At 40.5% G+C, this 72,089-nt stretch overlaps 4 protein-coding genes and 2 pseudogenes across 5 annotated transcripts in view; 3 read left to right on the forward strand and 3 right to left on the reverse strand.

Annotated features, from left to right (window-relative positions):
* Nucleotides 1-530: 530 nt before the first annotated feature.
* On the reverse strand, nucleotides 531-2,862 carry LOC144701904 (3-ketoacyl-CoA synthase 11-like). The gene is made up of 2 exons (XM_078573717.1): nucleotides 2,009-2,862; nucleotides 531-1,427 (listed from the first exon to the last, which is right to left on the reverse strand). The coding sequence occupies exons 1-2, from the start codon at nucleotides 2,696-2,698 to the stop codon at nucleotides 642-644; spliced, it is 1,476 nt and encodes a 491-aa protein (XP_078429843.1). The 5' UTR covers nucleotides 2,699-2,862; the 3' UTR covers nucleotides 531-641.
* Nucleotides 2,863-14,887: 12,025 nt separating this feature from the next.
* LOC144701905 (pentatricopeptide repeat-containing protein At5g66520 pseudogene) lies at nucleotides 14,888-17,525 on the forward strand (annotated as a pseudogene).
* A 19,246-nt stretch (nucleotides 17,526-36,771) lies between these two features.
* LOC144702497 (uncharacterized) lies at nucleotides 36,772-38,367 on the forward strand. The gene is made up of 2 exons (XM_078574555.1): nucleotides 36,772-37,688; nucleotides 37,776-38,367. The coding sequence occupies exons 1-2, from the start codon at nucleotides 36,772-36,774 to the stop codon at nucleotides 38,365-38,367; spliced, it is 1,509 nt and encodes a 502-aa protein (XP_078430681.1).
* Nucleotides 38,368-49,241: 10,874 nt separating this feature from the next.
* Nucleotides 49,242-52,100, forward strand: LOC144701906 (putative WRKY transcription factor 39). 2 transcript variants are annotated; one of them, XM_078573718.1, is made up of 4 exons: nucleotides 49,242-49,474; nucleotides 49,556-50,171; nucleotides 51,542-51,667; nucleotides 51,792-52,100. In XM_078573718.1, exons 2-4 carry the CDS (start codon nucleotides 49,561-49,563, stop codon nucleotides 51,934-51,936), a joined length of 882 nt encoding a protein of 293 aa, XP_078429844.1. In that variant the 5' UTR covers nucleotides 49,242-49,474; nucleotides 49,556-49,560; the 3' UTR covers nucleotides 51,937-52,100. The 2 variants fall into 2 exon arrangements, with proteins under 2 accessions (XP_078429844.1, XP_078429845.1); XM_078573719.1 differs by having other exon boundaries at nucleotides 49,242-50,171.
* A 1,235-nt stretch (nucleotides 52,101-53,335) lies between these two features.
* LOC144701907 (ethylene-responsive transcription factor 7 pseudogene) lies at nucleotides 53,336-54,048 on the reverse strand (annotated as a pseudogene).
* A 14,772-nt stretch (nucleotides 54,049-68,820) lies between these two features.
* LOC144701908 (calmodulin calcium-dependent NAD kinase-like) overlaps nucleotides 68,821-72,089 on the reverse strand; it is a 5,293-nt gene continuing 2,024 nt past the window's right edge. Inside the window, exons 3-9 of the mRNA XM_078573720.1 lie at nucleotides 71,923-72,089; nucleotides 71,142-71,206; nucleotides 70,861-71,070; nucleotides 70,635-70,767; nucleotides 69,437-69,762; nucleotides 69,220-69,364; nucleotides 68,821-69,152 (exon numbers count right to left, since the gene is read on the reverse strand). The exon at nucleotides 71,923-72,089 is cut by the window's right edge and continues 54 nt beyond it. Coding sequence (XP_078429846.1) covers nucleotides 68,916-69,152; nucleotides 69,220-69,364; nucleotides 69,437-69,762; nucleotides 70,635-70,767; nucleotides 70,861-71,070; nucleotides 71,142-71,206; nucleotides 71,923-72,089 — 1,283 coding nt within the window. The 3' untranslated portion in view covers nucleotides 68,821-68,915. The remainder of the gene's footprint in view (nucleotides 69,153-69,219; nucleotides 69,365-69,436; nucleotides 69,763-70,634; nucleotides 70,768-70,860; nucleotides 71,071-71,141; nucleotides 71,207-71,922) is intronic.

The following is a 72,089-nucleotide window of genomic DNA, read 5'->3' on the forward strand; positions in this document are numbered from 1 at the left end:
TTACCATCCATATACCTCGGTTCGGTAAAGTCGCCTATACTTGGATGATAGACGTTCTCGTTCCTGGCACAAAAAAGCTGGTAAATTCTGCACCACGGCGCGTTTTCTCATGCTTCAGATCACTTGGTGAACTGGGCAACTTACGATGGCGAAGATCTGTACTTAATCTCTAGTGGAATGAATACATTTACGTTCTTCTGTAAGGCCACGACTCCCGTTATCAATGAGCAGTTCAGTTGTAATTTCCTTTGTGGGCAGTAATGTGTCTCATCCAGTCATTCTAGATTAGAAGCCTATTAAATGATTCAGTCTAATATTGGATTTTAGACGTTCCGTGTGTAGTCAGGTAAATTAATGTGGAGAGGCTGTCTATCCTATTTACAATCATGGGATTACTTTGGACTCAGTTTTAACAAGTACTTTCGACTTTTCCATTGGGGGGACACACTACTGTTGAACTTCTCCGAAAGCTCCCATTAGTCTTCAGAAATTGAGCAAGCCCATCCACTCAAAAGTTCTCAGTCCGCTGATAATCAATCGATTCCTCTTTAAGGATACCGTTATATTTTCCAAGGATACAGACACACACGATTTTGAATGATTGAATGGGTGCTAAAAAGCGATGTTTGATCAACCCCAGTTTACGCGGCGATGGAGACGATCTTGGGGACTTCAACAGGGAACTTGTCGATCTCATCAAGCCAAGGGTTCTGCTTCTCCTTAGCAGGATCAACGGTCCTCAGCGCCTTCCACACCGCACTGTTGCACTTGAACCCAGACCCAAACGCAATCTGCCAAGTACGATCGCCGCGCCTGATCCTCCCCTTAGCCTCAGTGTAAGCAAGCTCATACCAGAGAGAGCTGCTGGAGGTGTTGCCGAAGCGGTAAAGGGTCATTCTTGAAGGCTCCATATGCCATTCGCTGAGTTGAAGGCTCTTCTCCAGCTCATCTAGCACGGCCCGGCCTCCGGCGTGAATGCAGAAGTGCTCAAAGGCCAGCTTGAAGTCTGGGATGTAAGGCTTGATATTCATCTTGAAGAGCTTTCTAGCGACTAAGGACCCGAGGAAGAGGAGCTGCTCGGACATGGGTAGCACGAGAGGCCCAAGCGTGGTGATGTTGGTCTTGAGGGCATCTCCGGCGACGGACATGAGGTCCTTGGAGAGAGACACGCCGACGGTGCCCGAGGCGTCTTCTTCTTGGAAGACGCAGCCGTAGGAGCGGTCCTCGGCGCCCTTGTGGGTGCGCACGGTGTGGATCAGCTGGTACTTGGAGCGCTTCTTGTCGGAGCTGTGGTTGCTGAGGAGAATGGCAGCGCCGCCCATGCGGAAGAGGCAGTTCGAGACGAGCATCGAACGGTTGTTGCCGAAGTACCAGTTGAGGGTGATGTTCTCCGTGCTCACCACCAGCGCGTACGTGTTTCTCTGTGCCTGTTGTCCAAGATAATTATTGCCTCGTCAGCTAAATATTCCATCGCCCGGGCATGATGAATTGATGATGAGCTAAAAGATGAGGATGGTTAGAGATAGCGGTGCAACTCCCACTATAACTCTTTTTCCGTGATTTGGTTGGCTTTTGTTGTCGTTGACCTTTCCAGTGATTAAAATAATACATCGATCGTAGCCCTTCTATCTCTCAAATTATTCGCGCTACTATCCAACTTATCTATTCGTCAATGAATGAAAGTCTTTAAAACTGTATTCTGATATCGAGAGGAGAAAGCTTCTCCACATATTTGTGCTTAAAACTCTACCTATCTATTGGTCCATTTGTAAAAATCTACAAAATTATCAGTTAATCTTTTCACTATTTACCTGTACACCTGTCAATTTCTCTACATCTCACCTATTCTCGCTACAAAATCATAGGTGGGGCTATTTGTTATGCCGTTATTATAATCTCGACAGGATACGGAGTAATAGAAGAAAAGACAAGAGCTACGCATTTACTGTTGCAGCGACCACGAGGAAACGCATTAATTAGATTGACCAAGGAAAGAAGAAGAACGAACCTGTAGAAGACGCTTAGCGAGGTCGATGGAGATGAGCCCGGCGCTGCAGCCCATACCGCCCAGGTTGAAGCTGGCAACGTCGCCACGGAGCTTGTAGTGATTAACGATCATGGCGGAGAGGGAAGGAGTGGGATTGAAGAGGCTGCAGTTCACCACTAACACGCCTATGTCCTTAATCTTGATGCCCGTCTTAGCGATTAGATCATCGATAGCGCCGAACATGACCATCTCTGCCTCCTTCCTCGCCTCCTCCATTGAAGGGTTCGCAGGAACACGAAGCAAAGCATCAGGGAAGTAAGTGTCCTGGCCCAGCCCGGATCGTTCAAGAATCTTCCTTTGAAACGCGAGGTTCTCCTCTGTGAATGCGTTTGCAGCCACAGACCTCGCAACGAAGGTTTCCCTGGAGCACTTGTTCTCTTCGCGGCCCTTGTAGCACGCGAAATCGACCAAGTATACTGGGCGAGGGCGGGACATGAAGTATACGGTGCAGAGGACGGCGAGGACGGCCAAGCAGATGACAACGGCGATGAGATTTTGCTGTATGTACTCTTTCAGTTGGAGAAACTCCTGGGGAGAGGTCTGAAAGAGATGAGCGAAGGCGGCGAAGACAAGGGGAATCAATAGATAGGCGGAGTGGCTGATGATGAAATGGTAAGCGAGCTTCAGCAATCTAGGGTTAATCCCAGCCATAGCTTCTTCTCCTTCTTCTTCTTCTTCTTCTTCTTCTTCTTCTTCTTCTTCTTCTTCTTCTTCTTCTTCTTCTTCTTCTCCTTCCTCTTCTTCTTTTTCTTCCTCTTTTCCTTCTTCTTCTTGTCTGGAAGATGAGAAGACCAGTTCTGGAGAGATGGTTCTGTCGGATTGCCCTGGGGGGGTACACTTATAGGTGCTATTCTTCTTCTTCGGTAGGAGGAAACGGGTCAAGCTAGAGAGAGATAGGGAGATGCAACTACCCCAGCGACATTTCCATTTAATTATGCGGGAGCATTAAATGGGCCGCACGCGGTATGACTAGAAGCTGGAGAAGAGGTAGAAAGAGAGACTCGTGTAGAGAGATAAAGAGTTAAAATGGAGATCAGAGATATGTGTTTCAGTGGGTCTCATTAAGGAGAACGCGCTGTTTAAGTGGACGGCCAGCAGTGCAACTGGACATTGTTTCTGGGCGGACAGCGGAGCCGCCTCTGGACCACTATCAACGCGTATGTTTTGACCGAGTGAAGAGCTGACATTGATCAAGTCTCATTCTCTTCTCTGCAAGGACCGAGCAAGGAAGCGGGGAGGGGGTCCAGCACTGATGAAAATGAACATGAATGACCTACCCTGATTTGTTAGTTTTTTAAAGAAATATATTTCTACGTGATGTCAACTCCATGTGGGGAGATATATCGGTTTCTTCAGACGTTTTTCGCGCTCCCAGTTTGAATATCTGTCCGAGATCTTTCTTATCAAGAAAGAATACAAACTACAATTAAAAATTGTATAGTTACATATCAGTGTGTCTATCTGTCGTCTCCATCTATTTATATGTCTAAAGAATATGTCTCACCATCTATCCGTACATTCAGTCATCCACATACATCGATCTATCTATTCGTCCATCTATTTGTTGACATAACGATCTCTCCATACAAATCGAATTATCAATATCTCTGTCTATCGATAATAACTGCGTCTAGCAATCTATAAGTGCCTATCATTTGGTGCGTCGCAGAATGTATATCTGAAACTCATGTTTATCTCCTTGTCCTTATCGAACTCAGGAATAACCTCATTTCAATGAGACAACGAGTGGCAGGATAAAAATTGTATAGTTACATATCAGTGTGTCTATCTATCGTCTCCATCTATCTATATGTCTAAAGAATATGTCTTCCTATATATGCGTACATACAGGCATCCGCATACATCGATCTATCTATTCGTCCATCTATTTGTTGACATAACGATCTCTCCATACAAATCGAATTATCAATATCTCTGTCTATCGATAATAACTGCGTCTAGCAATCTATAAGTGCCTATCTATTGGTGCGTCGCAGAATGTATATCTGAAACTCATGTTTATCTCCTTGTCCTTATCGAACTCAGGATAAATCTTATTTCAATGAGACAACGAGTGGCAGGTCATCTCCTTGCGTCCACGGCAAACCCACGGTCGTACTCGTGACCAAGTCGACAGTCGGCTTCGCCGACAGCAATTAAAGCCACGCTTTCTCCATAGCTTCCCGGACGGCGCCGGCGGAAGCCCCCTGGAAAGAATTATTTAAGTGTCTACGTTATCCTTGACCAAGATCATTAACTCTTCCAGCTTAAGCAGATCACGTAAGATCTAAGTACATAAATTCCATTAATACTCGTTAATCTCTCTGGGTCATAAAGAATGTCTGCCACAAAACGGTTGGAAAGATAGTGAAGTTTAAGATGAGTTGAACAAAGAGCTTCGGAAATATCAAGCGCGAATTGAAGATTTTCACTGCTTGAATATGTTATACGTATTTGATATTCATGTAGGACTTGTTGTGGTGAGCTTAAATGTTTCTTCTCTAAACTAAAACATCTTTTCTAAACGATCTCCAATCTTGATTACCGTCAGCGGCGGTAAATTGATTCTGGTCTTCTTCCATATTCTTCCACAAACTCACCATGGGGATTATGTTGAGTTTTTGTCAAAGCCATTTGTACCAAAGCTTGGGGAGTTCCTTCATCAGAACGTCTAGAATATCCTACTCGCTTAAAATGAGCATAACTTTACGTTGACCTGATGCGACTTGGTCTCTACGTAAATTGTTAATCTCCATGTGCTTCATCTGAGAGTAGAATATGAGATTTCTAACAAGATTGCTGCATTAATGTCATAAATTAATATTGGAGCATTGCATTATTTAATTTAATTCCTCCAACACATATCAGAGTTCGTTGAATTAAAAAGCAACATCTGCCATTTGTTTACTCCATTGTTTGGATTTTTATCTATAAAAAGCTAATTGTTTCTTTGAGTTCCATGAAATGAGTTTGGATCCAAATTATATTAGATAGCAACTTTTAGAGTGTTGATCTTGAACTGACCTGCCCATTCTGCACCACTAAATTACCAAGGGATAGGTTAATAGATTTATGTATTAGTAAAATTTGCAAGCTTCCTTTTAGTTAACTAAAAGGTGTTTCTAGGGAATCCGGCCATAAATATATGTATTGTCAATACCTATGATATCAAAGGAATGAAAATAGGAAGTTACTCTATATAAAGGCTTTCATTCAGATCAATATGTAGCAGAATTAGATTCAGATAGTTAATGAATATGCTAAACATGATTTTTTTTCTAATGAAGTAAGACTTGAATTTCACTAATGTATGCATGATAGATTTTTCTTGTTGAATTCATCTCCACCTTGCTGTCAGATTCATTAAACACAAATCAAGTTTATGTAATTCAACATACATCGCTAGATATGTTTTTGGTTTCAAAATTAACGTCAATTTATATTTACATAGATCCACGTTTATAGGTTTGATATTGATTCAGATAATTTTTTTGTCATCCTCTTATCCATTTCTTGTCTATCAAAGCTTCTGAAAAACTTGAGAGTTCAAGTCTAGATATTCAAACATGATTTGAGGCCTCCGTTTGCAAGGGGCTGATAGAGAGGATCATATATCCAATGTATTTCCAATTTCCTATAATTTGGTTGTGTATCATGTATTACATAGTGAAAGCTCATGGAAACGGGGAATATTAGATTTTGTATTTTGATAATTGGAATGGGTTTCACTTGTCACAAATTCAGTTTGTCTCTTGATTAAATATTCCAAACTTATGGATTGTGGGTGATACATCATTTTCTTCATTACCTGTATTGATATTTTAATTTTTGCAAAGAGAAATGTATACATACATACATACATACATATATATAGCATTATATCCTAAATGACTTCTGCATTTTATAAATAAATAAATAAATTCTAATTGTGTGATTTAGCATCAATAGATCTCTAAAGCGCTATTCCTAAAAAATAGATTGACTGAGAAATTTTAGCAATATATCATTTGCATAAGGTTTAGATAACAGAATATCTTCGATATTAATATTCAGTGATTTCTTTGAAGGAATTATTACGAGGATATTTATTTTTTATAAATAGGCAAAGCATTCTATCAATGAGATGAATTAGAGGGCACTTACTTCCTCACCCCAATTGGGGTTTGAAGTATGACAAATGAAAGATAGTGTTGTCTGAGATATATGTTTGTGTTTTCTTTCTGCGTCAACATTTTCTTCTAAGCTGTATGGGAAATATAATCTATCTCGAATCCCATAATTTTTTGGATGTCCAAATATAGTTTGAAACTATCCTCCCAAATCAGACTGAAAAGGCAATATTGTAAATAAGAATAGAATTTTTCTGAAATTATAAAAACTATTGAATACACTGCTACTTATGTTTACAAAATGAAAATTTACATGTATGAAGTTCAACTATAATAATGGTATACAATGAGAGCAGAAAGTGATATTGAGCTGTGTAAATCACCCAAGAGTGAATGGATTGATTAGTAATTATATAAAAATGGATAATATGGGATTCGTAAATAGAATAAGGAGAAATATTTATATTCCTATATTTGTGTGTGATGGGAAATATATATATCCAATTTTTAATAATTTTCAAAATTGGAGAGCCTTGACTATCAGTCCTAGAGAAACCATAAGATTTATTAGTGACACATCCAAATGGAGTTCTATATTTACTTGTCTTTTGACTATTACTCATAACATTGACTTTTGTGATACATTTTTTTCTTTAAAGGTGAAACCCTTAGTAAGAAATGGTCAAGGTGGACCATTACAAAGTACAATTTACCCATGCCTTGATACACCATGCTATCCATTGTTCTTGTTACTTATGTTGAAGTGATGAGTAGTGACACTATCAAGATGTCAAGATGCAAAGGAGGATTGGCCAAATGAATTTGATGTAGTATGGCTGTAGCTGTCGGTGAAAATTATGAATAATATCTTGACTTGAATACTGTTGTGTTTCATGGCCATGACAAATTATTTCCAAAATAGAATAATCAATTCATTAACAATCTGATTAGATTGTTTCAGATCAAATATGATTCTGTTTGGTTCATTGAACAAGTCATATCAAGAAGTACAAATGTATGGCTCCATATGTATCAGCATATCAGATACTCTTGTCTTCTGCTAGATAAAAACCACAATTGATCTGAGATGGTATTCTCATTTCTCTTGTCCTACTGAAGTTTTAGACTTGAATAAGGATTATCTGGAGACAGAAAACGAAACCCAAGGAAATACTTGCATGGGAGTGCTTTGGGAGGGGGGTGGTCGGGAGATATATACTTGTAAAAAGCTTTAGTTAAATGGGATTTTTATAAAAAGGCTTATACCTTTGGTTTATCCTTTTATCGATAATAAACATTATTCATCTAACCATCTGATCCCATTTACTTGTCTAGGTAATGACTCCAAAAGCCCAATCTTTATTGGCATACCAAATTAGTTAGATTTATCAAACATATATATTAAGTAATATTAGATCAATTTAATCCAATCTATGGCCTGAGTCACCAACAGGTGAAGTGCCGTGATAAATGAGAGTGCTATCAGGACTCTATAAAATTTAAAATTAAATGGGATTTAAAAAAAACCTTTATACCTTAAGAATATCATTTGATTTCAATTAACCTTACGTAGGTAACCCTCTAGGCTTATGTACTAGTATACTTAATGGCTCCATAAAACAAATTACCATTTATTTATTTACCTACTAAATTGTCTTTATCCAAAATATAGATTAAATGTGTATCAATTTAAGAGAATATATAGGTTGAGTTGCAAACACGTAATGTGCCAAGCTACACTATGTGCACTATAAAATACAAAGGACTTTATCAACTATTTCATAAAACATTTCAACCATCGATTATCATGCACATACAATCCCTTGGATCTGGGAAACTCTTATAATGACTTCGGATATGATTAATTGTAAAAACCTAATTGGCCATCATAGTTATGGATGATGCATTGAGAAATCATTCGAGAAACTTATTTTCTTAGAATTCCAATGCCTTGGCCAAGGACTTCATTGTATTATCTTCCATCAGTTTTCTCCTTTTATTTTGAGTATGAAAATCCCATCTCACATGAATCATCCTGGTTGAGTTACATGTAAAACCATATATAGAGTCATATCGATAAATTCAGGACCTCCTGACATGTCCTCAATAGCATCGTTGGAAACCTACTTACATGACCCATGTTGTTTCTTGGAGCTTAGCAATACCTCCCTATCCCTTGATCATGGTGTACAGTTACTAAGATTAAAAGTTGGAAAATGCACCAGATCTTGATGAAATGAATAAATGAACGTTGGGTGGCATTAGATGAGATACCACATGTTTCTTTCACTATTATCTTTAAGATCCTACATATTAAAGGAGAAAAACATGGATATACAAATCTAAGGAGAGTAAAAATGATATATTTTCCATTTAATATGTTCAACAGTGAGGACAATTTATAGAGTATGCTTCTAAAATTCAGTAAACATTCATGTATACATAATATGAACATTTTATATGTGCACTAACGAATCAGGAGTGTATGGGAATTATAATAGAACTATGAAACCTTGCTACTTGATAAATTCTAATGGTAGTGAAATGGCTCCACTAAGACGAATAGCTTACTCTATGTCTCATAGAATGAATGATAAGGTAAGGAGCTCATTCTTTATTCTGGAATTCTCATTGATGTTTTCTTCTAATAGGGACAAGCCCCTCCTTAGCATTAACAAACCTTAGTGTGTAATCATTGGCCTTGGAATGATGATAATGCCCAGATTAATATGGTACTATAATGGATGCTATACTCAAAATTCAGAGATGACACATCAGCTGATCATAATATCTGTATAAATATCAGCCATATAAGTAATAGATCGTCAAGGCATATGTTCCAACTATGCATTAAATAAGTACTTAAGACAATAGATATCAGTATGTAAGATACTGAATAAGCAAAGAATGTCAGTATAATAATTTCAGCTCCATTAGGACTGAAAGTCGTGTGGCTATGACTTCTAGTTTACTAATTTAAGCTCAGAATGTCATGTGCCTGAAAGGACTTAAGCTCTTTTTTCAATTGGATAATTTTATGGCTGCTTCATTGCCACGATATATATTATGGGCTACTTCATGGACAAATTACTCTGAGATGTGACATGAAGTTATGTGAACATGTGCCTTCTGAAGATGCATGGAAACAATTCACATACTCAGCTTCCATTGTGGATGTTACCTCTGTCTTTTTCTTGGAACTATACCATGAGACAAATCCTTGAGTGATTATAAAAATAAATCAGATGTAAATCTTCTTCTATCATTCGATAAAGTCTTAAATTTGCTTTTACTTAAGAACCATACCTTTTGTTCCTTGTAGATAACTTAGAAACATCATAGCAACATGGCGATGCATGGGCCCAAAGTCACTTTGATATATTCCAAGATACCAAGTGAATAAAGCAAGGGCATATTATGCACACATTTGGGCATAGTAGATAGATACAAAAATTTCAGCAAATTGTTTTTCCTTCATCAAAAATCTTTCCTCATCAAAATGAGGGCCTTTTAAGTTTTCTTAGTTTGTCACCCTAAAAAATAGGGTATTTATTTAGAGAAAATTGTTCCATAAAAAATATTTTCAAGACATTTGATATATAGGTCTTCAGTGATAGTTCTAGAGGGCCTAGGGATTAATCATGATGTATTTACATTGTAATAACAAGGTGGGATTCACATAAGACATTAATATCAAGATGGTTGGATATCAAAAAAACTAGAACTCTATGAGGAAAGAAATATGCATCAACATAGAGCACCATTAGAATCCAGCTACTCCCACATTCCTTAAGGTATATACATTGATCGAAAATACTTTCTTTGTAACTTAAGGTGGTAATGAATTCATGAAATTTATTGTCTGGAAGCTTCATTGAGCCCTTACATAGATAGATTTTTTCTTGCTAACCATACCTCAAAACCTTGAGCTTGATTCATGTAAACTTCCTTCTTCAGCTCCTTCATTTTCGAAAGTCATTTTAACATCCATCTGATGTAGCTCTAAGTTGAATTAAGCTGTTATGGCAATTACTACTCAAAATGAGCTCTTCGAAGAGATGTGAGATAAGTTCTCACACTATGCTTTACGTTATGTCAGTGTTAATTCTTTTGAAACTAGCCTAGTTTTGGATCACTAAACTTTGCATGAAGATTAAGCTTAGTATTGTCGGAATTCTTGGTTTACAATGGCCAGACTACCCCAAATGACGGAGGGTGAATTAATCCTATTTAATTTTTCTATTTTTTCTCATATCTTGTGTAGTAGAGAGGGAGTAAATATGACATGTGCTTTTTAAAAACAGGTTGGGGGCTAGTCCCTTATTCGTTTCCCAGGGATATCCATACAGAGTTCTTAAAAACCTAACACAAGTCCAATGCCCTCAACGCAAAATCACTTGGTAATAGGGATACAAGGATATCCAAAATGGAAATAAAGATTTGGTGAAGAATTTCTAGTCCGTGGCCTTGGTAGTCTTGTCACATGTGCACCGCTTCCACTTCCTCTTCCTCAACCCCATAGCTCCACCTTGTTTGGCCCACCGATCATAGTCTAGAAATCCTTCAATGATTTACAAACTATTTTGGCAATTCAAATAATAATTCAAAGTAACAAAGATGATACAATAGGCAAAAATAAATTTATAGTTTAATTTTGGTTTCTTTCTTATCATATAAACTCAACTATTAGACTTTTACTATTTGGTCAAATACTTTAGATGGTCAACCCACTTCCCATCCTCTTAATGGACAATCTAAAAATTCTCACTCTTTATTTTTCCAACTTTGTATCACTCACTAAGATTCTCAATATCCACTAATTATTGGCCCAATAATGTTTCAAAAAAAGCCTGATAACACTTCTAAATTGGCCCAATAGATTCTGCTAGATTTTGCCCATGCTTTTTTAAATCAGCCCAATAATATTGTTCCAATAAAACGATTTATTAGTCTCAGTAGCCTCTCCAAATTAGCCCCATGAAATAAGCTATTAAGGTTTCGAAACCAACCCACTAAGATTAAGCCCACTAAACAATCTTAATTAATCCACTAAGTTAACCCTACAAGCACTCCAAATATTTTTTGTTGCTTTAACCCAATTATCTGTATGTTAAGGACCACAATTATATCTCTACTATTTTGAATCTTCGAGTTCCTCTCATTTATTCTTATCACTATTTCACTTCTCAACTTCCCTCATCTTTTCTCAATTAAATCCTCTCTCTCTCTTCTCAATTTAATCCTCAAGTTCTTCTGTTTATTTTTTTCAATCTTTCTCAAATTGGCACTTCAATCAAAATCCATGATTTCTCTTCCTTCTTCAAGGAAAAGAAACTTGGATGCTCAAGTTCCTCCTCCTTAAATGCTTGTGGTGGGGGATTGGAGAGAGATTTGAATACTTGTGAGAGTACTCTCTCATGAAACTTTTTTCTCTTGCAGTTGGTGACTCCTGCACACATATTTGTTTCTTAGAGAGGAGTGCCCTAGGATGTGCCCAAGGTGGCACATAAATAGAAATTTAAGTGAAGAGAGAATGTGGGAGGGATTAAGACCATAATATGCATTATGATTTTGTGGTTTCAATGTCCACCAACTAATCCCATTGATTTCTCATTAAGAGGTGTGTTTTTCTTAGTTTCCCTGAAGTAATTACTCTTTAGTTTCATCATTAATAATATAATTTTGTGACTTTCCTTGGGAAGAAATTGGAGAACATGTTTTTTGGAGGAAAGATGAGTGGCAGCCATAAATAGAAAAATATTTGAATTAAAGTATCATACCTTACATTTATGACTGTTCTATCTCTTCCAAGGTCATAAATTTCAAGACATTTTTGATAGATTTTGTAGGACCCTCTGATGTCTTCAGAATGATGCCATGTGTCCCACATCAAAAAAAAAAATTAATATAAAATTTTTAATATATGTTTAAAATTCTAATGGTCATAAGTCAACTAAACTTTTTTTTCACTAAACCCACACATCGATATATGTGTAAAAAAATGCATTATATTTTTTCTAGAAAATATATTCAAAGCATAATGATGTTCAATCTAATTACGTTGGATCAGTTTGAAGTATATTCATTTAAATAACCCATATTTTTCCCCGCAAGAAGAAATATGAATCTTGTTTATAAGGTTTGACTGGAAAAAGGGGTTTGATTGATCCAAATCACTAGAATTGGTCAAAACTTTACTATGGATTTTACCATCAAAATTTGGAGTTAAAATATGTAGTTTTGTTCCGTTGACTTTAACTTGAAATTTACATAGGTCAATGAATTTATATTCATTCAAAGGTTGTAAAAGTGAATGCAATGTATTTGGAGTTTCAGATGCATGCTAATATATGTGGAGATTATCTTGTCCAAAAGTATGAGTAACAAAATGGCCTAAGTCTGAGTTGGACATTTATTGAGTATAAGTTGATCATGAGTTGACCAAAGTTTTACTTGTCATTATACTTGGGCATTTCTTCCATGTAAGGGCATTAGTCAACTCTGATTTTTAAATTCTTCAAAATCACTTATTGGCGAGAAGTCAATGACCCTCCATCTTTAAGGATACTTAAACAATTGGTTTCTTCCCTAAGTTTGCATCCATCATTTCCTACACTTAAATGTGATTCATCAATTTAATATCCTCCATTTTTAAAAAACTAAAGGCCAGACGTTGTAGACTTCATGGCATGAGAATACATACTAGGGTCATTATTCCCTTTACCTGTATATCAACCTGATAAATTTATGATATAACCTGATAACATAGCTGTCTTTATTTCTCTTGCAGATATTCATAGGATAAAACATTGAATAATCCATCAATCCCTGATGTCTTTGTGTATTAGAACTTTTAAGATGACCTCTTGAAAAATCCATCAATTTATGGCCATCTTTATCTTGTAGAGCTTCTTTCTCTCGTAGCCAATTGGTGTGATTCAATTTGAGTAATGTTAATGTTTAAAAACCTATCTAGCATCGTTCAGTCTGATGATAATCCAAATTTTCTTTAACTATTTTGGTTACAGAGATAATCCAAAAAAATTTGAAGAGTCGGAATGAAATAAAAGTGCTTGAAACTTGGAACTTTTGAATGGGATGGGGACCTTCCTTTGAAAAAAGAACCGTAATATCACTTTGAACTTGTTTCAGCACAAAGGATAATTCAATTTTATTTGACTTGACCAATTTGACATGATGAGACACGACTTGGCATCACTCTCCTCATAGTATTTCTAGGCTTATGTTTAGTGAAATATAAGTCCAAGTCCATGTACCCATCCATAAAGAGCAATGTTTAATTCCACCTAGGGATATTAGCTCCTTCCAATATAAAAAATATAACATAAGCCTAGATATAATTTGACAAATAACTACTATTATATGCTGTTATTTAGTTGATTACCCGTTTCATCTTGATTAGGACGCTGAAATTACTTGGCTTCTCAATTCTTTAGTCATACATGTTTAGGCATAGAAATTAAGCTAAAACAGAGAGAAAACATGTAAAATAAGAATACAAATTACTCGAATTAAACATATTGGAAAATAAATATGGAAATAAATAATTAGAATATCCCAACACAATGTGGGCTTAATCCAAGAAATATTTATAAAAATAAGAATTACATGGCTCTCTAGTTTAATAAGTAGGAAATAAATTGATTTAATAATAAAAAGGCTTAACTTAATTTAAGAGCCTATTTTCATTTTTAAAATAGAAAATTGCCCCAAACCTACTAAAATGGCCCGGAAAAACTCAAAACAAGCCTAAATTGCACCTCACCAATGTAGGGCCAGTCAGATGGGATCAAGTACCAAATTTGGTCAACCCCCAATTCCTCCCCCTGTTTGCACTCCCCGCTGGGCTATTTCCCCAGATCCCTGTTTCTTATTCTTCTCTTTTTTTCTTCTCTTCATTGTATTCTTCCTTTGTCTTCTTCTCTTTTTATTTTCATCGTCTTTTATTCTCCTTCTTTTGTTATTCTTCTCCTTATTTTATTCTTCATTTTATCTTCTTGTATTTTTATTTTCATCGTCTTTTCTTCTCCTTATTTTATTATTGTTTTGTTATTTTCGTCTTCTTCTTTTATTAATATTTTATTCTTCTGTTTTTGTTTTCTTCTTCTGTTCTTCTTCTTTCCATGTTCCTTTGATCTTCTTCTTTTCATTTTCTTCTCTTTTTTTCTCTTTTTTTTCTTCTTGAGTGTAGTTTAACTTTATTCTTTTTTGTTCTTCTTCTCTTCTTATTTTCATCTTCCTCTCTTTTTCTTGTTATTATTTTGTTCTTATGCTGTTATTTTATTTTTGTTTTCTTCTTTGTTTTCGTTTTTCTTGTTATTATTTTTTCTTCTACTGTTGTTCTTTTATTGTTCTTTTGTTCTTCTCTTCTTCTTTTCTTCTTCCTTTCTTTTCTTTTCTTTTTTTCTTCATCTTCTTCCATGCCATTTTTTTTAACCTTTCTCCTTGTTTGGCTAGACAACATGACAATATCAGGACTGGACTGGGAGTGGACAAGACCAGACCGGACCAGAACTATGACATACTTCAGATAAGGTTTAGGGCCTTGGTAAAACAGACCGTCAAAACCTACCAATATCATGTGAAATTTGAGAAGATTTTATGGAGTAAATAAGAAGAGCATGCGCAGCAAGAAAGAATCATTGATTCTTATTCACTTTTATTCATTAAATTTATAGTAATAGAACTGGAAATCTCCAGAAGAACCAATCTATTAAGCCTAACTCTCTCTTGCAAACTTGGCTTAAATCTTTCTGATTGAAGTCCTATCTTCGTTGTCTTCAATGACCGTTATGAGCGTTGTCAAAACTTTCATCTTGATAATCCTAAGTACCAAACTTGCCCCACTTCCTTGAAACTTGATAATCCTAAAACGTCTCAGACTGCGATAGTTCATCGGATTCCATGGTGCCGGTAACTGCTCAAATTCCCCACCAATATCTCCCTCTCTGCCAAACATGAATCATCACTCCAGTTTACATGACTCCGATCCCCGCCTTGCATCGCGCTCTCGCTCGATCCATCTCCACTTCTCAACTCTCATTGCCTTCTCCGTCTTCTCCAAAGCAAGCCGACCAGCTTCACGCCCATCTCCTCGTCACCGGCGCTCTTCTCCGGCCCCCCGCCATAGCCCACCTTCTAAGCTGTTTCGCCGATGATCTTCACCGCGCCTTCCGGGTTTTCTTCCACGTACCCCGCCCTCCCACATTCCTCTGGAACACCCTCATCAGAGTTTGCTCCCAGCGCAACGCTCCGGAAGAATCTTTCCTTCTCTATCGCCGCATGCGCAGAGAGGGCGTGGAGAGAGACGGCCACACGTTCTCCTTTCTTCTCAGAGCATGCAGCGGTTTATCATCTCCGAGAGGCCAATCTGTGCACGGGAACTTCATCCGGGCCTTCCCCGAAGGCGATTCTCTGGTGGGCAACTCTTTAATTCACATGTATTCCGAGCTCGGACTCGTCGAGCTGGCGAGGAAGGCGTTTGAAGAGACTCCCCGTAAAGACATAGTCTCCTGGACGACGATACTCAGCGGGTACTCTAAGAAGGGCCGAATGGAGGAGGCACAGACATTGTTCGATCAAATGCCAGTCAGAAACGTCGTCTCTTGGACGTGCTTAATCTCTGGTTATTCTCACGGCGGGCTTCCTTCCCAAGCGATAACAGCATTCAAGAACATGATTTCCGCTAATATTACGCCGGACTCGGTCGCTATCGTGGCTGTTCTCACGGCTTGCTCTCAGTTGAAAGATCTGGAGATGGGCAAATGGGTAGTCTCCGTCGCTACTCAGTTTGATATCAGAATTACGAGCAATGTCAGCGTCGCCATGATCGACATGTACGCCAAGAGCGGCGACTTGAGCTCCGCTCGCCAAGTCTTTGATCGCGTTCATCATAGAAGCATCCCGTCTTGCAACGCCATGATCGACGGCTACTGCAAGCTGGGGAACGTGGAAGAAGCTCGCAAGATCTTCGACAGCGCGATCAACCGCGATCTGATCACCTTCAATTCCATGATCTCCGGGTACGTGCGCAACAGCCAGCTAAAACGCGCGCTTTCCTTGTTCCGGGAGATGAACGCGGCGGGATTGAAGGCGGATAACGTCACCCTTGTGACTATTCTCTCCGCCTGCGCGTCTCTCGGAGCTCTGCAGCAAGGGAGGACCTTACACGCGCACGCTCTGGTTCGGCAAGTGCGAGTGGATCTTCAGCTGGGGACCTCACTCTTGGACATGTACGCCAAGTGCGGGAAGATAGAAGAAGCTGTTATCGTTTTCGAGAGGATAGAGAAGAAGGACTTGCTGTCTTGGACGGCGATAATATCGGGATTATCGTTTAACGGGGAAGGGAGAGCCGCGCTGGACTACTTCGCGAGAATGAAAAGCGAAGGAATAGAGCCCAACGCCGTGGCCTACGTAGCGGTTCTCTCTGCATGCAGCCACTCGGGAATGGTGCCAGAAGGGCGCTTTTTTTTCGACGAGATGCGGTGTATTTACGGAATAGCCCCCGAGATTGAGCACTACGGCTGCATGGTCGATATTCTGAGCCGGGGGGGGCTGTTGAAGGAGGCTGAGGAGCTGATTCAGGCCATGCCCGTGGAGCCTAACGCTGTTATTTGGTCGTCGTTTCTCTCGGCTTGCAGGTTTTACAAGGACGTCGCCGCGGCGGAGAAGGCGGGAAGGCGGTTGCTTCTTCTCGAGCCAGACCGAGACGCGGGTTACGTGCAGATGTGCCGAGTTTATGCGAACTCGGGCATGGGGGAAAGCTCGGCGGAAGTTCGTCGTTTGATGGAGGAAAGAGGGGTGAAGAAGACGGCCGGCTGCAGCTCCATCGTCGTTCATGGCGAGGTTCATGAGTTCGTCGCTGGGGAGAGGAGGCACCCGGAGATTATCGCGATAAGAGTGAAGATGGAAGAGATGGGGAGGCGGCTGAGGGCCGCCGGGTACGTGGGTGAAGTTTGGAGAGTTACGGCAGATTTGGAGGAAGAGGAGAAGGAGCTCGCGTTGGAGGCGCACAGCGAGAGGATGGCCATTGCGTTTGGGCTGATAAAGATTGGATCTCCTCATCTTCCCTTACAGATATTGAAGAACCTTCGCACCTGCGAAGACTGCCATCTCGCCATTAAACTCATCTCGAAGATCTGGAACCGGAGAATTATCGTCCGAGATCGGAGCCGATTCCACCATTTTCAAGATGGGCGGTGCTCGTGCAACGATTTTTGGTAAGACACTGATGCCGCTCTCAAACTCAAAGGTCGTCTCTGTATCATCATTGTTAGGCCGGGATGGATTAATACTACTCGCAGTTTTTGTTATAATGGTGTATCGGTGGATGAAAAAACCTTGACTGTCACCTGGCCTACGGACTGGATTGATAGTCTTTTAAATATCAATCAAGTCTTTTAAATATCAAACTCAAAGTTCGTCTCTGTAACAAGTCCCCCATCTGTATCATCATTGTTAGGCCGGCCTGGATTAATACAACTCGCACTTTTTGTTATAATGGTGTATCGGTGGATGAAAAAACCTTGAATGTCACGTGGCCTACAAACTTGTGTGATCTGTAGATAACAGCTGAGATGCTTCCAAGATTCTAGAATAAGATTTTTTTTTTTTGCTTTAGGCTTTAAATATGTGGTTCGTGCTTTAAATTTGGTATCCAAAGCAGTGGAACTCGGTAAATTGGATGCCTATTCCAAGGTGAAATGATCCAATGGAGCTGAGGGACATGCTAAGGAGGCCCATTGAAGCAGTTGTATGCCAATTGTTAGTTATATCTCTAGAGTATGAATCATTGAATTATGTTTCCATTTGACATAAGACTTACCATTGTGTGATCAGAACCTTACACTATATGATTGAGACTGATACTGCCTGGAGCTCGCTCTCAAACTCAAAGTTTATCTCTGTAACAAGTCCCCCATCAGCATCATTATTGTTAGGCCGGCCTGGATTAATACTTCTCACACTTGCCAGAATGATGGATAGGCAGAAAAAAGGCCTGCGGTTGTCACCTGACCTTCAGACTTGATTCATAGTTCTTATACTTGTGTGATCTGTACCTCACAGGTGTGAGGCTCCCACGCATCTACAATAAGACTTATTTTTGCTCAAGGCTTTAAATATGGTGCTCGTGCTTTAAATTGGATATCCCACATAAATATGATATTTAAAAGACTTAATTGATAGTCATCCTGGCCTACAGACTTGATTGATAGTTTTCACACTTTGTGATGTGTGGCTACTAGCTGTGATGCTCCCACACTTCTAGAATAAGAAAAAACTTATGATTTATGCTTTAAATATGCGGCTCGCCTTTATATTGGGCATTCAACATTGAGGTGTTTGATTACCTGCTGTTCCTTGTTGAATTCTTACAAATTTAAAATGCTCGAACAAAAATACTTTCGAGTAATGAAGTCCTCTAAAGACAATGTAAGGTTCACCTAGATAGCCCAGTTACATCACATTTAAATTAAGAGAATTACTCGTTGTTAATGTTTGCATCGCGGGCCACAGTTATTTCACAGCACATCTGGGATGATGGTAATGTATTAAAATCAGGTTATGAGCATCCAAAGTAGGTATAATATAATTGAAATATTAAAGAGTAATTGGCTCTGCTAAAATACATGGGGATGGCCGCTAAAGGGTCTCCATATATGAAATAACCGCTAGAGTGGAAAAGATGGAGATCCTTTGAACAATTTATCTAGCATGTGTATCACATGATCATGATCTAATATTTGTCTAAATGTATGTGGTGGATCATTGAAATGATATGAGAAAGGAAGTTTGAAGACAGTGTTGAACTAAATCACTTGAATTCAAGGACTCGAATAGAAACAGGACGAATATCTCTGTAATATTTCCTTGAATTAATTTGAATAAAGCAGTGGAACTCAGTAAATGGGATGACTATTCCAATGAGAAATGGCACAATGGAGCTGAGAAACATGGCAAAGAAACCCATTCAAGTACTAGGGCGACAATTATTCTTCTATAATAAAGGATTACTACATGGAATAATTTAAGAATAAAGTAAAGCTCAAGTTTCTTATAGTTTGCGCATTAATAAAGTGGAAATCAAATAAGGGCCACACTACCACCTCGTAGAACGCACCCAGAAAGTGGAAATCCATTGAGGGCTCCCCCCATTATGAATTTTAGAAATATTGTGCACCATCAGTTGAAGGATTGGGCAGCCAACTTAAGATATTATGGGGCCACTACTTTTACCCAAACAGAAAACATATTAATTGTTTCCTAGAAGTGACTTGAAATGTGGAAAATAATTTGAGAGATATCTATTCTTTTTAAAATATCGTGTTCAAGAGTTATGGTAAGAGATTTTTAGTCATATTTAAGAGGGATAATCGCTGGACCTAGGACAAATAAGATAAACACTCAAGGTTAGTGTTTTTCTAATTTGAATTATCTAAGTACAAATTATGAGTTGCATTGAGCTTGTGAGATATATGTATTGTATAAGGATACAACTTAGTGTGTCCTTCTTGTTTTCTTTCCATTTAATATCCATCCCATTCATATTTGGGAGTTATATTTTTTGTTATATATCCATCATATCATTCCGCCCGTTTCCCCTTTTCATATTCTTTTACACATTAATTTTCCCACATTTAAAATATTATCATCATATTCTATTTGCCTTGATAGTCTCTTTCTACTCTATTCTCTATTCTCAATTTCATTATATTAGTTATTCAACCTATCACATTTCCGCAAAACATTTTAACTACTCCCTCTCACTTTTAGCTTTGACTCTGTTCTTCTCTGTCCACTACCGTTAAACAATTGCTAGCTTATCAAGGCCAAATATCTTTCAGGATCAATCCTTTTCTCTCTTACTAAACAGAACTATTTTCGTAAATATTTTTTACATGAACGCAACTAAACTTATTTGTTCTAATTAATTAAACATTAAGTTATTTGGAATGAAAATAATAAATTGTCAGTGTATTTTGATCATTTCCCCTTTGCTAACAAGTTGGTGATGCTATTGGTGAAATTGATCATTATTTATAGGTTTGTTATTTCTCTCTCAGAACACAGGTCGCTCTTTGTTAAAGATAAAATCATTATTGCTATGAAAGTCTGAGATGCCAGTGACCACCACTACTTCATATGGAGAAAGATAACGATAAAATTTATGTAGAAGAAACAAATCAAAGAAATAATGATTAAAATATTTTTAAATTTAGTTAATTTTTTAGGTACAGGCATTGAGAATATGTGTAGAAAATTATGGCAGCTTTCTTTGAGCTTGAACATGTGGGCATAAGTATTTCATATAATTGGATAGAGGATATGCTAGATATTCTATCTATATCTAGTTAAATATAATTGGAGTCCTAGAAATTATTAGGTATATCAAAGCTGTGGTTTAAGATTATATGGAGTACAAGTATTTGTGTTAAGAGATATGGGAAAGCCTGTCATCCAGCACTAAATATTCTCCTATCACAGACTTGGTTCTAATTATCCCAATAACTATTATGGGGGTGCCAAACCATTGCCCCTATGTATTACTGAGTCAAAGGGTATCGCAAAATCACTATTTCTAAAATCTCATGTCCCATGCTCTATTTTCCTAAATTTATTTTATCTAGAGATCTTAAAATTAATTTTTTAGAGTGGATTTTTCTAAATAGTTATATTTTAATTATAAAAAATTCAAATATCTCAATTTCAATTTTAATCATGTACATCTATATTTCTCAACACATTCTACATATACCATATCATCGACTATTATCTTTTAAATATCCTTAAATTAGTAATCAATAAATATTTGATATGACTATTTATATAATATTATCACACATTTATTTCATCTTTGGAGAAATTATAATACTATTTAAACCAAAAAGTGATGTTAAGTATTCTCTGTCTTTAGTTGTCTTTCACGCTAATACCTTTTTTTCTTAATTTTGAAGTTCTGTTATGCTTTCTCATGGATAACAAATTATCAAGATATATAAAAAAGAGTGAACATATCTCATATTAACTTTTTTCTCAAATGTTTTCTTTCTAATGATTTTTTGAACTTTAGATCATTTTTGAAGTTTCATCTATGATGAACCTTTGAGAGATATGATTATCACGAAAATTTAAAAAGCATCATAATCAATATTTCAACTAACTTACATCAAGAATAATTAATTAGTTTAACTTTACAAAAGGTCTGTACTTCTGGATAATTATCTTAATTATCGTTTTAATCGATTCAGATTTTTCTTGTACAACTTTGCCTGATTATTACTGTCTTCCTCGAAAAATACAATAACCGCCTAAGGTTATTTGGGAAAGAATTTTAACATGAGTATGAGATTATGGCCTTCTGTTGGGGAGAGAGAAAATGGGACGGTTTTACATATTCCATTTTTCTTTTATTTATCTCTCTAGTGATTTACTTATATTTCAGTTCAGCTGGACTGCCAACTGTAGACTCACAACCCTATTCGATTACACATTTATCTGTTTGTTAGTGTTCTCTCATATTTTTTTATTCCTACTAGTTATTTTTATTTTGGATCTTTTTTAAAACACAGAGCAAAAAACATTAAAGGTATGAAAACTATGAGAAACTAGATGTTAAGTTCTCTAGTATATTCATTTTTATGACTTAAGACTTATAAATCCCTTTCAAACCTTCTATAATTGAGTAATTGACCTCTATTTTCTCTAAATTCGTCGATGAAAACTCCAAAAAATACCTTTAACAGACTAAATAAGACTTAACTAATTCTGTCAATATTGGCCAATTCATACATATTTGTGTGAAATACATCAATAGACTAAACAAGTGCCATGTTATTTATAATTATATGTAATCATTGATACACTAGATGGTTATCTTAAGATCCTAAAATTTTGAGCTGATGACTCAAGGGTTTAAAGTGTAAACCTTAAACTAAAAGTGTAACTTTCTTCATGAAGACATGATGCTAATTAATTTCATCAAGTTTAATTTTACAATTTTATTTTTAATATATGATAATATATAGATATTACCATTTTACTATTCAACGACTCAAGTACAAATGTGTTGACCAAAGGTTCAGCATACCACTTACAACTTGATAAATTTATGTTCATCAAAATTATTACAAGAAGTTTTCTAAATTACCTTGAGATTTTGTCCACAAAAATGAATCTTCCTGCTCTTAAAATATACATTCCATTATTCTTTTTTTTTGGAAAAGTGTTATAAATTAGTGAAGTACATTTTGTGCTCATCCGTTTAATGGAGCAAAAAAGAAATACTTAGGGGATCTTTCATTTGAGTGATTTTTTTATGACTAAAAGGTTGATTAACATCTCTCTCACTTGGAAAGATATCTTGTCCTAAAACATATACATGAAAAAAATTAATTTATAGGTTTAGGATATTAATTCATTATATAAGTTATAAAATGGAATTATTTGTTTACATTTACTATATGCGTTGATGTGGAATTTTTTTTTCAATACCTCTTAAGTTGATATTTTTAGTTTATATATATTCAATGGTTCCTATGATGTGTTTGAATTATGCACAATGGGGTTTAATAATTATTACTCTGAATTCAATTATTCATAAATGATTCCATTTATTTATATGGGTAGATGGGATGTACGGGACATTATTTTTTATGGGTATTTTCTGGAAACATGACAGAAGACATTGGAAATAGGGAAATCACTATACACATTTGGCCAGTTACATATTTTTTATTAATTAATTTCATTCTGCATATTTATCGTTGACGCTACTCAATAAATTTGAAGTAGATTTCACGCAAGCAGCAAAAAAAATGATACATGATACGTCAACACAAAAATCATCATGAGATAGCTCAAGTGTGATTTGCAATCAAGAATGCCATTATCAAATGTTTTACTTCATTAATAATGTTTCTGTTTACAAACATCAAACAAGGGCAGATATTCTGAAAAAAGATATTTAAATATCCATAATGGGTCCACTCCATGCTTTAAAAGAATTTTGTGTTTCCTCATCTGATATGGAGAAAATATATCAGATAATGATAACTATATGTGTATTGAGCTGATAAGCCTATTTAACATTTTATCAATCAAATATGTAGTTCCTATGATAAAAATATACTCGGCTGGCCCCATGGCGCTGTATTAGGGCTGTCTTCTTCGAATTTTTCCTGTGGAGCTGCTGGTAAAGGAGTTTAGATGGGGAGCAGCTGAAAACAAAGCTGTTGTGAGAAGAACATGTGATGTTGGTGTGAGCAAGGTGTGATGCTTCATCAAAGCTGCAATGAGGATTCCCCTATCCTCTTATATTTCAAATTAAATGTTATGGTAACCTTTGAACAATCTTTGATTTCACAATATATTGGCATCCAATGCAGATCGTTTATAGAGCTCTTGAAACATGAAGGGTTACAATATAGTTCGTACAATCAAAGACAGTTAAAAGAATTGATAAAACTTTCTTGAAAGCCCTCCAAATAATCCTCAAACAATGATCCAAATGTATCATGATTTGGATAGAAAAATTGTCTTTGAATTTCCATCATTCTTGCTTTTTTCAATCAGGAAAATGTGCACGGTAGCTTTTCCCAAGCTCATCGCGATGATTTCACTTTACTCATGTACGTTAACATAGATTTGGACATAGTTTGGTGAAGAAATACCAGTATATGTTGATCTGTTCTACAATAATACACATATTTAGTAGCTTAACCTGATTGTATTTACATGTTTATTTTCATTCAATTGATTATAATGCGTGTTATCAAGCTTAAAATGATTAAATTTCTTTTTAGAATGATACTTTGAATTTTCTACATGTTGACGTATTTTTAAGCATTTTTCTGACAGGAAATTAAAAAAGAATATAATTTTTAAAAAGAATATAAATTTTTAAAGTAGTGGTTTTTCTTAGTCGAAATACATATTCATCTATATTTTTTGGGGCTTATTTACTTTAATGTGAATTTTAGAATACTTTTAACTCTTTTATTTTTCAACGCCACGTGTTGCCATTCGATTCGTTGATTGGCGACCATCCTTGATTAGGAATAATGATTGGAAACAGCCAATCATTAAGTATGACGAGTAATTGTCTTCAACCAATCATTAACCTAAATAGTTATGGTATCGTGATTAGCAATGCCATAATGGCATTTAAAGCTTAACTAAATTACTTTTACTTTTTTCTAGCACAAGGTGACGTGGCTAAATAAAAAAGGATTCTTTTTGTGATAAATGTCATACAGAGACTGAGCGTGGATTTCAAAATTACCTTTTCTTTTCTCTGTGGCCAGTCAAAGATTATAGTGTGCTGACGTGTCACGCGACACATGGTACCATGTATACACGTAGTGCATGTGTATACATACTGACGTGGGCCACGCTAATGCGTACGACATCAGGTGTGACATAGCTATTTAAATAGTATGATTAAATAATATACTGTTATTCTACTATTTTTATTTTTTTCTAGGTGTGATACGTGTCACAACAAGAGCTATAGATCGTAGATGACTAGGAAGAAGCTGAGCCAATCATTGAATTAAATGCCTGGACAAGAGAAAACCCTACCCAAATGACTTGAGGGCACTAACAACAATGAGGAAAGAGAAATATTTTGATTGAATCAACAGCAAGGGATCATCCAACATCCAGGCTTGATCTCTGACGATCCAAAATGAATTGAAGTGAAATTTTAAGGGTAGCTTTTTCTTTATGTCCTCTATACAACCATATGGTTGGATCTATAAATTGAGTTCTTAATCTCTATCAAAAGATCTTTAAGCTCACTTCCTCCTATAAAGGCAGATTGAAAGAAAGAGAAGTTTTGAAGGTCCATCAAGGATCTATTTGTGTCTCTAGTGCTTGTTGAGGGTCAATAGAGAAGTGAAGAGGTTGATCTGCATTAGGAAGATGACATGATCCTAACAGAAAATAAGGATATAAGGTTAGCCTCTTGCCTTACATTTATTGTTCTTCAACACATTTAGGTAGTTCATTTATCATCAATCCATCATCAACACTCATCATCATCCATATCCATCTTCATCTATCACCCTCCTAATGTTTCACTTACGCCATCATGATCTTGTGTCATCTTTCCATCTCCTATACTATAAACCCTATTTCATAAGACCGTAAATTGGATACCTTTTATCATTCATTCCAATCTCAAGTTACATTCCCTCTTCACACCTTCTTACCCTCTAGTGCCAACGTGTTTGATAATGATCCACTACAAGTACTATATGCAGCCCATCTTCTTAACTTATTATTACCCCTATCATGATCACTATCTTTACCCATTCACTACCTTGTACGCTATATATAATCCTTCTCACCTCCTTGAAGTCACCCAATAGAGAGAACTATTTCCCTAATATATGTTCCCTGTTTAGATGACTCTTCCTCATTGGTAACTAATTAAATTATTTTACGAGTAGAGGTTATAATATTATTGATTAAACTCAATTTCAGGACGACGCAATTTTTACCCTAATTATGAGTTTATCATTCTCCACCAGTTGTTGAATTTTGGATATCTGCCATGTTTCCTCATGGATCTAGAAGAGGAACAGGACGCAGGAATGCCTTCTACGAATTCCATCAATGTATGAAAGTCGAGAGGACAAGTGGATTATGGATAAGTAGTTATGAAAGTTGAGAGGACATGTGGATTCTGGGTAAGTTGTTATGAAAGTTGAGAGGACATGTGGATTGTGGATAACTAGTTATGAAAGTTGAGAGGACATGTGGATTCTGGATTAGTGGTTGTGAAAGCCAAGAGGACATGTGGATTCTGGATTAGTGGTTGTGAAAGCCAAGAGGACATGTGGATTCTGGATTAGTGGTTATGAAAGTCGAGAAGACATGTGGATTATGGATGAGTAGTTATGAAAGTCGAGAGGACATGTGGATTCAGGATAAGTGGTTATGAAATTCGAGAGGACATGTGGGGACTATATACCATTGATTTCCACAAAAGTGATAGGAATAAAATAAACAAAACATTTTCACATTAATTATAAAACATTACCATCAAATATTCCTATGTTCTAGACCTGTGTATTGTAAGGAAGATCCTTCTTCAAATATATAGTCATTAAATATCCTATGTTGTTGGTATATCTTTAACTATCTTCAAATATGATGATTGTTATGTATAAATAACCTAATATGGTTCCTCATGAATACTAATCTTTGATGATGCATGATTCCAGAGGTAATGACTAAAGTATCCAACATGTTAAAATTATATTCATGTCAATGGATAGGTCCAGCATTCCTACTATTATTGCATTTTTCTCTTCTCACCATCCTGTGCCCTTATTGACAGTCATTTTTTTCTTCTCAACATCCTGTGCCCTTATTGACAGTCATTTTTCTCTTATCATAAAGGGTGACTCTTACTTATCTTACCTTTGTGCTGATGGATCTTTTTTATCTTAACCAGATACTTGCATCTCTTCTTGGACGGCATTGATGTCTTATGATTTTCAAGGTTTGTTATTGAGAGAATCCATTTTTATTGCCCTTTGTCAATTGAGCATACACTTATTCCCAAATTGAATCGAAAAAATACCAATATGATCATAAAATATTATTTTTCTTTGAGCTATCTACAACTTATTCATAATTTGTTTTCCATTTTTTTATTATCATTGTCCTCTCAATCTCCTAATTTGGATCTAATGATTTGATCTCCCAATTAGAATTTTTGTTATGCTAACTTAAATCTCAATACTTTATCTCAAATTGCACTAGTTCTGCTTTATATTTTTAATGGATAATACATTTTAAACATTTTATTAATTTATGTTATATATTAATTATTTTATTTGTTTCTAAAAGCATTCTATTTTAGCGATCTCATAAGAATACTATCAAATATCTGAAATCCAAGAAAATCATAAAGCAAACTGAGATTTATCATTTCAAATTCATATATCATCAGGCTATTACATTCTTAATTAAATTGTCATCGACCTATCAACAACATTGTGCATGGTTGCTTCACCTCTTCATATTAGATATTAATATGACTGTATTTTTCTACTATTTTGGGTTTGCACATCTTCTTCAATGTTACTTATTCAAGCTTATTCCATTTCAGTTTTTATTTAATGTATAGAGTTTGATTTGGATATATTCACACATTTTCCATTTACTTTCTACATAGAGTTCATTTTTTGAATAACAATAGTATAGAGTTCTTTACATAGAAGACTTAATGTTCTCCCAATCGGCTGCAATTTTGATGGCAGAGAGCACTTTAGCCCAAATAGAGGAGGATTTTTCTTATAAGGAATTACCAACAGAGCATACCGCTAATGCGTCAGTGATGGATGGATGAATCAAACGATCCCCCACACTAAAATCTTTTACACTTTTTGGGTATTCCACAAATGAATGTGAATTTTTTTGCACCAAGAACGCGACAAAATTCGTCTAGGTGAAGTGCAAAATAGATAGTAGTACAAGGATATTTTGGCAACATTTCATATTTTTTCATCCAAAGAACATGATGGACATAAGGGCAACACAAATACACAATGTGATATTTATGACTTAGCATATGATGGAACATTGGGTCTCTTTAGCGGAAAGTGACTCTCGAGGGGTCGAATGCCAGAAGAGATGAAGGATGTCATTAGTTGGCCAGTCTATCTCATCGACTTGCCATGGCATTTGGGTTGATAGTGATGCGTGGAAGGATCCATGGGGATATACGACATAAACTGAGGTGCCCTCTCTTAGTCATGGGTCATAAGGCATGGATGATAAAGTTGTTTGAGAGGACGAAGATGGAGATCTTGCGCACATTACCACATCTTGATTGCATGTGGGTGACAGAAAATGCATGCATGGTGAAGAATAGATTTGGACTTTTTGGGCATAGCAGTTCACTGGATTCATGCTCATTAGACCTATCACGAACATGCCCTTGTCGTTCATGAACTCTAAGGGAAGCATGATGGGGAATCTATTGCATAAATCCTGGTCTATGTGCTTGAGGAATTTGGCATGGACTAAAGTGAATAATGTTAAGTGTATTATTATGTAATAGATTCATTAATTGTAGGAGAAAATGTTTAATGTGCTTTCCAGTACTGGTATTTTCAGTGACCACTAACAACACATCAAGCACCAAAAGAATGATTCCAATTTAGGGAGAAAAGTATGCAACAGAAAGAAGGTATTTACCACCAAGTACACATTCCACGCATCACGCACATAGTAAACATTGTCGGTCAAGCTAAGTTGAAGAGTTTACAACTCCCATAATTGAGGAGGAGAGTGATATCATCTTGATTGTCAACCTCTGTGATAATGAATTAAAGGTGGAAGGGGTGGAAGATGACATCTCATTGCATAGATGCATTGATTTTCTAAATGACATAGTCAATAAAGTGAGAACAATAGTTAAAACTATTAATTAAACAACAAAGTGACAAATATATTATGATGATCTGTGTAGAACACATAAATTGAAGCCAAGGTTATCGCCACTTGATTGCCTAACACAGCAGAGTAGTGTGCACAAAATGCAAGATGAAGCAACAACAAATAGAAGTGTGATTCATGGAGGGGCTACATTCTTCACACCGGGGGGGAGCCAAATGAAGCTCTCATGTGAAGACGGGGAGCTTCTCAAATAGTTTACCTTGTTCGTGGAACCTTTTTCATTCACAACAGATCATGTGAGCTGATTGACAGAGTCAGTTGTTGGAGATATCCTCCCCCTTGTGTGGGAATTATCACTGCACATGGAGATGTCATGATGTGGGTTATTGAATCCACATTATTCACAAACACAAGAGCACCTTAGGATGAGTTAGCATCATTGATGGTTGCATGCGTCACCATGCAGTAAAAACGTTGACTACGAGAAACTGTTGTGGAACAATGATGGTGTCCTCAATGTAGTGTTACTTGACCCATTTTATGAGGGGGCAATCTTTGATGAGGCATCTTATTTAAAGGAAATCTTCTATGTTTGAGGAATTCTCACGACTACACCATTTGTTGTACATGAAAGATGTGATAAAAATAACCATCAAAGTCCTGGCTCAATCAAACCCTTAGCAGTGAACCATTGATAAGAATCACATCACCATCCCCCCCCCTAAAGGAATTCAAGACCTTCCTATACACTACGCACCAAGGAGGGGGTATACTACACATGCCTTGTGGGGTAGTAAGGGTGTTCTTGTCTACCAAGCATTAGCAAAGATTACACGGGAATTTGTATTAGCTTATGCAACAACAGCTGGTCGAGAAGTTATCACTTACAAGCAATTTCAAGTATTGCGGCACTCGTTTACATAAAATGTTGGCGCCATGGGGAAAAACAAAATGGTCATATATGTATCTTGACAGTCACATTGATGCTCAGCCAGAAATATCAGGTATGAGTGAACTTTTAACTCTAATTTATGTTAAGGATGTGGATTGTCCAATAATTGTGTAAGTTTCTGATGTCACAGTAGCTTTTCAGTGATGGGGCATCTACACAATGGGCTTACGATGTAGTTCCCGAAGCATCATATTTGTGACACAAGACCAGTCTAAAATTATGATTTCAGTCTAAAATTATTCCACTTCCTATTTGAATCTTACATTAAATCTTATTGGTGTCATGGAGCACATTACAGGTATAATGCCGTCGTTTGATAAAGCAGATGCCCAACCTCAATGAATACCATGGTTGAGTGTATGTCTAAAACTTCAACACACTCGTGAAGCAACCACAGGACTCAAGTGTACAGGCCATAAGCTGTGATTTTGAATCTGATGAAGACAAAAGTGGTAGGCTTAACTTAATTTGCAGAGACACAACAACCAATATTATTTCATTCTCAATGGAGCAAAACAAACTGGTTTAGGCTAGTTTGAAACAAATCCTTATGAGCCTCCACCTAACTTTTGTTGACCCCATAACCAAGCCACACATCCCAATTACGATGTATGTTTGGTTAAGTTTGTAGATTAAGTTCAATGTGGAACATTAATTTGGCTATAGACATTTGTTTAATCTACATAATCATGTTATTTACATAGTCCATGATCTAGCCCAGAACTTTTACTTCTTAAAAAAATGAATCATTAGTTTCATGATGAAAATTTCAATATTCTGCACAATATTCATTATTTGTAATGATATCGTATTCAATATTTTTATCATTATATGCTAAATGATATCATTATCTAAGGTCAATATCCACCTAACTTTATCCATAACTTTTATCCATTCAGCAACATATAACAACATACATTATCGATATCAAAATACAATATCTTCTACATCTATAATTTCTGGGATAACATGTGCCGGCGATATCCAACAACGGATATCACATACAGACATCAGTAGTAGCATCAAAACCAAACAAATGGATAAAGGAGACCAAGACAAATCTGCCCTCAAAACTTTTGCTTGATCGGCCTTTTGGATCATCAGCTATCAGACACTAAAGTTGGATAATTTCTAGTCATTGATTTAAACCAAGGATTCTCTCTCTTTGTCCTCTTTAATGTTGTCATGTCACTTTATACGTTCTTGTCTTTGGCCAACTTTAAATGTAATGATTGGCCTGGAATCTTTCTCATCATTCTCTATCAATGGCTCCACTCATGCTATAAGTCTTGGAAGAAGAAAAACAAAATTAAATTTATGACAGTATACGATTTTAATAAGAAAACAAAAAACAGAACTGTGACGTGGCTACGGTCAGCACATGTTTTCATCGAAGCCAATGCTTTTAAGACACATCAGTGCCATGAGTACATATGTGTGCCACGTGTATGAGTGATGCCATGTTTTCATGACACATAGGATCAATGCCCCTTCTATTAACCTGCCAAAAACTAAAAAGGCAAAATAAAATATTGAATATTAAGTTATGCATTATTGGTCTTGATATTGAATTTATTGAAAAATACCAATTGTGATGCTATAATGTCATAATTTCAATGATTGGTTGCTGACAATCATTAAGTAAAATAAATGATTGGTTGTCATTCAACAAATCTGATAGCAACATGTAACGCAACAAAAATTAAACCAAAAAAGACATTAATAAATTCATATAGAATGGAGGATAAGTCCATAAAATACAGATAGGTATATTTTTATAACTAAGAATATTCATATCTTCATAGTTGTAATGCCACAAATTCATGAAAAATCATACTTTGACCCAATAACAATTTTCCTTCACAGTGTGACGTTGAAAAATTGCTTAAATGCCTAAATGTACATAAATTTCAAACCAAGGATTCTCAAAATGTATTTAACCATTCAAGTATTAATAACACACATATATAAGCAATTTAATGCAAATAAACTTTTAATTATCATCATAGTAACATACTGACAATGTATGTTGATAATCTCAAAACTAGGGTTTAAACTTGTCCTTCGTATTATGAGATTATTCAATAAAAACATAAATTTGTACCCACTTATTAATATTTGATAGTGATGACTACGGATCTCCTCCACGGGGAACGGTGATTAAATATACGTACATTTAATGTTCTTAATATGACAACTATTTGATATGGGAAGAGTTACGTACTTAATACAAAATAAAGCCGCATGAAAATGTGAAGTGAGATAGTGATAATATGTAGAGGAGAATAGTTAGTAGATCGTTATAATTCAGGTTTGAGAAGAGCAAGTACATGCAGGAGTGAAATAATGATGATACTAAGAATTATGGGAATGAGGAAGAGAACGAGTCAAATATGATAATTGTCGAGAAAGTTAATGGTAAGATAATGATGTGAAGGTGGTAAGTCATGATTTAGGGAATGTATGGAGCTGATAGAATGGTGAGATGTGTTATGAAAGCAAACTAAGATATCGACAATGTCGAGAAAGAGGTATGTAAGGTGAAGATGCTTACTGTAGATTGATGACTCTCAATAAGTCATCAAATATTTAGACTTTTAAGTATCAAAGCATCAAGAATATTTAGTTAATTCATGTGAGTTGTCATGCATATGCATTATTTTATAAAATTACTAACCCCACTTGATTCTTCGAATCAAGTGGATTATATTTGACATTTTTTGGTTAGTAAGTTCAGAAACAGGTTAAGACAACCAAAGGAGGACGACAAGAATCAAGAGGAGTTGGCAAAAATTCAAGAAGAAGAAAATTCCGAAAATGCCCCCGGGGCATGTGTTAAGAGAAACCTATAAATACTCTCTTGAGAGTTCATTTTGAGGTTGTCCAGAATTTCCAACTGAACAAGCTAGGGCTTGGAGAAGAAGGGTTCTGCACCCTCCAAGAGCTGATGAGCATTGGAGCTGGGAGGGAAGCAAACTGAGGAATAGTTGGAGCACGACGATCACCATCTCGCCGGAAGGGGAGTGACACCAGGTGGTGTGAGGGTTCTAATTCAGTTCTAGTCTTCTTCTCCCTTCTAAGACAGTCGAATGTGGGACTGGAAGGTACTCAGCAGTATTTCCAGTCGTTCTAAACAAGATTGTTCTTTGTTCTAGCTTAATTGCAAGTTCGTTGTTGTTCAATTCAATTTTTCCCTTTGTTTCACTCTTGATCGATCATCCACCCTCTGCATCTGGTTGAATTCGTCTTCAATAGCAGCTAATGCAACCAGCAACCAAGGCCACAGCCTAAGTAGCTAGCAGCCAAGGCCACCAGAAGCATAAGCTGCCAGCAGCCCAAGCCGCCAGCGACCAAGGCCTCAGCCAAGGCCGCCAGCAGCAGAAGCTGCCAGCAGCCAAAGCCGCCAGTGACCAAGGCCTCGGCCTAGGTCGCTAACAGGCCAGGCCGCCAGCAGCAGCCGAGCTGCACCCAGGTGCGTCGCGAGCGAGCCTCGCCCGCGCGCACCAGAGCTGCGCCCAACTGCGCCGCGAGCAGGCCTCGCCCGCGCGCAACAGAGCTGCGCCCAGCTGCGTCGCGAGCGAGCATCGCCCGCGCGCAGCAGAGCTGCGCCCAGCTGCGCAGCGAGCAAGCCTCGCCCGTGCGCAGCAAAGCGGTGCCCAGCCGAGCCCACGCGTAGGCCCATTATGCGAGCAGCAACCGCCGCGCGCAGGTGCATCCTGCACGCAGAGGCTGCTGTGCGCAGGACGCACCCGTGCGTGTGAGCGCCGGGTGTTTGTTGAATTGACAGACCCACAGACGTGACTCTGTGGGTAAAATTTGTGAACTTCTGTGACATAACTCTCAGAACTCATCTTACATAACTTTTCTTAGGAAATTCAATGAACTTTATAGTAGATAATTTCTTTGATTGTTAAGATGGAATATTCAGAACTGATAATCTAAAGTAAAAAGAAAATATTTTCTATTGTTCACTTGCTCCCTGTGGATCGACACCTTACTCGCCCTAAGGCTGTGAGGTTATAAATATTGTTGCATAAGCTCAATCCTCACACAATTAACCAGTAATTGACCAGTAAAATAAACCATAAATTGAGCTTATCATAGATTCTTTGGCTCCGCAAAGATTACAGTGATTTGTGAGTGTAGGTAAGATCCTCCTCTTTTCTATTGCTTCTTCCCACACACCCAGGGTACTAAGAACACACATGATGGATCTCAAAAACTCACGATCTTTCGATCAATCCACATGAGTAAGAAGCAATTGTAAGGATGATTTTGACATTGATTCATGCCTCAATGTATATGTCAGAGGATATGGATAGAAAGAGTGGATGAACACAAAGCATTCCTGAAAATTTCAGCTCAATTGATCTTTGAAGTTGGAAGTGTCCATTTCAGTTAAGTTGTCCAATCATCAGATAGTTATTGATTGGCGTGCTTGCCTCATCTTCTGCAATGGTTTGCTCAAGAACGCCATGTGTACTTGTAGGGAAAAAGGACCAAAAAAGCTTAAAATTTTTAATTTAATAGTTGTGACGTGGTGGCACATCGTTCTAATATTCCCCTTTTTTTGTGAATGACATACAGATGTGTGTCATTCTCGTCAGAAAAAGGTGAAAATTCCCTAATCATTGCTTGATGTGGCATGCATTTTCATGTGCCAAATCAGTGTTTACTTCCTTTTTTAATCAATTGCAGCAGTACACATGTGTGCCACATGTACCATTGCAACTTTGACTTTTCTTTTCGTTCTCTTATTTTATTTCTCGATTTACAAATCACATTTATTATGATTTAAATCATACCTTTTTTCTATTAGTCCATGCCACCTCCTGCAAATAATGGGCATCTGATGTCAAATAATGATTGGCTCATTATGGTGGGCCCCCCCTACTAAATTTTACATGCAATAATTATGCATTTTCACAATGATTAGCATTGCTAATCATTGCAGCTACTCGTGATTTGTCATCATTCGTCAAATCGAATAGCAACACATGGTAAGAGCATATTAAAGCTAAGAAATATTAATAAATCATTATAACATCAATAATAATTCATAAAAATATAATAAATATATATTTTGATCTAAAAAATTCATCTCCCTGAGTATAAATTCATAAAAAATACATTTTATAAGTTCATAGAAAATCACTTTAAGGATACGATGTCTAAAAAATCTTTTAAAAATAAGATTAAATCCACAAAAATCAGAATATCAGTATAAAAAATAGGTATAATCATTTAAAGGTTGATAACATGCATTTGTGTACATTTGAATTCATAAACAAGAGTAAATCTCACAATAATTTACATGTTATCAGCATGCATAAATCCTTGAATGGTATGACACCAAATTTTCAATCAGGTTCATTGGCGTCGCTATTATGTAAGTGTCCCTTAGAATTGAGACATTAAATATATCCTTGTGAATAGAAATTTGTATTTTTACTATGACCTTATGAGTTCTCATTGATGTAATTTCAAGTTTTCTTAGTTTAAAGGAAGAAAGAAGTTCACACAGATAATTAAGTTGTAAAGATGGGGTTGTTTCTCTTGGTATAAGAGGAGTCAGCTCAAGGAAGACAATTCAAGGAATTCATTGCAAAAGCAAGTGATATAATGGAGAAGAATTCTAGAATGACTCAAATGAACCTAAAGGGTTTGATAGTTGAATATACCTTCTTATATTATGAGCATAAAGAGGATGAGGGACTACATTTACATAGTAAACAATGGTGATAAGGTTCCATGGTCAGTGGCGGAGACAAGGGGGGGTTGGGGGGGCCCAGCCCCCCTAGCAAAAATGACCTGAAGAAATTTAGTAGGGGGGGCCCACCCCCTATTAAATTTATTCAGGTCGGGGGAGAGCTTCTCTATTTCTCTTTAGAGAGAGAAAGAGAGAGAGGGAAAGAGAGAGAGAGAGAGGAAAGGAGCGCCCGCCCGAATCCCCGCCAAATCCCTGCTGAATCCCCGCCAGATCCCCGCCAAAGCCCTGCCGAATCCCCGCCAGGGCCCCGTCGAATTCCCGCCAGAGCCCCACCGGAGCCCAGCCGCAGCACCCCTAACCCCTCTCTCAAGGCATCACTCCTCCCTTACTCGTCTCTTTTCGAAGTCTCACACCTGATAGCTGCCTCGCTCTTGCTCTATTATGTTGCCATGAATTCCTGTAGCCTATCTCAAGAGGAATCACTGATTAATCTCAAGAAAGAGTTGGACGATCTAGGATTTGATCACAACAATCTCTTGTCTTTTGCTTCCGGCCAGCCTGACGTTTATCAGCATGCTCTCACTTTGATCGACTCTTATCTTGAGAACTTCAGCAACTGCAGCATCGCCTTACTATACAAAAAGCATCTGTGGACATGTTTCCCCATGGAAAAAGGAAGGCATAGATCAGAAAACAGGTTGCAGTCCTCAATCACTAGCTTCTTTTTCAAAAGACAAAAAACGGAGCATCCTTTGGCACCAATTACTGAAACACCAGCTGACGGTGCCACATTGCTGCCCACTACGGAATCAGAAGTTGTTGTTCCTATCTCTCCCATTGCCTACAATCCAATTTCAACCGAGGATGGCTTGGAACCAGATCTTGGAATGAGGAATTTGCTTCACAGCCAATCTGTCAGTGAAGAGACTCTTATTGACAAGTACCTAGAGCTCGGCCCCTTCCAGCCTCGCTTATCAAAGTATCCGGTCGACTTGAAGACAGGCAGGTCTTTTTCTGCGAGTTGGTTTCAGCGCTTCGCATGGTTAGAGTACTCCATTGCTAATGACAGCGCGTTCTGCTTTGTGTGCTATCTGTTATGTCCTTCAAAACAGACAGCTCGCTCAAGCTCTCAATTCATCACAGGTGGTTTTAAGCGATGGAAAAATGCTTTGGAGAAAAACAAAGGCCTCATTCAGCACAACAACTCTATCGACCATACCGATGCGATTGCCACTATGGAAAGACAAAAGGCTAAAGTCTTGCCCTGCATTCTAAGTCGCTTAGATGGTGACCAGAAATCAGCACAAGCTGCCCAAGTTATCGCCACTGCCAAGGTTTTTCTTCATCTGGCATTACAAGGCCTGGCCTTCCGCAGTCACCAAGAAAGCCACGAATCTTTGAATAGAGCCAATTTTCTTGAAACATTGGATTTCTTGGTACACAATGACTCAGATCTCCGAAAGTCAATTACACGCCTGCCTAAGAATGCAAATATACATCTCCCGATGTCCAAAAGGAGATGACAAAAGCTGTTGCAGATATTGTAAGACAAACAATCAGGGAAGAGCTCGGTGATGGATATTTCTGCTTGGCTGTTGATGAAGCCAGATGTGAGTCCACGAAGGAATGGATGAGCGTCATTCTGTGTTTCGTCGATCAGCATGGAGAAATTTTTGAGAGGTTCGCAGGCGCCATTCACGTGGAAGATACAAGATCTGAGACGTTATTTCAGCATCTTCTGGGATTCGTTCATTGTTTTGGCTTGGACATTAAACGTCTCTGCGGGCAAGCTTACGACGGTGCCTCGAACATGAGAGGTGAATTCAATGGTTTACAGACCCTTGTTCGATCTCAGGTTCCATTTGCCTTTTATATTCACTGTTTCACTCACCGGCTGAACCTTGTTATTGTTGCCGTGGCGACTGAGGTTCATTCTATCGCCCAGTTCTTCTGTTCAGTCCAACATATCTTCAACATTTGCGGAGCATCATGCAAACGGAACGATGCGCTTCGGAGCTCTCATGCCGAATTTATCCAAAAAGCCATTGAATTAGGGGACGTTGTTACTGGTAAGGGGCAAAATCAGATGAGAAGTCTCGGTTCGATTTCTTCCACTAGATGGAACTGCAGATTGTCGGCATTGAAAACCATCGCTAATTTGTTTTCTGCAATCTGTGATGTTCTTGAAATGGTTGCTGAAGATGTTGTTGCACCTGAAAAACATGTCGAGGCTAATCATCTACTAGAGAAGATCTCATCATTTGAGTTCACGTTTGGTTTGATGCTGATGACAGAAGTTTTGACCGTTACCAATACGCTCTCAGTATCACTTCAGAAGAAAGACCAAGACTTAGTGAATGCATGTGCGATGGTTAAGTCTGCAAAGTTGGAAATTCAGTCTATCAGAGATGAGGGGTTCCCAGGCATTCTTGATAGGTCGGTGGCATTCTCTTTTTTGCATGGTATCATAGTCCCGCCATTAGATGAACACTGGCAACCATCTTGAAGACGCATGCGTGGCAGACCGCCTCAAAGTCCCAAACTATCCTACAAAGATCATTATCGGCTGGAGGTTTTCATTCCAATTCTTGACCAACTCCGTTCTGAACTTGATTGTCGGTTTAGTGAGATTGTGGGTGAGTTAATGGACTTAGCATCATGTATGCAACCAAATGACAACTTCCATCATTTCGACTGCCAGAAAATCCTTCGCCTTGCAAAAGTGTACTCAGAAGATTTCTCGGACATTGATCGCCTGGGTTTGGAATCAGAACTCCGTTCCTTTAAGTCCACTCTCATATCCCATCGGGATTTCGGAATCAAACTTAAGTCAATCGCTGATCTGCTTCCCATCGTCATCAAGAGCGGACTTAGTGTCAACTTTCCTCTCTGCACTCGCCTTATTCGACTAATTCTTACATTGCCCGTCTCAACAGCCACAACGGAGCGATCTTTCTCTGCTCTTAATATTGTGAAAACCAGGCTGAGGACATCGATGGGTGATTCATGGTTAGTTGATCTTCTTACGATGTACATAGAAAAGGGAATTGCCCGCAACATCCCCATTGATAGTGTCGTCAGTGGATTTAACGCAATGAAATCGCGAAGAGTGTAACTATTCATTCTGAAAATACATTATCTCTTTTTGAATTTTTTGGGTGAGCCCCCCCTGGTGCAAAATCCTGGCTCCGCCACTGTCCATGGTAGAGTTGACATATTTATATCTTCTAAAGCATGAGGTGTAACATTGCACCCAATGGTCTGAAAACCCAACCAATCAACTAGGTTGAATCATTCCTTGATTAATTAATTTATATGTGATATAGATAATCAACAAGGTTTGATAGTAAACATTATTGTTTCTAATCTACTAGACTGCTTGGGCCTAGAGGGTCATGCGTAAATGATCTTTTGGACATCAGGAGATATGCTTAAAGTTGTTACGGCATCATCAAATCGTTATGGCATGATCAAACCATCAAATGATTAACCTTCACATGCATCACATCCATGATTCCTTTGATCCTCGAGAGAGTCATGTCGAGCTGCTAATGTGTGCAGCCTATCGAGGTATTCGTGCAAACCTCTACACGTCAAATATCCTCCTTTATCTAGACGAACTCTGTTCAACCTCCGTCGCCGTCGTTATGTCAGCGCAATCGCATTGGGAATGGCGTAGAGTTGTGGACAAAGAAAAAGAAGGGGAAGGACCCCAAAAAATTCTGGGTTGGGTGAATTTCGTTCAGGCCCTTCCCTATTTTTACTAAGAGGGTATTTTTCATAAAAACCCTCAAAACTTAAGTATACCTTTCGACATCCAAAAGACCATTTGAGTGTGACCCTTTAGCCCGTGTTTCAGTCAAGTTAATGATTCAAGTGGCCCAATAACCTTTATTGGCGTTCCAAATTAGTAAATAATATTATCATAAATGTATTTCGTGTCTCAGGACTGAAGACTACTTACACAATCGTGATGTAAACCAATCTTATAGACATTTTTGTATAATATCGTTCAGGGTTTCATTTAAATCAATTCAATGATCTTTTTCTACTAAAGAGCAACAAGTATCTATTCTTAGTGTATCCACACTAATGGCTACATGACCAGTCATACTAATCATATAAGGCTAGACAACGTTATTCTATCTGAATACTTCAATGTCCTTCTTGAGCATCCTTTGAGTAGAAATATTTGAATACATGCTTAAAGACTAGTGATCTCTGTATTATGATCTCATCATAATTCACTAAGTCTGATCATGTATTCATGGACTTCATTATGAGCATCACACTTGTCGTATAATGAATATATGTGAATAGCTTTCCGGCAAAATATATTTTCATTAATTAGGACTTCAGTGAAAATATTTATAGGGGCACCTAATGTAGGTACGATGTCAGAAAATTTTGAGAGCCTATCCATTATCTTCTCTTCTCAGATTTCTCTCTTCTTGTGATGTTGGATGTGCATTCGAGAAGTTGAATAAGAGATTTGACATACTCAAAATTAGGGTTTAAATTGTTCATTTGTATCGTTGACTTCGATCAATAAAAATATTACATGTACTTCAGTAAAATTTTCTAGTTATGAGTACATATTGTCTTCACATGAAACTCTATTAAGGATTTAATATTCTTTAAATAGTGATGACATGAGCTATATATTAAATACAAGATTGACAGACAAAAAATTTAAGTTGAGAAGGTGGTAATTATTTATTAAATTAAAATTGCTATAATAGATAATGATAATAAGGTCATTAAAAGATTTTTTGAGAGTCAGAAGGGAGTGACGATGACAAGATAAGAGAGTAGATAGATGGGAGCGACGTGATGAAAATAATGAGTCTGTAAAGGGGATGATGAATGGGATGACGATGAAATGGTGACATGAAATGGATAAGACATTATTGAAGGGTATAAAGATGTAATAATATGGTAGAACTTTAAGGTGAAATAGTTGTAACCTAATGATGATGTGAAGAAGAACCAATGTAAGCCGAAGATACTTACCATAGGTCCTTACATTCCACCAGGATCATGGTGATTTTCTAGTCCAGATAAGCTTTCACTCTTCTCACACACCATAGAGACCAAGAACAATCTTCATGGATCTCAGAAAGACACTTGCTTCTAATCAGCCAACAAATGTATAGATCAATACTACAAATTTAAGAATAGGAAACAAGTTTAAGTATGAATACTACAAAGATAGATGCCTCAATTTATAGATCAGAGGGTATGGATGAAAATAGGGGAGAAGAAAAGTTGACCTTCAAAATTTCATCTCAATCAGCCTTCTAGATCATCAAATATCAAGATTTGTAGTTCGAGAACTCTTGGGCCTTCATATTTCTCTCTCCTCATTATCGGCATCACTGTATTAGTAGATGAGAATCTCAAAATCTTCTTTTTAATGAATGAATAAAGCTCCTCATCTTTTGTGAAGGGCAACACTGAGAGTGACACTTGCTCTTAGGGAGGAATAAGACAAAAAGGTATTTATTTGAGAGGTGATGCCGTGTTGCTGCATGCCACATCAATTCTTTCTACTTCTCTCTCCCATTTTATCCAACCACGCGATGAAGCAATCGTGTCCAAAAGACACGGAGTGTCAACAATTTTGTGTTATGGCAAGGCATTTTTTGTGTGCCACGTCAGCATCATTCTTGCTTTTAATGAATTGCGATGGTACATGTGTGCCCAAGTTAACTGTCATATCTTTGAACTTTTATGTTATTTAATGTATGTATTTTCTAATAATTTCTTCTCTCAATACCGCATCGCATTTATTATGATTGAAATTTGATCTTTTATCTATTGGTCCACATCACCCTATGAATAAAAAATAAAAAATGTGTCAGTTCATGATTGGGGATTATGGTCTTGTGATTTTTGATGCTATAATTGCACATTTTCTCAATCATTAACACAGATAATCAATGCCAAAGTTATTGATCAGTCACCATTAGGGATCACCCATCCTGAAACCAGTATCGGATTACAGTATTGGAATGGATGCTGTACTGGATACCGAAAATCCAATTTTCGGTATCCATTTTTTCTGATATCCAATCTCAGTACTATATCTGATATTGGATATCGAATACAGTACACGATATCCGATATCGGTATGCGTCTTGATGTCGTCATCCGCCTCCGTCTCTCGAGGAGGATGACGATATCAGATATTGGAGTTGGATATCAGATTTCAATATCCAACTTAGAGGGTTCTATAAAAAAAATTTAAATCGTCATAGCGCAACGGTTGAAGATATTTTCCTGGGCCAGCGGGTAAGCATAGAGCTTTCTAATTATCCATGTAGCTTGTTTCATATATACAGCCGAAACATTTTTTTTCTTCCATATGGGATTACAAGATTCAAAGTTTAACATTAAACTCTGAATCCTTCTGTCCCAATAGGAATAAATAACAAATTCTGAACTGTATTTATTGAACGAGTAAATAATATGTTAAATATTTTTATTTATTAAATATATTACTCATATTACAGGCTAATAATATAGTAATTATTTATTAAAATAATATCAAATAATTTAAAATATGTCCTACCTTGTTTAATATATAAAGCTCAATATCTCTGTTTTCTTCCATAAGGGACAATAGGATTCGTAGTTAATGATAAACTACAAAACCTGTTATCCCATATAGAAAAAAATCAAAAGTTTGAGCTCTATATATTAAATGAGGTAGAATAAATGTTAAAACATGTGGTGCAGTTAGCATAAATTATCTAAAATGATGATAAAAAAATTTTATTTCTGTTGATACCGGATATCGATATCCGGATATCAAAATCCAATATCTAGTATCTGATACTCGTCTTGTCCTACGTCATTCGATATCCGTCTCTAATATCCATCTTCACCTATCGGACGGATATCGTCCAGTATCCGACACCCGATATCAGACACCGCCCCGTCTTTTTCCGGATGTCGGATATCAAATGTCAGATACCCGATATCGGACAGAAAATCCCTAGTCACCATTTAATTGAGTCGAATGACCACATGTGGGGGCTGCAATTTTAAGATCTAAAAATATATAAATAAATTATTATAAATAAAAATATTAAGTCATAAAATATTCCAACTTAGAAAAGTAATATCTCCATAAATATATTTTAAAAATACATAAAAATATATTATGAATCATAAAATAAAGTTCATTTAGAATATATTATGAGTCATTTAAATCAAGTTCCATGAAACTCATAATTAAATATAAAAAATAATCATTTTAATATTTATAACAAGCATTAATAATTACTTTAAATGCATAAAAATATGTAAATTACATAGAAATAACCCATACTTTTTATGTTTCAGACGTTCGTCACCATAAGGATCATGCGGATATGTCTAGATCCCAGGTATGTGGACAAAATGAAGGTATACTTCCAAGGAGATAAGTGAAAGTGAAATCAGTTCCTCTAAAGGTGATGTGATCAGCCTATTTTTTATAGTTCAATATGATTCAATTTCATTGATTTTTTATGAACAACTCAAATTTGAGACAGTCATTATGACAGATAGTCCAAGTAAATTTAGATATTTCAATATTTTGATTTCTTACTAGTGTCCTTTGAACAGGAATATTTAAAACATGTGTTTAAATATTAGTGATATTACAACCTCATCAGAAGTCACCAAGCTATTGCATATATTCGAGGACTTTATTATAAACATCACATGAGAATAATAATATAGAAATATTTATTTAAATGAACATAAACACGACATGGAAGTCTGATTAGCTTGATGGTCACCTAATATCTAACAGGAAGAAGTGGGAAACACATGTGGTGTATTTTGAATTACATAAGAACTGCCCAAGTATTTGACTTTACCAAATGAAAACCAAGCCACACTTTTTAAACCAAAACATATGAAATGCTACAACCCCCCCCCCCCTAAGGCACACCCTCTTGAACGTGATGATTGCACACTCAATAAAGAACTAACTCTCTCGATAAAGAACAAACACTCAGTTGGGACATTGGTTGAATGTAAAGAAAGAAAATGTTGTGCAAAAGAAGCTACTAAAGGGGAAGACTATGTACCAATGTGTGTCCTCTATCTCAATGCTTTCTCAGTGTCGTTCCTTTTAGACATTGTAGGCAAGTTTCTAAATTATTTGGTTGGTACTCTTCATTCCTCTCCGTGGGGGAGACCCATCAATGATTTTGGTTAGAAAAGCTTCTTCTCTTCATGGCCACTTAAAGCTACATCCAGGTCCCGAGAAGGAGAATAGTCTCCCACAAATGCCAAGGTATCACAACTAGGATATAGGGATGACATCTTATTAAAAGTGACAAGAATGGTCCTCGTGGTGTGATGAACTCAGATTTATTGTAATAATTTGTCATTGATATTTGAGCTAATCAGTAATAATTTGTAAACCTATATTCATAAAATAATTCAACTAGTTAGTGATGAGCACATGTTGTCTCCAGAGGGAACATATATTATATGGGGATTAGTTGATGAGAAAAGATAATTTACTTTTTAAAAATACAGGGAGACAAGAAGGATGATAGTTAAAAATAAATATGAGGACTTATTCATATCGGGATATAAATGAATGGAGTAATTGGGTGTGGTGAATGATAATGAGGGATAAATTAAATAAAGATGGATGATGTGTATGGATTTTATTGATGTATGTTATGGATGAGATGGATATGGATGGGTGTGGATGGATCTTGATGTGTGTGGATGATGTCGAGAAGAAGATAACAAAGTAAGCACAAGAAGACTAATAGTATATCCTTACAGTCCGCTAAAATTGAGAAAATTTGTGTTAGGGAGAGTCACTCCACTTCTTTTTCACTTTCTAACTTCAATGTAAAATAAACAAAAAGATTAATTGATGGATCTTGAAATCACTTTCTTTCACTTGGCCAACTAAACTAAGAGAAATTCCGTTATGATTTTACATTGATATAGGGTCCTATTTATAGATCAGAGGGTTGGATGGATATAGGAGAAATAGATGAAGGCCCCGTCAAAATTTCAGCCTAAAAATCCTTCTGGGTCATCTGAAATATTATCCATTCTCATACATCGGAAAAATCTGAAGATTTCGGCTGAGTTACACTCCAACGAGTGGCTTGAATCCTTAAATGACGCATCCTCTTTTTTCTGAAAAATTGGCACCATATTCCATGTTATTCACTCTTGCCTCAAAATCTGAATTATTCCTTCTCATTGATCAAAAACGCTACATGTACACTCTTTCTCAATTAACGAAGTCAGATTTATTGTAATTTATATATTTCCTTTCATTCTTACACATCACACTCTAAACAATAAAAAAAAGAGAAATCTTTCAGAAATTATTGATCATTTTGGCATCGTAAATTACAATGCCATAATGATACATTTTTGCCAAAGTCTTGGTGTCAATCATTGGTTGTGGCCCTCATTGGAGGTAGCCAATGATTTTCTGTAATCAAAATACATAAGATTGTGGCACAAGGCAACACATGAATAAATCTAGGAAATATTTATGAAACCTCTTTAAATAATTCTAAATTATAATTTTCACTTATAAATTTTTAAAATATGAATTCTGACTTAGAAAATCATTTTCTGCGCAAATTTACTGTCTTAAAATTCCATTAAACTAAACAAGAAACTAAAAAAATCAGAACACCATTTTAAATATATATTTATATACTTAATCATTTTAAGCTTGATAACACAAATATATAATCAATTTAGATAGAATAAACTTAGAGAATTCATGATATTAATATACTAATTACCATGTTACCATGGTGGTCACACTGTTTGTTAATATCATGCTCTCTTACTTCACTACCTTCTTCTTCATACTCTTGCAAGCTTATTGGATCAATGCACCTAGGGATCGACTTTCTACTTCAGTTGAAGATATTGGATGGAAAAAACTTGTAGAAAAGTGTTAAGATACCTACTGGTTTCATATTGCAAAGAACTTCCATGACCGTATACTGTCTAAGAACCACCAAAAACGTTTGTTATGTTATACCATCACCCTAGGATTTTGTGAAAGTCAAACAATATTTTCCATCATTACGATTGGCTCTCATGTCCATATCGATCAAGCAAAAAATTTTAAAAACTATTAATTGAATCACATATTGCTTTTCCAGTGAGGCAATAAGCATTATTTTCACTATTCCATGGTTTTGGACAGCCCAATGAGATCTCATGATGATTCTTTTGTTTCATATCTTTGCATGTATTCACATATCGTTGGTGTCATTAAGTTGATGCATGGATAGGTGTATCCAAAGCTCTTAATCAGGTGACACCTTCCCCCATAAAAGGTTAGGATCCTGAACCTGTAAATTGGCATGCACCCCTCAGCCTTGAAATATCATCCAAATCATATGTGATAGCTTCTTATGAGTGTCATCTCCATCAAAAAATATAGGATTGTCTGCAACAAGAGTGGCAGGTAGTATCACTATGATGATCAATGACCTCAAGGTATCTTGGACAATAGTTTTCATGAAAACCTCAATCCCATCTCTAACCCCTTCAAAATTGGCACCGATAACCCCAAACTATTTCCAACCCCTTCATTAATGAGTCAATTACACTCCCACCCTTCGACCCCCTCACACTCATAACTAATACCCCTACTGCTGGAAATAAATGTGACATAAGTTCCAATTCAACATTAACCTTAATATAAATTTTAATCCAATCATTTGGAGTAGAGCCAAAACTTGAATCAAAAAATTCTAGGGAGGCTAGTGAAATATCCTGATGAAAATCATTTATGAATTAAACTTGATATTAAGATTATCCATGTAGGCAAACCTAAGAAGTGAAAAGGCAAATTATAAATGATCCTGACGTAGGACGACTATGGGGTAGGCGAGGAAGGGCGGGACGACAGGATGTACGGGCTAAGGGTAGGATGGGTGTGTGAGGGATAAAACAATCCACAGAAATTCACGGCCGGATTCGGATTTAAAACCGATGAAAATCTGGTGGTGCAGCTTCGACCCTTTCGAGGGCGGGAGTACTGTCTTCCCCCACCGCAACGATGCCTAAGCACCGAAATCAATACCCGAATTCACGTCGCGAGGAAATACTCGAGAAAGAGGGAGAAGAAGTAGAAAATTCAAATCAAATCTAATTCTGACGGTGGTGGAAACTTCTCGAGAAAACACTGAACGAGGAACACTTCGACACCAAAGAGTTCAGGCGTACCTCGGCACCGTAGTGCGTGAAGAGGTTGCGGGAAATTCTGATCGTGATGGAGCTGGGCGAATCCGGGCGTTGAGCGGCCCACTGGATGAGGACGACGCTGGGGGTTCCGGGAGTTGAACGGCCCTGGTTACTGCAGATGTCGTGGTCGCAGAGTCAAGCGTGGGCGAACACCGCAGCGTGCGAGCAGCGCTGGCGTTGGCCGCGGCGAGGCGCCGGAGCGCCCGCGAGTCGCGGAGTGCGCGGAGTGTGGCGGAGCGCACCTGGAGCGCGCGGAGCGCGCGCGGCCCGAAACGTCGGACAGCGTCGACGACGACCGTCAGCCTGGGACGCTTTGGGCGACGGCTTAGGACGTGCGTTGGGCGGCCCTGGCAGGGGCGGCCCTGGGCGGACCTGATCGGCCTGGCGGGGCGGTCCTGGGCGGGCCTGGCGGTCTGGCTGGGGCGGCCCCTGGGCGGCCTGTGAGAGCGGCCTAGGGCGCCCTTGGGTGGCCTGAGAGGGCGGCCCTGGGGCGACCTGGATGGGCGGCCCTTGGTCGGCCTGAGAGTGCAGCCAAGGGGTGGTCACGGGGGCGGCCTTGAGCGCCCAAGGACGGCGGCCTGGTAGGGCGACCACCGGGGAGGTCTGGGGCGACCCTTGAGGGCGAGAACGAGAGAGAGAGGGAAATGGAAGAGAGGGAAGAGGGAGAAAGAAATGGAAGAGAGGAAAGAGGTGGTGACCGGCGACGCGACGGCAGCGACAGCGGCGGCGGCGGCGGTGACGACGGCGGAGGGTAGAGTTTGAAGGTAGAGGATAAGGGAGGCTGGGAAATCCTCCAAGAAGAGTTAAACAAAAACTCGATTCTTGAATTATGATTGCCTAAGAGTTTCTTGAAAACAATGGCCTTTATATAGGCCTTGGAGGAAAGAGAAATTGACGAGAAAGTAAAGACGAGAAAATAAAGACGTGCGTCGTGTCACGCCAAAGGGCAGTTGTGGATCTGCCTTTGGTGTCGTGTCATGAAGTTCGTAGAGGCGTGCGCGGGTGGAGACGTGCAAGTTGGCGGTTGTGGCGTGTCGGCTTTAGGGTTGACTCCGGTTGACCGTGGCGAGTTGACACCGGTTGACCGTGGTGACGCGTTCGTCGATGAGATGTTGGTGTCCTCGCCATCAGATCCTCATTTGTATCATCCTCTCCTTATTGGTAAAAGGCAGATTCAGCACCTCACTTGACCTATAAAGTATTCATTTTGAAATGCCTTTGGCGTGTAGTTACCTCAGTCATAAAAGATTTATTTTAAACCTTGAGGAACACCATCCTAACCTGAAGGAAGGAAGTTCAATGAGTTAGAAAGAGGGACAATTACTGAAAAAAACTGAAGGAGGATGCAGATGAGAAGAGGGATGACACCGATGACTGCGACCTTCACCCAGCTATGATTCAGACTTGGGAATATTAAAGATCTGAATAAACTCGATTCAGGTATTTACTAGTTTGAATTTTGAGACTATCTTGTTTTTGTAAACATGTTGTGACTATCAAGTTTTTATGAACATTTTGTGAGTATCTTACTTTTCTGTCATTATTCCTTTTATAATTAAATATAGTCTGTGTGATTTCTTCTTAAAACTATATATAACTCCCATCCTCGCTCTTCTCCTCGTATTTTGCAATCATCCAACGTGAACCGTATTATAAATCCTGTTAAAATTTACTAGTTTGAATTTTGCGACTATCTTGTTTTTGTAAACATGTTGTGACTATCAAGTTTTTATGAACATTTTGCGAGTATCTTACTTTTCTGTCATTATTCCTTTTATAATTAAATATAGTCTGTGTCATTTTATTTTCTTTGTTTTTTGCTATTTCTCTTATGATAGCCCTTTTTCTCTCATCTCCCTACCTTCTACCTATCCATATATACATATATTTTACTTATATCTTCCCATAACAATTTCCCTTATTGGCTTTAGTATGTTAATATATCTTCTCACTCCCTTCTAATTCTTAGTTAATTCCACTCTCTAAAACTCTAGTCCCCTGAAGACAACCTCACTCATTCCTATACATCCCTGAGTGATATTAGAAACTTATAAATATTATTTGATCAGAGTGAAATTATTTAAAATAAGGAATTAACAGGCCTTCTACATAATTACTCTGATTATTATTTAATTCAATCATTTGGAGTAGAGCCAAACCTTGAATCAAAAAATTTCCAAGGAGGCTAGTGGGATATCCTGATGAAAATCATTTATAAATTAATTTTAATTTTAAGAATATCATATTATAGCCACGCGTGTTAATTTGGATTTTCATCCGTTGTCACATAATCACATTCTTTTTTCACTTTTTTTCCAAGCAAATGGTATCATTTCCGAGGAAGATTAAAAAACAAATATCTTTGTGGGGCCCACCGACGCCAGGTCAACGTACACGTGGACCCCACTCGAGGCAGAGCAAGTACGTCGACCAATCAGCTGTCAGATTATCCCCGTCGCGGCAACGGCTAGCCGCTGCGCGGGAAGTACGAGGTACTCGGCTAACAACGCTGCACCGCCGGAACAACATACCGAGCGGTACCCTCAATCCCAGCCGTCGAAACCTCAAAACACGGCGGAGATCGCTCCACGGAGGCCCGTGCGGTCACGATCGCGCTTTTTCTTTTTCTCAAAAGAATAATAAATAAATGCTATTTCCCGATTTCTCGGGATTCTGATTGGAAGTTAAAAAACTGTTAATAAATTAATGCTTCTATAAATAGGGGCTTAAAAGGAAACAACGGACAGTAGCGACTGTCACTGCTCTTCCACTCTCTTCTCCGGCGGCGACGGCGGCGACCGGCCAACGCGCAACGCGTGAGCATCTAGGGTTTCGTTTTCTACGCGATTCTCTTCGAAATCCTTCTTCTAGATGCAATCTTCTTCCCCTCGAAGCGCGAGATCAGCCGATTGCGTAATCTTTTGGGGAAATTTCAACCGGCATTCAATCGATCTCGTCAATCGCTTCAGCAGGTGGGTAATCTCTCCGTGCAGGAATCATCCTCGTGTATTATCCTCCGATTTGTGTTTTTTTTCTTCTTTGATCCGTCGCAGGCGCCATGGAAGAAGCGGAAGCGGCCAACAGGGCCGCGGTGGAGACCAGCAAGAGGATTCTTAGCTTGTTATCGAACGGAATCCATGAGAATCTCTCCTCCGAGACGAGCAAGGCGGTCGCGGAGTTCAAGAGGGTTGCGATACTTGTGGGGGGGCTGATCGGGCATGCGAGATTCAGGAAGCAGAAGCCGGTTCAGATTCAGTTCAATCGGGGGCAGCCACTCGATCGTGGTTCGGAGTGTTATAGAGCGCCTCTTCAGGTAATCTCCAGGGATTGCTTGAAGCTCGGGGGGCGGCCATTAATGGAGGCTGAAGGTCTGGAAAGGGGGGCTTACAGGCCGCCATTGCAGCACCTTCAGAGGAGTAAAATCAACGTTAAGCCGGAGGTTTACAGCGCGAGCTTCTCGCCGACGGCGTCGTCTGCCAGGTCGTTCGTGTCTTCTCTCAGCGTGGACGGAAGCGTGCCGAGTTTGGAGGGGAACGCGTTTCGCCTGATGGGTCTTCCTCAGCCGTCCGATCGCCTGATCTTACAGTCTCCTTCAAAGAGGAAGTGCTCGGCCTCTGCCGATGATGGTAGAGGGAAATACCCATCCAGATGTCACTGTCCGAAGAGGAGGTCCTTCTCTGTCTCTCTCACTCTCTCTCTCTCTATCTATCTATCTATCTATCTCTCCTTATATCTGCCTCTCCATCAATGTAATTATCTATCTGTCTATCCATCTATCTGCTTATCTATCTCTGTCTTTCCATCTACCCGTTTATCTATCTCAGTCTATCCATCTGATTAATCTGACGTCTCTATGTATGTATCTATCTTCTTCTTCTTCTACTACTAATATCTATCATCTGATTAATCTGACGCATCTATGTATGTATGTATGTATCTATCTATCTATCTTCTTCTTCTTCTACTACTAATATCTATCATCTGATTAATCTGACGCATCTATGTATGTATGTATCTATCTTCTTCTTCTTCTACTAATATCTATCATCTGATTAATCTGACGCACTTATGTATGTATGTATCTATCTTCTTCTTCTTCTTCTACTACTATCTATCATCTGATTAATCTGACGCATCTATGTATGTATGTATGTATCTATCTATCTATCTATCTACTTTCTCTTTCTCTCCAACTATCTATCCATCTTATAAAGTGACCCATCTAGATGTCACTGTCCGAAGAGGTGGTCCTTCTTCTCTCTCTTCCCATGTCTCCCTCTATCTACCTACCTATCTATCTGTTTATCTTTCTCTGTCTAACCGTCTCTCTGTTTTTGTCTATCTATCTGATTAAACTGACGTATCTTGGTATGCGTCTATCTTCACTTCTCCTTGTTTTTTTATTCTCTATCCATCTATCAATCGACCTGATTAATCTTACGTGCCTAAGTATGTATGTATGAATCTTCTTCTTCTTCTCTCTTTCTCTGTCTGTCTGATTAATCTCTTTTTTTTTCAGTCTATCTCTCCATCTGATTAATCTGACGTATATATCTTCTTCTTCTTTTATACTCTGTCAATCTCTCTCTATCCGTCTATCTATTTCTCCATCTGATTAATCTGTCGTGTCTATGTTCGTGTCTATTCTCTCTCTCTATCTATCCATCTGTTTGATCTGACGAGTCCATGTTTGTATCAATCTATCTTCTTCTACTTCTTCTATCTATCTTCTATCTTCTTCTTCTTCTATTCTCTCTCTCTCTCTATCTATCCATCTGTTTGATCTGACGCGTCCATGTTTGTATCTATCTATCTATCTTCTTCTTCTTCTACTACTCTCTCTCTCTCTCCAACTATCTATCCATCTGATTAATCTGACGTATCTATGCATGTATCGATCTGCTTCTTCTTCTACTCTCTCTTTCTCTCTCTCTCTCTATTTGTATTAACTTATGGATGTATCTATCTATCCATATGATTAATCTGACGTACATATGCATGCATCTATCTAATATTACTTAATCCGATGAACTGAGCAGGAAATTGAGGGTGAAGCGGTCGATCAAAGTGCCGGCAGTCAGCAATAAGCTGGCGGACATACCACCAGACGAGTACTCTTGGAGAAAGTATGGGCAGAAACCCATCAAGGGTTCTCCCCATCCCAGGTTAATGAATGCTCCACAGCTGAAAATCTCTTTTTTTTTTTCATCATCTGATTAATACAATTGACATGGATGAATCTCTCAAAAAAAAAAATATTTATAATCATTGACATGGATGGGGATGCAGGGGGTATTATAAGTGCAGTAGCATGAGAGGGTGCCCGGCTAGGAAGCACGTGGAGAGGTGCTTGGAGGACCCTTCTATGCTCATCGTCACCTACGAAGGCGACCACAGCCATGGCAGGACGCCCCCCAGCTCCGCTGCTTGCTGAGCATGCTCCACGTCAAAGAGAGAGATAGATAGATGGAAATCGATTGGCAGGTGAATTAGCTTGTCTTACTTGCTGGGTTTTGTCCTTTCTGCCCATATTCAACAAGTTTCTTCCCTCTCTCTAGAATGGGCTTTTCCGGGTTTAGTGGGTTTCTCTTTCTAGAATGGGCTATGTTCGGGTGAGTGGGTTTCTCTCTCTAGAGTAAGGCACATTCTGGGAAGTGGGTTTCTCTCACTAGTATTGGCTTTGTTCGGGTTAGTGGGTTTCTCTCTCTAGAATGGGCTATGTCCGGGTGAGTGGGATTCTCTCTATAGTAAGGCACATTTGGGCAAGTGGGTTTCTCTCACTAGAATTGGCTTTGTTTGGGTTAGTGGGCTTCTCTCTCTAGAATGGGCTATGTCCGGGTGAGTGGGTTTCTCTCTCTAGAATGGGCTATGTCCGGATACAGTTCCGAATCAATCCGGACGTGGACAATGTCCGGGATGGGATGAATTTCGTCCTGAGTAAGTTCAAGGACGGAAGACTGAACGGTTTTTTGTCCAACGATAAAAAAACATCCTGTCCAATCATACGGAACATTTTTTAATCCCACCAAGTCCTCCTGGAACAAATTTTCGTCCCGAATTTCGACCCTGACAAAAAAAAACCCATTTTATATTATTTAATATACCAAAATAGACTATCTAAGTTTTTTAAGGGAAATATGGAGAGAGAATGCAAATGGACATATGTACAATTAATTCTGAGCTGCGTCAGTTTGCACGTGCAAATAGATACAGGGAGCTTGATGCAAATTGTCCACATCTCAACCAGCAGATGTGAATCCTTCATCTGAGACTTTCGGACAGACGGTTTTTTCGACCCATGGGATGATAACCAGCAGATGTGAATCCCTGAACTACCTGTTGGGGGGAGTGTGTTTCTCTCTCTAGAATGATCTGTGTTCGGGTGATTGGGTTTATCTCTGTAGTGGGCTTCATTAGGGCGACTGGGTTTCTCTCTCTAAATTGGGTCTTGTTCGGGTGAGTGAATTTCTCTCTCTAGAAAGGATCTTGTTCGAGCTAGTGGGCCTCTCTCTACAGAGCGGGCTCCTCTCTAAAATGGGTTCTGGGTTTCTCTATCTAAAATAGCTTCTGTTCGGGTGACGGGTGCCTCTCTCTAGAATGGGCTTTATTCAAGACTATGGGTTTTCTCTCTCTACAGTAGATGTTATTCGTGTGAATGTTTCCTCTCTCTAGAACGAGCTTTGTGAAGACATCAGGTGACAAAGTTTCTCTCTCTAGACAAATTCTCTCACTAACAAAGTTCCTCGCCTTGCACTGTTCCACTCTTCTTCCCTCGTCTCATCTACTCACCGCCACTCACCATCCAACCATCGCATTCTGGTTCCCACATCCCACGACAAAACAAGAGTAATTAAAAAAAAATACTCCAAAACACGTGTCGCCATCGCAGCCGTCCACGCGGAGCGAGGCTCCCCAGTCAACGGAGACGCGAAAGCAGGCGGCTATCACATCACTATTTATGAGAGACTCAGTAAACGGTCAGAGATTCGCGTTGACCGGTCCCCCAAACCGTCGATTACCCATCAGTCAACACCCAAGAGAGAGAAAACGGGTCTGTACAACGCCAGAGAGAGAGAGAGAAGAGATCAAGAAGAAGGGGCGGGGAGGTTGAGGTCGAAGCCGCGGGGAGGGGGATGGACGGCGGAGATGGGCTGGGGGAGGCGGAGATGGAGGTTGAACGGTGGATGATGGCGGAAGTCGAGAAAGGGGTCTTTGAGGATGACGGGCCAGAGGGGGGGCGGGCCGGACGAGGGGGGGACGGACGACGGGGGGAGGGACGAAGGGGGGGAGAGAGAGAGGGGGGGGGGGCGGGCGAAGTTGGTCTTAGCCTTGGGTCCGCGGAGGGTGCGCGCGGCGTCGTCGTAGGCTCGAGCCGCCTCCTCGGCCGTGTCGAAGGTGCCGAGCCACTTGCGGGTCTTCTTCCACGGGTCGCGGATCTCCGCCGCGAACCGCCCCCACGGCCGCTTTCTCACTCCTCGGAAGTGCGCCGCCGCCGCCGTCTGCTTAGCGTCCTCCGCCGCCATGGAGAGAGAGAGAGACGGAGGGAGGAGGGTGGGGGGGGCGGTATTTATATCGCGGGGAGGGGGGGGGGGGGAATCAATGGCTGGGCAGGCGGCGGCAGGTGGGGCCCAGGCGCCGCTCGGGAGTTCCGGCTGTTTGTCAGGCGGGACATGCCGTCAAATCAGACGGAGGAAAGGAGGAGGGGGGGAGAAGACGGCGTGAAGGAGATCACGGGGGGGGTGGCGCCGTTAGGGAGAGAGAGGGGGGGGGAGGGCGGTGGGAGGCGGCGCCGCCGGGGTATTTAGTGCCGCGCCGCCGTCTGTTGGTGGCGCCGCACTTGTTTAATGCGCGCGCCCCCCCCCCCCCGGGTCAAGGCGTCGTCTCCTTGTTTTTTTCGAAACTTGACTCTCTCTGGTTTCTCTCTCTGGTTTCTCTCTCTGGTTGCTCTCTCTGGTTTCTCTCTCTGGTTGCTCTCTCTGGTTTCTCTCTGGTTTCTCTCTCTGGTTTCTCTCTCTGGTTGCTCTCTCTGGTTTCTCTCTCTGGTTGCTCTCTCTGGTTGCTCTCTCTGGTTTCTCTCTGATTTCTCTCTCTGGTTTCTCTCTCTGGTTGCTCTCTCTGGTTTCTCTCTCTGGTTGCTCTCTCTGGTTGCTCTCTCTGGTTGCTCTCTCTGGTTTCTCTCTGATTTCTCTCTCTGGTTTCTCTCTCTGGTTGCTCTCTCTGGTTTCTCTCTCTGGTTGCTCTCTCTAGTTTCTCTCTGATTTCTCCCTAGTTTCTCTCGGGTTTCTCTTTCTAGTTTCTCTCTCTGGTTTCTCTCCGGTTTATCTCTGGTTTCTCTCTCTAGTTTGTCTCTACTTTCTCTCTTGCGTCTCTCTCTTGTTTCTCTCTGGTTTCTCCTTCTAATTTCTATCTAGTTTCTCTCTTTATTTTCTATCTAGTTTCTCTCTGGTTTCTCTCTAGTTTCTCTCTTAGTTTCTCTCTAGTTTCTATCAAGTTTCTCTCAGATTTTTCTCTATGCTTTCTCTCTCTAGTTTCTGTCTGGTCTCTCTCTAGTTTCTCTCTCTGGTTTCTCTCTAATTTCTCTCTGGTCTCTCTCCAATTTCTCTCTGCTTTCTCACTCTAGTTTCTCTCTAGTCTCTCTCTAGACTCTCTCTAGTTTCTCTCTAGATTCTCTCTCTTGTTTCCCTCTGTAGATCCCATTAAATGCCCGCCGCGGAGTTCGTCTTGTATCTGTCTCGTAGCAAGAGAGCATGTGGTCGTTTACCTACCCAGCAAGGGAATAGCCGGCAAAGTAGAGAGAGAAACTAGAGAGAGAAAGAGGGCAGACTGAGTGTGCTAACTGCTGAGATTTTTCCGGGTGGTCTGTTGTCTAGAGAGAGAAAGCGCAGTCCCCGGCCGGCGATCTCAGTGGTGGCTGTCGTCCTTGCAGAGGTTGGGCTTCTGCATGTCTTCACTCCGCTTAAAGCGCTTCAGAGTGATGGAGAGATGGTGACAGGCGTAGAGAGAGAGATGGAGAGATGGATGTAGTGTCAGAGAGAGAGATAAAGGCGGTGACATACGTAGAGATAGAGATGGCGCGTGAGAGGTAGGGATAGTGATAAAGATAGAGATAGCGAGAGTGAGATGGAGAGTTACAGATAAAGATAGAGATAGTGAGAGCGATGGAGAGTTACAGATAAAGCGATGGAGAGTTACAGATAAAGATAGAGATAGAGATAGCGACAGAGAGATAGAGAGTTACAGATAAAGATTGAGATAGTGATAAAAGAGATCGAGAGTTGGAGATAGAGATAGTTAGAAAGAGATAGAGAGTTGCAGATAGAGGCCTTGTTCAATTTGTCTAGAGAGAGAAACTAGAGGTATAGAGATAAAAAGAAACTTAGAGATAGAGACAGAGAGAGAGATAAAGATAGATATTGAGATCGCGAGAGAGATAATAAGAAAGAGAGAGTTACAGATAGAGATAGTAAGAGATAGATATAGAGATAGGGAGAGAGTGATAAAGGGACAGAGATAGATATAGAGATAGCGAGAGAGAGAGAGAGATAAAGATAGATATAGAGAGAGCGAGAGAGATAGAGAGATAAAGATAGATATATAGATAGCGAGAGAGTTACAGATAGAGGTAGTGGAGATAGAGATAGAGATATCGAGAAAGAGAGATAGAGAGATAAAGATAGATTTAGAGAGAGAGAGAGAAAGAGATTGTAAGAGAGATATGGAGATAGAGATAGACATACAAATAGAGAGAAACATACAGATAGCCAGAGAGAGAGAGAGATAGAAATACAGAAACAGCGACAGACATACGGATAGGGAGAGAGATAGAGACAATGTGTGAGAGAAGTAGAGATAGAAATATAGACAAGCATACCTATAGTGAGATAAAGAGATAGATATACCGATAGTAAGATAGAGAATTGAGATAGAGATAGAGAGAGAGAGAGAGGGTACGTCAGCTTTTTGAGTGCACACGGGGCGGTCTGTTCCTCCTTCCGTGTGCGCACCGCGCACGCTTCCTCTTCCTGGGCTGTACGATCCCCGCATGTGAACGCCGTCAGTGCCGTCCGTCGCCGTCCCGTTTTGGCGGCGCCGTCATCCTCTCTCTAAGACTCTTAACTCTCTCTCTCTCTATCTCCTAGATCTGCCCGCGGGCAGGAGAGAGAGGGGCATTAAACCCGGCAGAGCGCATGCTCGGGCAGCTGCCGGCGCTGACGTCAGCGCTGGCGGACGATATGGGTTTGTCTGGCGGCGCAGCGAAAGCCTGCCCGCTACAGTCAACGCAGCTTTCACGTGGACCGGCATGGGCTGCCGTCTTATCGCTGGTCAGCGCCGCCCGCCGTTGACTTATTCTTTTCGTTCAGATCCGCCGTCTGGCGGCGCCGCCACTTGGCCAGGATCTGGCGGCGGGGACGGACGAGTCGTCGTCGATTTCGTCCGTGCACAGAGTCTCGTCCCGGCAGAGATGAGATAGTAGAGAAGAGAGAGAGATTGCGACGGAAGGAACGCAGAGAGAGAGGGAGATTACGATAGAACAGTTAGAGAGAGAGAGATCAGAGATGGAATGGTAGAGAGAGAGAGAGATCATAGATAAAATGGAGAGGAGAGAGAGACTACGACAGAAGGAACGGATAGAGATAGAGAGATCATAGATAGAAAGGTAGAGAGGAGATAATAGATAAGTAGAGAGAGAGATATCATGGATAGAAGGATAGAGACGATATAAGAGATAAGTAGAGAAACACAGAGAGAGAGAGAGAGATCATGGATTGAAGGCTAGAGAGGAGATAATAGATGAGTAGAGAGAGAGAGCATGGATAGAAGGGTAGAGACGAGATAATAAGTAGAGAAAGAGAGAGAGAGAGAGAGAGAGAGAGAGAGAGAGAGAGATCATGGATAGAAGGGTAGAGACGAGAGAATAGATACGGAGAGAGAGAGAGAGAGATCATGGATAGAAGGGTAGAGACGAGAGAATAGATACGTAGAGAGAGAGAGAGAGAGATCATGGATAGAAGACTAGAGACGAGATAATAGATAAGTAGAGAGAGAGAGAGAGATCATGGATAGAAGGAAAGAGACGAGATAATAGATAAGTAGAGAGAGAGAGATCATGGATAGAAGACTAGAGACGAGATAATAGATAAGTAGAGAGAGAGAGATCATGGATAGAAGACTAGAGACGAGATAATAGATAAGTAGAGAGAGAGAGAGATCATGGATAGAAGGCAAGAGACGAGATAATAGATAAGTAGAGAGAGAGAGAGATCATGGATAGAAGGCTAGAGATGAGATAATAGATAAGTAGAGAGAGAGAGATCATGGATAGAAGGCTAGAGACGAGATAATAAGTAGAGAAAGAGAGAGAGAGAGAGAGAGAGAGAGAGAGAGAGAGATCATGGATAGAAGGCTAGAGACGAGAGAATAGATACGGAGAGAGAGAGAGAGGTCATGGATAGAAGGGTAGAGACGAGAGAATAGATAAGTGGAGAGAGAGAGATCATGGATAGAAGTGTAGAGACGAGATTATAAGTAGAGAAAGAGATAGGGATCATAGACTGAATGGATGAGAGAGAGAGATAGATCATAGATAGACAAGTAGAGAGAAGAATCAGGAGATAATGGATAAGTAGAGAGAGAAAGAGAGATCATAGATGGAATGGTGGAGAGAGAGAGATATAACGACGGAAGGAACAGATTGATAGGGAGCGAGAGATCATTGATTGGATGGTGGAGACGATATAATAGAAAAGTAGAAGATAAAAAGATAGATAAAATGGTTAAGAGAGAGATCACAGATAGAGAGGTAGAAAGGGAGACACTACGATGAAAGGAACAGACTGATAGGGAGCGAGAGATCATAGATAGAATGGTAGAGATGACATAATAGATAAGTAGATAAAGAGAAAGAGAAAGAGATAGATAAAATGGTTGAGAGAGCAAGAGAGAGATCATAGATAGACAATTTGAGACAAAATAATAGACCAGTAGAGATAGACATATCATAGATAGGTCGAGAGGAAATAATAGGTAAGTAGAGAGGGAGGTCATAGATATACTGGTAGAGATGAGATAATACATAAGTAAAGAGAGAGAGAAATAGTTAGATTAATTTCTTAATCTATGGACAATTATATATGTGTATGTATATAATTGTATATTATTAAGCTATCAATTACAAATCCCAATTTGTATGTGGTTCACTTAATGAGAGGATTAGGACATTTATAACAATAAGTATAGTATTAAATGTGTAGAGGCCAAGCATGTGTTAATTATAATAATGGGATTAATTAAGATAGACTAAAGAGGACTAAAAACTTTTCTCCTGAGCATCCCATTACTCAGATAGACTTCAAGTATTGATCCAAAAGGCCTCCCCTCAAGATTCTTCAATTCCACATGGATCCAGGTATGTTTTATATTCATTACCATTCATCTTACAGAAATACCATAGATAGACAGGTTGAGACAACAATTAAGAGATAATGGATAAGTTGGAATAGAGAGAGAGAGAGAGAGATCATAGATGAAATGGTAGAGAGGGAGAAGTAGGGAGAAAGCGAGCGTAGCTAGAATGGTAGAGATGATATAGTAGATAACTAGAGAAAGAGATAGATAGAATGGTTGAGAGAGAGAGAGAGAGCTATCATAGATAAAGAAGAGACGAAATAGTGGACAGGTAGAGATAAAAGTATCATAGATAGACAGGTAGAGACGATATAATAGATGAGTAGAGAAAGAGATAGATAGAATGGTTGAGAGAGAGAGAAAGAAAGCTGTCATAGATAGACAAGTAGACACGAAATAGTAGATAAAAGAGAGAAAAATATAACTGATAGACAAGTAGAGACGATATAATAGATAAGTAGAGGAAGCGGGGCGGGAGACATTTCGCCAAGAGACTAAGGCTATTGGCTCACAGTGAGCGCCGAGACGGCATGGGGGCGCGTGGCGCCCAACTTGAGGAGCCGAGCACAGCGGCATCCGAGCGGATCGAGCGAAAGGTGCTAGCGCAGGTGTTGTGGCGTGTGTGATCGCCTAGAGGCGGGGCTGGCGTGTGGCACCTGGCCCGGGGGCACGGGTGTAGCGGCGATGCCAATGGGGGCGCGCGCGGGGCTGCGGGCCTCAAGGCGTAGTGGCGGTCCTACTCAGGCACGTGGCGCCTCATCTCGTTACTTAGATATCAACCTTGGTCTTCCCCCTTGTACGATCATGACTATGATGTAATCTTTATTATATCAATGCAATGACCCTATGCCTAGACAGGACTGCGCCCCCACACTCTCCTCTAACCCCTTCTATGTGATCTTAAGCTATTGCAAAAGACTTCTGCTGCAAGAGATCGAAGGTGCTTAGTGTTCTGCTCCAAGCACTGAGGCCAGCATGCGTCAGATTCGAGCAATTGACATAGCTTGGGATTTGACCGCGTGACACAAGTGGAGACCAAATATTAGATAAGATGAGAAAAAAATATCATATATAGACCGGTAGAGATGATAGAATGGATAAGTAGAGAAGGAGATAGATAAAATGGATGACACAGAGAGAGAGAGGTATCATAGATAGACAAGTAGAGACGAAATAGCAGATAAGAAGAGAGAAAGAGATCATATATATACTGTAGAGATGATAGAATGGATAAGTAGAGAAGGAGATAGATAAAATGGATGACAGAGAGAGAGGCATCATAGACAGACAAGCAGAGACGAAATAATAGACAAAAAGAGAGAAAGAGATCATAGATAGACTGGTAGAGACAACATAATAGATAAGCAGAGAAAGAGATAGATAAAAGGGCGCTTACTACGAAACGTCACGAACTCCGTTTTTCGTTCAAAAAGTAGCACAAACTTTTAGTTTTGTTCAAAATATAGGACGCGCCAATCAGAAGGCGCCATTTGGCGTCTTCTTTTTTTTTTTGCCAGCGATGGTCGAGAAGCTGACGTGGAGTCCACCTGGTAGCCAGGTAGACTCCACGATGGCATCCACGCCAGGTGGACTCCACGTCAGCTTCTGGATCATCGCTGGCCGTTGCCGCCGCTGGCCGTCGCGGACGGCCACCGCGGGCGCCGTCGCCGCCGCGCGCCGCCGCCCGCCGCCGCCGCGCCATCGCCGCCGCCGTCGCCGCCGCCGTCCGTCTCCGGCCGCCTCAGCCGTCGCTGGCCGTCCGTCTTTCTCGCCCTCGCTCACCCTTCCCGTTTCTCCTTCTCATCGTCTCTCCTCTCTCTACTGCGTTCTCTCTCTCGACCTCTCTCCCCCTCTCCTGCTCCTTCTCTCTCCCTCGCTCTCTCTCCTCTCCGTCTCACCCTCGCTCCCGCTAGTTCTCCGTCTCTCATCCCTCTCTTGTGCTCTTGTTCTCTCGTGCTCCCTCTCTCCCTTCTCTTTCTCTTTCTCTTGGTCTCCGCAGTCGTTCTCTCCCCAAACTCTTTCTCGCCTCTTTGTCTCTCATCCCCTCTCTTTCTCGTTCTCTCTGTCTCTCATCCCCACTCTCTTTCTCGTTCTCTCTTTTCCCCCTCTCTCTTTCTCCTCCTCTCTGTCTCTCACCCCCTCTCTCTTTCTCGTTCTCTCTGTCTCTCATCCCCTCTCTCTTTCTCCTTCTCTCCGTCTCCCCCCCCCCCTCTCTTTCTCGTTCTCTCCCTTCTCGCCGCCCCTCCCTTCCCCGTTCTCCCCGTCTCCCACCTCCTCTGTCTCCCGCGCTCTCTCTCTTTCCGCCCTCTCTCTCTCTCTCTCTCGGCCTCTCTCCCCTCTCCTGCTCCTTCTCTCTCCTCGCTCTCTCTCCTCTCCGTCTCACCTCGCTCCCGCTAGTTCTCCGTCTCTCATCCTCTCTCTCGTGCTCTCGTGCTCTCGTTCTCTCGTGCTCCCTCTCTCCCCTTCTCTTTCTCGTTCTCTTGGTCCCCCGCGGTTGTTCTCTCCCCAAACTCTTTCTCGCCCTCTCTGTCTCTCATCCCCTCTCTCTTTCTCGTTCTCTCTCTTTTCGCCTTCTCTCTCTTTCTCGTTCTCTCTGTCTCTCATCTCCTCTGTCTCCCTCGCTCTCTCTCCTCTCCGTCTCCCCCTCGCTCCCGCTCGTTCTCTCCCTCTCTCTCTGTCTCTCGTGCTCTCTGTCTCATTCTTCCACTTATTCGCTCTCCCTCTCCCCACATTTCTTAACCCCTCCCTCTCGCCTCTCCCCGCTCTCTCCTCGTTTTCTTTTCCTCTCCGTCTCTCTCTCTCCCTGTCTCTGTCTCTCTCTCTCTCTGTCTCTCTCTCTCTCTCTCTCTCTCTCTCTCTCTCTCTCTCTCTCTCTCTCTCTCTCTCTCTCTCTCTCTCTCTCTCTCTCTCCCGCTACTGATGTAGCCCTCTGTCTCGCTCGTTCTCTTCCGCTCTCTCCCTGTATCTCTCTCCCTCGTTCCGGTCTCACCCTCCTCGTTTGCTCTCCTCGCTCCTATATCCCCATCTCTCCCGCTCTCACTCTCTCCCTCCCGTTTTCTTTCTCCCTATTTCTATCCTACTCTCCCATTCCTCCCTCCTTCCTCTCTCTGCCACCGGCTCTCCTCTGCATAGGCCCTCTCACTCTCGCCCTCTTGCCCTCTCTCTCACCGTCTCTCCTGCTCCCCCTCTCCTCCTCTCTCACCCTCACTTTCTCTCTTACTCTCTCTGTCCACCTCCCTCCGGCTTCACCTCTCTCTTCCTCTCGTTCTCTGCTCGCTCGCCCTCACTTTGGCTCTCCTTCTCTCCCTATCTCAATCTCTCTCATTCTCTCTCATATTCTCTCATACTCTCTCCCTCTTGCATGCTCCCTCTCCCTCGCGCTCTCTTTCCCTACTGAACTCTCTCCTTCTCGCCTAGTCTCTCACTCTCTCTCCCTCTCACTTCCTGTCTCCAGCTCTGACTGAAGATCGATTGTCCATCTCCCCGAGAATGCCGCAGCATCTTCCCTCTATTGGAGATCAATTTTCTCTCCCTCACAGTCTCGCTCTATTGAAGATTGAGAGGTGTTCTCAGCCACTTTCAGCCAGGTATAGCAGCCTTTTTCTCTCTCTTTCTCTCTTTTCAACGTCGCAATCTCTATTTCCATCCACTAGCAAGATATTCAGTGTGGATACTCCAATATCCATATTTGGATATCGTTATCGATATTGGGACATGGATATCGATATCGGTTATTTAGATTTGGATAATTGGACATGGATATCGACATTCCACGATGTCCATATTTCGACATTGGAATCCATTTTTCAGATTTCCATATTTGGATATCGATATCAACCTTTTAGATTTTCATATTTGGACTTCGATATGGATATTTTAGTCCAGGCCATAAGAATCCTCCTGTGTCGTGCAGCTGTAAGATATTCAGCCAAAGCAAAAGAGAATGTAAGTATCATACTGATTACCAAATTGCCTCTGTATAATTATTTACATTATGCTTCTGTACCTGTTTGTCAAATAGGGCCGATGACCGAAGTTTTCTTTTTGGTTCGGATTCAAGTGATGTGTGCTCAAGTGACTCCGATGGATATTCAAGTGAAGAATGGAATGAAGAATTTTGAAACGGGCGGAGAAGTAGAAGAGAAGAACGTCAAGCAGAGCTATGTGGTGATGATGAGGGTGAAATTATTTTGAGCGCATACAGCGGTAGAAGATATGATCCTGGGTGCACCAACGATAAAATTACAATGCAATTGGGCATGACATTTGAATCAAGTTCACAATTTAAAGCAGCCGTGAAGAACTACGCCGTATACAACGGGTTCAATGTTAGGTTTAAAAGGTCTACGGAGAATATAGTGGAAGTTGTATGCCAGGAACATTGTCCATGGAGGATATATTCCAGTTGGGGTCCTATGAGGGAGGCATTTGTCATAAAGGCAGTAAATGATGAACATAGGTGCAATAGGGCTCCCACGAACATACAAGCCGATTATCGTTGGACCGCGGAATACTTCTTAGATGTTATTCGAAGGGATATGAACTATAAGGTAGATCATATGATGCAAGAATTTCTGGAAAAGTATGGAATCATAGTTTCGCGGGGCACATATTATAATGCAAGGTCCTGGGCGCACAAGATTCTTCATGGTTCTTTGAATGAGCATTATCACAGGCTACCCTGCTATGTGGCCGAGTTACATAAAGTGGGTAGGAACAGTACCTTCCAGTTGGAGGTGGTGCATGACATTCATAATTCTTTGCCTAGGTTTAGCAGACTCTATATTTGCTTCGAACCTCTAGCAAGGGGGTTCCGTGAGGGCTGTAGACCAGTGATTGGGCTGGATGGTTGTTTTTTGAAAACCGAATTGAAGGGCCAGTTGTTGAGCGCCGTTGGGAGGGATGGGAATAACCAGATGTTTCCTATTGCTTGGGCGGTGGTAGAAGGGGAAAATCAAGCTTCTTGGACTTGGTTTATTAGCCTATTGATGACTGATTTAAGAATTATTGATGGCTACGGTTGGACTATTATAAGCGATCAACAAAAGGTATTTAACTTTCTCATTCGCCGTATTATACTTATCTTAAGACTTACTTGGTTAAGGTAGAACCAATGTTGTGCACTAAAAACCTGATACGCTTTGACATTTCGCGGGGTCTAGCGAATGCAGTGGCAGGCTTGTTACCTCATGCGGAGCATAGGAATTGTGCAAGACATATTTATTAAAATTGGAAGAAGAAGGGACACTCCAGCTAGCTTACAGTTATGGTATTCCGCCGATGAATGGGAAAATGAGGGAAGCTACCTCTTCCCCCCATTAGCGAAGAAACAACCGGGAAGGCCAAAGCGCAGAAGAAGAATTGACGCTAGTGAAGCCGGTCCTAGTGGTGTACGATTGACCAAGAAAGGCGTGCAAATGCACTACTCTCTCTGCAAACAAGGCGGCCACAATAGAAAGACATGCAACAATACAAGGCCACAACCTGCATACGAAGTATGGATTGAGTTTTATATTGAACTTCCATTATATCCTCGATTTTCCGTAAACCTGAGATATTAAACACATCTTGAAAAATCATACAGGGATCACAGTCTTCTTCGGGAGGATTCAGCAAATTGTTGAAGAGCATGACAAAGTTCCAAGTTTGACTGTTTCTTCATTTTAATTCACTACTCAGATATTTGTTGGTCAGTACTCAGATATTAATCAGTCAGCATATTTTATAGGTATTAGTATGCCACCCGTCTTGGTTCTCGAGTGTTACAAGTCGTACAGGGGAATATTGGATTCCCTATATATTTCAGGATATTGAAATATTGAATATCAATATCAAGTTATATCGATATCAATATCCAAAAACTGATTTCCGGGAATATCGATATCGATATCGAATATTGATAGTGCGGAATATCAATATCAATAACTGAGAGAGAGACTGCAAGAGTTATGGAGGGATAGAGGGAGTAGCTAAAGAGAGTAGAAGTGGGAGAGAGCAACAGAGAGAGAGGGGGTGACAGGGAGAGCCGGAGACGGGAAGTGAGAGGGAGCGAGAGTGAGAGAGCAGGCGAGAAGGAGGGAGTCTCGTCCATTATCATCCATCATAATCATCATTCATCAATCATTATCATCATAATCTCACCGCAGCTGCCGGCGAAATGCTCGTCGCAGTCGTTAACAACGACATCGAAGCTGTCCACGTAGCCCTGCAGGCCGGATGATTTTCCATGGCCTTCGTACTCTACGTTGTAGACCGCGTATCCCGCCTTGGTCAGCCGAATTGCCGTCCCTGCAGCGATACAATTCAATTCCAAGTCCGTCAATCCTCCGCTATTCACTTATTTGTCCACTTATAACATCCGATATTCTCCATCCACTCACCTCTCATTGAGATGCCGCCCTCCATCGCATACCCTGTAGGACACAGATAAATGGGAGAGAGATGCACATCGATACCGTAGATTGATAGACTGATAGATAGAGTGAGAGAGATGGGGAGACAAGATATAACAAGAAGTTGAGATAGATGAGAGAGAGATGGAGAGAAGAGACATAACAAGAGATGGAGATAGATGGGAGGGAGAGATGGGGAGGCACGATATAACGAGAGATGGAGGTAGAGGAGAGAAAGATGGAGAGACGAGACATAACAAGGGATGGAGATAAATGGGAGAGAGAGAGATGAGAAGACAAGATATAACACGAACTTGAGATAGATGAGAGGCAGATGAGAGAGAGAGATGGAGAGGAGACATAACAAGAGATGGAGATAGATGGGGAGAGAGATGGGGAGACACGATATAACACGATATTGAGATAGATGAGAGATGAGAGAGAGAGATGGAGATGAGACATAACAAGAGATGGAGATAGATGGGGAGAGAGATGGGGAGACACGATATAACACGAAATTGAGATAGATGAGAGATAGATGAGAGAGATGGAGAGGAGACATAACAAGAGATGGAGATAAATGGGAGAAAAAGATGGGGGGACACGGTATAACTAGAGATGGAGGAAGACAAAAGAAATATGGAGAGACAGTACGCAACGATATATGGAAACGGATATATGTGGGAGAGAAAGAGAAGGAGAGACAAGATATACCTTGAGATAGAGATGGGGAAAGATGAGAGATAGATGGGGAGACAAGATATAACAAGAAATGGAGATAGATGAAAGAGAGATGGAGAGACGAGACATAACAAAAGATAGAGATAGATGGGAGAGAGAGATGGGGAGACAAGATTTAGAAAGTGATTTAAGGGGAGAGAATGACCGCGGGAGACCAAGAGAACGAGAAAGAGAAGGGGGAGAGGGAGCACGAGAGACAGAGTGCACGAGAGAGGGATGATATTGATTTGTGGAAATATTGATTTATTGCCATAGGTTCCATAGCGATCGTTAAGTTCGCGACCATCATAGGCATACAACTTGGTTAATGCAAAATAGAAACCCATTGTTTGATTGTTGTAGCCGAGGACGTCTTTATCGATTGCGCACTTGTCCTCGAGTTTTATTGAGATTTTGGTTGGACTGCAAAGGAGATGTATCTCATAAAGTATGCAAGAACTGAGAGGTGGAATCTCAGGTAACGTCTTGAAAACATAAATCCTGATGGGTGAGTCTAAGATTTTTTAGATTACCGAAGGAGAGACCTTTATTTACTCAATGATGCAACGAATGATCTTAGAAACCTGGGCAACATAAAGTTCAGAATTCTGCATACGAAAGGTGGTAAGTCAAGATGATCTCCATTGAGGGCTTCAATAGGCCTAATTAAACTCCTCTTTAGTTGATTTTAAGAACATTTCTGGTTTTTTTATAATGAATGATAATCATATAAGTGAACAATTTGTTCTGGGAATGATTAAAATATTTCTGGGAAAGCATCTGACTAACTTTACGATGAAGATGAGGAAAACACAATTCTCTCGACAATATCAGTCATGATTTTAAGGGATCAATCCAATGCGAGATTGTGTAGCCTACAAGTTTTAAATAACTCGAATCTCCAAATCATGTCTGAGCGAAAGATTCATTTTAATCCAAGCCTTGGAGGCTACCCACGGCCCTCATTTCAGCTTTTTGAGATTCCTACAGACCCATCTCCGAAACCAATTCAAATAAAAAAGAAATCTTTATGGAAAGGCCTCCGAGCGTTGATATTTCAAAGCTGGAAATCGCATGAGAAAAAGAAACAAATAACAATGAATATCAGAGACGACGGGATTATCTAAAGCGAAAACCTTGTATTTTACTTTCCGCTGCTAGAGAGAGAGAGAGAGAGAGAGAGAGAGAGAGAGAGAGAGAGAGAGAGAGAGAGAGAGAGAGAGAGAGAGAGAGAGAGAGAGAGAGAGAGAGAGAGAGAGAGCGAGAGGAGCATGGGAGAGGGGAGAGAGCAAGAGAGAGAGAGAGGTGAGACGGAGAGGAGAGAGAGCGAGGGAGACAGAGGAGATGAGAGACAGAGAGAACGAGAAAGAGAGAGAAGGCGAAAAGAGAGAGAACGAGAAAAAGAGAGGGGATGAGAGACAGAGAGGGCGAGAAAGAGTTTGGGGGAGAGAACAACCGCGGGGGACCAAGAGAACGAGAAAGAGAAGGGGGAGAGGGAGCACGAGAGAACGAGAGCACGAGAGCACGAGAGAGGGATGAGAGACGGAGAACTAGCGGGAGCGAGGGTGAGACGGAGAGGAGAGAGAGCGAGGGAGAGAGAAGGAGCAGGAGAGGGGGAGAGAGGCCGAGAGAGAGAGAGAGAGAGGGCGGAAAGAGAGAGAGCGAGGGAGACAGAGGAGATGAGAGACAGAGAGAACGAGAAAGAGAGAGAAGGCGAAAAGAGAGAGAACGAGAAAGAGAGAGGGGATGAGAGACAGAGAGAACGAGAAAGAGAGAGGGGATGAGAGACAGAGAGAACGAGAAAGAGAGAGGGGATGAGAGACAGAGAGGATGAGAAAGAGAGAGGGGGGGAAAAGAGAGAACGAGAAAGAGAGTGGGGATGAGAGACAGAGAGAACGAGAAAAAGAGAGGGGATGAGAGACAGAGAGGGCGAGAAAGAGTTTGGGGAGAGAACGACCGCGGGAGACCAAGAGAATGAGAAAGAGAAGGGGGAGAGGGAGCACGAGAGAACAAGAGCACAAGAGAGGGATGAGAGACGGAGAACTAGCGGGAGCGAGGGTGAGACGGAGAGGAGAGAGAGCGAGGGAGAGAGAAGGAGCAGGAGAGGGGGAGAGAGGTCGAGAGAGAGAGAACGAGTAGAGAGAGGGAGAGACGATGAGAAGGAGAAAACGGGAAGGGTGAGCGAGGGCGAGAAAAAGACGGACGGCCGGCGACGGCTGAGGCGGCCGGAGACGGACGGCGGCGGCGACGGGCGGCGGGCGGCGGCGGGCGGCGACGGGCGGCGGCGGCGGCCAGAGACGGGCGCCCGCGGTGGCCGTCCGCGACGGCCAGCGGCGGCAACGGCCAGCGATGATCCAGAAGCTGACGTGGAGTCCACCTGGCGTGGATGCCATCGTGGAGTCTACCTGGCTACCAGGTGGACTCCACGTCAGCTTCTCGACCATCGCTGGCAAAAAAAAAAGAAGACGCCAAATGGCGTCTTCTGATTGGCGCGTGCTATATTTTGAACAAAACTAAAAATTTGTGCTACTTTTTGAACGAAAAATGGAGTTCGTGACGTTTCGTAGAATTTGCCCTAGATAAAATGGATGACAGAGAGAGAGAGGTATTATAGACAGACAAGTAGTGACGAAATAGTAGACAAGAAGAGAGAAAGAGATCATAGATAGACTGGTAGAGACAATATAATAGATAAGCAGAGAAAGAGATAGAATGGTTGAGAGGGAGAGAGAGAGAGAGCTATAACAGATAGACAAGTAGAGACGAACTAGTAGATAAGAAGAGAGAAAAAAGATCAGACATAGACAGGAAGAGACGAGATAATAAATTAGAGAAAGAGTGACATGGCGTCTTTTCACTCTCACGCTTTCACTCATTTTATTCATTGGGAGTCTCTTCACAAGGATCTCGGACTTTCCTCCGCCGTCTGCACAGCGGCGCGCAGCCGCGCTTGCGCGGCGCCTCTCGCCGGCGCCCGCACGGCGGCGCCGAACGCCGCCGGCGCCGCGCGCAGCGCCGGGTAGAGCTCGTAAACCCCGTCCGCGTCCTCGTTCAAACTCGCCACCGCGCGCAGACAAGAGATCAGCTCCGGGTCGACGAGCAACCCGCTCCCCCCATCCTTCCACCCAATAAGCTGCGCCCATCGACAAAGAATTAACGCGATAACTAAGATAAAAACTTTGGAATATCTTCTCACAGACCTTCGGCGGCGCCGCCATGGCGTCGGTGCAGTAAAGCCTCGCGTTATCCACGAGCTCGCAGTATTTGGGGAACGCGGCGGCGAATCGACGGTGGGATTTGAGCTGCGAGTTCACCCGCACCGCTCGTTTCGTGATGATCGCTCGCCTGCGATGGAGAAGACCGCCGTTGCAGCTAAGAACAGTTCAAGATAACTAGCAAAAGATTAGAATTAAGGACCTTATTCCCCTGACGACGGCGAGATAAGCGTCGCAGACGACGCCGACGAGCTCGATTCTGTAGGGTTTTCGCACGGGGACGGAGGATTGTTCGGTTTCGTCATCGGCGGAGAGAAGTTCCCAGTAGTTCTCGCTGACGGAGCCGTCGTCGTGGACGACGTAGCCAGTGCCCATGCGGTAGCGGCGACGGTGGACGTCTCTGGCCATAGCGATAGTCTGGTTGACGAAGGGCTCCCAGGAGAGAGTTCCGTCCATGATCACGTCCCGGCCCTCGTTCAGCGCCGTTACCAGCAGCGACGACGCCGCGTCCGTCGATGATTGGTGCACCTTCGTTTAAAGGAAACCGCGCTATTTACTTTGTAGGTTTTTAGACCCCTATGGCTAGCCTAGCCATAAAGAGACAGAGCGAAAGATTATGTATAGACTCGTAGAGGGATGTCAGGAAAGTGAGGGAAGTAGATGGTTGATTGAGCGAGATAATAGATTGACATGTAGAGAGATGTAGTAGGCATTCAAGTAGGACGAGATCATAGATAGACAGGTAGAGATGAAATAATAGATAAGTAGAGAGAGATCATAGATAGGACAGCAGAGAAAAGATAATGGAGAAGTGAGAAGGAATGAGAGAGATTAGTATGGAATGAAGAGATTGATAAGAGAGCGAGAGTGAGGGACAGAGAAAGAGAAAGAGCGAGAGAGAGTAAGAAAGATAGAACGAGAGAGAAAGAGAGAGGGACAGCGAAAGAAAGGGGAGGGAGAGAGAAAGAAAGAAAGAAGAAGAGGGAGCGGAGAGAAAAAAAGAGGAAGAGAGAAAGAACGAAGGAGACGGAGAGAAAGAAAGATGGAGAGAGAAAGAACGAAGGAGAGCGCGATAAAGAACGAATGAGAGGGAGAGAAAGAAAGAGGGACTGAGGGAGAGAAAAAGAAAGAAGGATAGAGAGAGAAAGAGAGGGAGAGAGAGAAAGAGGGAGATTAAAAAAAAGGAGAGAGAGAAAAAGAAGGGATAGGGAGAGAAAGAAGGAGATGGAGAGAGAAAGAAAGGAGAGGGAGAGAAAAAGAAAGGAGAGAGAGATCGAGAGATGGAGAAAGAAAGAGGGTGAGAGAGAGAGCGAGAGAGCGAGCGGGAGAGAGAGAGAGAGAGAGAGAGAGAGAGAGAGAGAGAGAGAGAGAGAGAGAGAGAGAGAGAGAGAGAGAGATACCAGCTCGGCAGTCTGGAGCATGTCGTGGTGGTGCCCGCGCGAGCTCAGGGCGCGGTAGATGACGTCCGATTCTTTGAAAGCGTCAGCCTCAACCACGACGGCGTTCGCACCCGCCCCACCAGCCCAGAACGGCCTGCGCGGAGCCAAAAAAAAAACTAACTCCCCCACCATCCCCCAATCCCAGCGATCATCCATCTATTCAAAAAGGGCAGGCCGTAAAGCTTACTCCTTGAGAATTTCCTTGAGCACCGTGCTCTTCCCGGCGCCCATCCCGCCCCCCATGAATAGAAGAACCGGGCTTCGCTCGCTCGGCGCCGCAGGCACCATTACTTGAGTGCAGCGGCTGTCCAAACCGATCGCCTTCATCTCCTCCGTTAACGTCGAGAAGACGCGCGTTATCTTGAGATCCCGCGATACCCTCTCGAATCTCATCTTCCTGGCGATGCCCACTTCGTCATTGATGCATTCTGAAGGCGCAGAAATCTCTCGGGAGGGAGATTTGTTCACCTGGTTGCCTCCAGTACCGCGTTCTTCAGCTTCTTCTCCTTTTGCTCCGACTCCGCGGCCAAAACCTGGGAGAAATTTTTTAAACACGATCAGCGCGGGATCGTTGATGCTATGACGGGGTGAATCAGTTGGTCATTAAGATTACGGGAAACTTTTGCGACGGGGAATTTTCTTCAACAGTTCGTCATCATCATCCTCTTCTCCACTTCTCCTTTTGCTATTCATCGTCATCATCTTCTACGTTTCAAAAAAAACATCATCATCTTCTGCTTCATCGTCTTCCTATTCTTCACCTTCTTCAGAAATTCTTCTTTTTTGTTTAGTAATTCGTCATCATCATCTTCTACTACTTCATCTTCTTGTTCTTCTCCTTCTTCAGAAATTCATCTTTTCTATTTGGCTATTCGTCGTCACCATCTTCTACTTCTTCCTCTTCTTGTTCTTCTCCTCCTCGAGAAATTCTTCTTTTGTCGTTAGCAATTCATCATCATCATCTTCTAGCTCTTCGTTAGCAATTCGTCGTCGTCATCATTCTCATCTTCTACTTCCTCTTCTTCATCTTCCTGCTCTTCTCTTCTTCAGAAATTCTTCTTTTTCTCTTAGCAATTCATCGTCGTCATCATCATCATCATCCACTTCTACTTCTTTAGCAATTCATCATTGTCCTCATCCTCATCTTCTACTTCTTCTTTAGCAGTTCCTCATCTTCGTCCTTTACTCTTATTTTATCAATTCATCATCATTATTCATCATCATGAGAGGATCCATGGGTGAGCTTTACCTGGCGGATCATGAGCGTGGCATGTTCCCAATGGAACGCGAAGTAACCGAGAATGCATCTGTCCAGCTCGTCGAGGAACTCGACGTGCAGCGTCTCGGCGTCAGGCGAGCCCGCGAACAAGGCGAAGATGTTCTCCTCGCACTCTTTCGTCTTTTTCAGGTAATCGT

This window comes from Wolffia australiana, chromosome 4 (assembly GCF_029677425.1).
Source record: "Wolffia australiana isolate 7733 chromosome 4, ASM2967742v1".
Classification (NCBI taxonomy): Eukaryota; Viridiplantae; Streptophyta; class Magnoliopsida; order Alismatales; family Araceae; genus Wolffia; species Wolffia australiana.

Bases quoted from the DNA above. Each gene is read 5' to 3' on its own strand.
- LOC144701904 (XM_078573717.1), bottom strand. From the start codon at position 2,698: ATGGCTGGGATTAACCCTAGATTGCTGAAGCTCGCTTACCATTTCATC. The intron at 1,428-2,008 runs GTTCGTTCTTCT...CTTGGACAACAG, and splicing joins TCGCTAAGCGTCTTCTACAG to GCACAGAGAAACACGTACGC.
- LOC144702497 (XM_078574555.1), top strand. From the start codon at position 36,772: ATGACAAAAGCTGTTGCAGATATTGTAAGACAAACAATCAGGGAAGAG. The intron at 37,689-37,775 runs GTCGGTGGCATT...CATGCGTGGCAG, and splicing joins TTCCCAGGCATTCTTGATAG to ACCGCCTCAAAGTCCCAAAC.
- LOC144701906 (XM_078573719.1), top strand. From the start codon at position 49,561: ATGGAAGAAGCGGAAGCGGCCAACAGGGCCGCGGTGGAGACCAGCAAG. The intron at 50,172-51,541 runs GTCCTTCTCTGT...TGAACTGAGCAG, and splicing joins TGTCACTGTCCGAAGAGGAG to GAAATTGAGGGTGAAGCGGT. The intron at 51,668-51,791 runs GTTAATGAATGC...ATGGGGATGCAG, and splicing joins AAGGGTTCTCCCCATCCCAG to GGGGTATTATAAGTGCAGTA.